The 68,254-nt window shown below is 40.5% G+C and overlaps 3 protein-coding genes across 4 annotated transcripts; 1 reads left to right on the forward strand and 2 right to left on the reverse strand.

The window, feature by feature from the left end:
- Positions 1-1,746: 1,746 nt before the first annotated feature.
- On the reverse strand, positions 1,747-6,302 carry CALHM4 (calcium homeostasis modulator family member 4). Its single transcript, XM_028117089.2, has 2 exons — positions 5,730-6,302; positions 1,747-2,139 (listed from the first exon to the last, which is right to left on the reverse strand). Exons 1-2 carry the CDS (start codon positions 6,285-6,287, stop codon positions 1,747-1,749), a joined length of 951 nt encoding a protein of 316 aa, XP_027972890.2. The 5' UTR covers positions 6,288-6,302.
- A 7,916-nt stretch (positions 6,303-14,218) lies between these two features.
- TRAPPC3L (trafficking protein particle complex subunit 3L) lies at positions 14,219-51,001 on the forward strand. 2 transcript variants are annotated; one of them, XM_088024261.1, is made up of 5 exons: positions 14,219-14,260; positions 17,523-17,620; positions 21,002-21,125; positions 46,375-46,560; positions 50,882-51,001. In XM_088024261.1, the coding sequence occupies exons 1-5, from the start codon at positions 14,219-14,221 to the stop codon at positions 50,999-51,001; spliced, it is 570 nt and encodes a 189-aa protein (XP_087880387.1). The 2 variants fall into 2 exon arrangements, with proteins under 2 accessions (XP_087880387.1, XP_027972904.1); XM_028117103.1 differs by having other exon boundaries at positions 21,026-21,125.
- Positions 40,851-45,341, reverse strand: CALHM5 (calcium homeostasis modulator family member 5). Its single transcript, XM_028117102.2, has 2 exons — positions 44,799-45,341; positions 40,851-41,240 (listed from the first exon to the last, which is right to left on the reverse strand). The coding sequence occupies exons 1-2, from the start codon at positions 45,336-45,338 to the stop codon at positions 40,851-40,853; spliced, it is 930 nt and encodes a 309-aa protein (XP_027972903.1). The 5' UTR covers positions 45,339-45,341.
- Positions 51,002-68,254: the final 17,253 nt, after the last annotated feature.

The raw sequence follows: 68,254 nt of genomic DNA on the forward strand, positions 1-68,254 counted from the left end.
TCGCTCTTGTAATATGTCAGTCTTGGGTATGGATACAGGTGACAAAATGGAATAGCTTTCCTTGGCCACTTAAAAAAGTTCAGTACATTAACATTCTTTTGAAAGTGGAATGCCAGCAAATGTCTTTAGAAGAAGAATTGAACTCAGTGATCTTTTCCTTCTAATGGAGACAACCTGGGCCTACTACTATTCCAGAAAATTGTATACATATGGACCTGTATACATTTGAACATGAACATCAAAATCTTATCAGATTTAAAGGGAACCTCAAGAATACATTTGCTTCAGTTCCTTGCCCTACAACAGGTAAGGTATCATTATCTACATCTTATAGATGAAACAGTTGAGTCTCAGAGAGACTAACTGACCTACCCACTAAGTAATGGTGAGGGAGAGACAGGTCTGTTGTAGCAAAGTACTACACTATGCATCTCTTAACGGATTTTTTTTTTTAATGATCTTCAAATTCATTTTCTATTTGTTTCCATTAAATTTGTGGAACCCATAATTTCACACAGAATAAACTCTTTCTTCCACAATTGTGTAAAAGTAGATTAGTAAGTAATTGACTGCATTTTAGTTACTCAAGTTCTCTGGTCTCCTTGAAAGTGAATCTTGAAGGTCAGCATGACAATTGGCAGTTGGTCCATTACCCAGTAAGCAGCCATGGTTTTGGTTTAAAAAATAAGCAAAATCCCTCATTTTGCTGATTTTGGCCAATGAACCAATTGCTTAAGTGAATGTGACATCAGGCACAAGACACTACATATATCAGAAATAATCAGGATGAATTAGAGAACTGTCAAATATTAGAGGTGTAAAGTCACAGAGAAGAGTCAGGCAGGTCTCCCCTTTTGGAGTTTTACGTAATGGGTATACAAATACAGATGTCAGTCTCAGTTCCCCCAATGGATTTTGAGTGCAAGGGTGCAAATTGATCATGAAAAGGCACAGTGTCTCTGTAGTAGAGCACAGAAGGGAAGCTTTCTAGAATGAACTTTATATGTTATGGCTATAAAAATGCTCCTAGGGTGGAGGGGCTACAAATAACATTTATGATACTAATGATGGTAAAATAATGCATCATCCCCTGGTTATGGCAGAATGACTCAAGACCTTGCATGGGCTTCTCCCTTACATGTTACCAGTTTAGAAAGGGCTTTTTATTCTAGTTCCCAAAAGCTCAGATATTTAGGATCAAAAGAAGGGACAGAAGCAAGTGAAAAGTTCCTGGATATTATAAAGAGGTAGAAATAAAGAAAACCAGGAATTAGAGACGGGGGAATAGTGATGGGAGACATGGAACACAAAGAGAAAGGGAGAAAGTAATGTGTGTTGGCACGTATTTTAGGAAAGGCACTGTGCTGAACACTTTGCTTATATTATCACCTTTAATCCTCACAACAGCTCTATGAAATAACCATTATGTGCAGATAACAAGATGGTGCTCAAAAATATTAGTTTTCACACAGATAACTGAGTAACGGAAGCAAGGTTCCCATTCTGATATGACTTCAAAATCCATATTGTTTTAATTAAACCAATATAGGCATTACCTGACCACCAAGGAAATTTCAAAAACAGAGATTGGCACAATGATCAGATAAACCGCTTTTGGAAATGGCATCTTGAATGGACTTATTTAAACAAATAACAGAAGAGACAGAAAAAGATGAAGATATTACATTGAAACTCCATCATCATAAAAATAAAGTATCTGTTAAGCAACCTGAAATGTGAGAGGTGCTACAAGCAAGGTTTTAATTCAATACCTTCGAATTTGCTTTCCTCATTAGTCTCATCCACCCTGCCTCTAAGGAAGCTATAGTGACCTTGCAAGTCCTCACCCATGCAGAGAAGACTGGGTGCTGAAATATCTCTCCAGTCCTGACACGAAGGAATACGGATGTGTCTGACATCTTCCTCTCCAGGAATGAAGCCAAAGAGTTTCTTTATGCGCTGCATGATGAGGAGCCGTGAATGCTGCTCGGCAGCTTGTTCAAAGAGCTCCCTCTCGTTGTGGAAGTGGTTGGCCCAGTAGTAGTGCTGCAGAGAGGTGAGGGGAGAGCAGCACCTCGCCACGCAGCGGGAGACCAGGGCAGCGATGGCTGCCAAGGTGATCACAATCCAGCCCAGCATCTTGACAAAATTATTTAAAAGAAAAGCAGAAAACGTCAATATAGAGAATATCAAAGGAACAGACACAGTAAGAGGGATTCCTATGAAACTGAGAAGTAAACTGTGGGAAAAAAAAAGTAAACTGGGGGTAAGAAATTCGTTTTTCTGGGGAGACTGGGTGGTTCAGTTGGCTAAGCGTCTGCCTTCGGCTCAGGTCATGATCCCAGGGTCCTGGGATCGAGCCCCGCATCGGGCTCTCTGTGCAGCCGGAAGCCTGCTTCTCCCTCTCCCACTCCCTCTGCTTGTGTTCCCTGTCTTGCTGTGTCTCTCTCTGTCAAATAAAGTCTTTCAAAAAAAGAAATGTGTTTTTCTAGTCTTGGAAATAATAGCAAGGTGCTGACCACTTGATATGGATATAGGCATGATGGAGGGAATAAGCCCAAGCATTTCAGTTTGGTTTGGGGGCTACAAAGGGTATTAACCAGTTAACTTGGAGTGGATTCGGAGTCCTGTTCTTGAAGTGGCGGATGCTACAACCCACCGGTTACTCTTGTGTAGGGTACCTAAACTATATTCTTTGGTTTTAGATCAACTTTCCTCCCCAAGCCTTAGGTACAGGTCAAGCATCTTTTGGGTGCTTAATAACTATTTGATAATCATGGTGATGAAAATGATGATATGATAGATAATAATGGTAGCTTCTTAAATGCCTTCTTAATAATGTGCTAACAGGTATTCATTGATATTTCTTCCCGAGTTGCTCTTTCCTTTTATTTTTTGTGACCAAAGAAGACCCTTATGTCCCTAAATGGAAAGCACCTTATTATTTTCCTTTTCATTTCCCTCCTCCCTCAAATAGTTATTTGCTACCAGTTTTATGATTCATTTTTGAAATATGCTTTGAAAGGGAAATTAGCTATATTTTACTTGCAATTATTTAGTGCCCTCTTTGAAAGACTGACATAAATGGTTGTTTTCTAGTCTTAGAACTCTTCTTCTTTTAATTACTCTTTTTTCAATAGTTAGTGATTATTACTTAAAGTGAGAGAGGCAACTTCCACACATATAAGGAAGCCAGCCATCAGCAGCCACAGTCCGGGAGGTGAAGGTCTCTCCCACAGCTTGTGATTCACCAGCAGGCCTGGAATTACCAGTGTGAGCACAACAGGACAGATGCACTCAATGGAGGCTGAAACCTACAAAGTGACACCGCAATTTAATTTAAGAGAGGCCAGCACGGTGGAGGAAAGGCCATCTGAGATGCCCATTAATTCATCAGCCATCATTTACTGAGTCCCAGTTTGACCTCCTGCCATGTTCTATACATGGTGGTTGGTTATGGGGACTTAGATGGGAATAATTTAAGATACATTCACTCAACACTGTCTTTAAGCCTAAAGAGGGAAACAAAATAGCAAGCCAAGAAATATGGTAAAATGTGATCCTTTTTTTATATCAATAAGCACAATGGGAGAGAAACGAACTCACTTAAGAAAGAGGCGTATCAGGGAGTACTTCCCAGAGGAGATGATCTTCAGTTAAATATTAAAGAGTAGCTCGCCAGATGCAAGAAACTGAGGAGAGTTCCGATAAGAGAAGAAGAAAAATAAGAGCATGAAGATTTGGGAGAACCTCAAGAAGCTTGTACTCACAGGGCCATAGGAGTCATGTAGAAAAGTGGTCAGGAGCCGGACACTGAAGGACCTCGTAAGCCGTGAGAAGAATTTGGATTTGGGATTGGGCTGGTAGAAAATTATCAAAGAACTTTATATGGGAATGGCGGGGGGAGGGTGCTCATCATTCAATTTGCATTTAGAAAGATAATTTTGGCATGGCTGTGGAAGGTTGATTGAAATTGGGTAAAACAAATGTCAGGAAGGTATTTTAGAATGAGGTATGGGCGGAGAAAGGGTTTGAACTTAATATGATCTTGTGGACAACTCAGAAAAAGCAAACAGAAAGTGTATATTCTTCAAATGAGATTGAAGTTCAAGGTGGTTGTGAAAGTCAGCCTGGTGAAATGGAAAGAGTGTGACTTTTGAATATCTCAATCAGCCATTTATTACCTCTGTGAACTTATAAGAGTTACATAAACTCTTTGAGCTTTGCTCTCCTCATCTGTAAAATGGGGTTGATTATACCTCTCTCTTAAAGAGCAAGGATTAGAATTAAATGTGAAATATTTATACAGTAAGTGATAAACAATTTTTTAAGATTTTATTTATTTATTTGACAGAGAGAGACACAGTGAGAGAGGGAACACAAGCAGGGGGAGTGGGAGAGAGAGAAGCAGGCTTCCCACTGAGCAGGGAGCCCGATGTGGGGCTCGATCCCAGGACCCTGGGATCATGACCTGAGCCAAAGGCAGACGCTTAACGACAGAGCCACCTAGGCGCCCCTGATAAACATCTTAATAAATATTAGTTTTGTGGTCGCTGATCCAAAAACATCCACTGGCTGATGGCACTCTGAACCATAAAACTGTCTTTTCACAGAAGTCTGTGTACGCATTAAATAAGACATTTTATTTTCACTTTAAGAAAATTTTACCAGTGTGTGTATCATCTTAGGTTTTTTTTGAGCAAGAACATTTTGAAAGTTAAAATTGCCCCATTGATTATTTTTCACCTATCTTCACATAACTCCTGCCTGAGCTTTAGGGCTAGTGTAAAAGGTTGAGACAGAGCCTACCTTAATGAGATTTCTAACTTTGCTTGAATCGGGCCGTATGCAACACTTGAGTATACTGTGTGTTGATAGTAATTTTTTTTTCAACAAAAGAGCACTAGCACTTCTAAGTTTAATAGCTAAAAAGTGATGGGTCAAAAAAATGTGCATGCCTGTGCGATAAATAGTTTTTAAAATAATGTATTTTATTGTATTTCAGTGGTTTGCAACTGTGCTTTTTACCCCAAATCCCTCGGAGAAAGTGATGAATGTCAATGATTCTTTCTGTATTGACAAAATGCACTTTTCCACTTCTTAAATTTAACCTGTAAGTGCAGTAGATACAGCCTTTTCCCTGCCTCATCTCACCCCCTTACATAAACTTGTCTAAGGATATTAAATTTAGAGCCATCCCTGGAAATTACTTTAATCATAATTAAGCTTCCTCTAATTTTAGATAAAATTTTAATAAAAAAGAATGAAATATTTCAGAATATGCAAGATGGAATGAAGTAATACACTGTGGCAATAATAATTTTTATAACAATATCTAAATTTTGTTTTTAATATGGATTGTGGACACGATGCTGAGCTCTTTAGATGTATTAGCTCATTTATTACTCACCCCAACCTTATGTGGTAGATCCTATTAATATCTCCGTTTTACGGCAGAGAAAAGTGAAGCATGGATAAGTTCTATAACTTGCTCAAGGTTTTGCAGGTTAATAAATGGCAAAGCAAGATTCAAACACAGGTCTGCTGACTCCGAAGCCCAACATCCTAACCGTATCTATATAGCCGCTCAGTGGAAATCACTCTGATGAATGACATCAAGTTTGTGTTCTATATTCAGATAATATGAGAAGCAGTAGGAATGTGAAATGTTTCCAATGGCTGCCATTAAGATGGGATAGCATAGCAAGAAAAAAAAATCAGGAACTTACTTGTGACTGGTATCTGTGCAGAAGACCTACTTCATCTCTTACCAGGATCATGTCGGATGGAACCGATTTGCCACATGGAAACCCAGCTAGGACCTCTTTCCATTTGCTGGTGCTGATGTTGTGAAACACTGGGTCATGGTCCACAGATGCGAATTCACTTGCCGCACATTCATAGTAGGTGCCTGTCAGCAGGGTTACGGCCAGCCATGTTAATGGGGCAACGAGTGCCCTCCCGGTGATGCTGAAGAACCGAAGACAAGCGAGCTTGAGCTCCAGGGGGCTGATTCTCCTCTGTGGAGGGCCACAGCGGCAGCAGTATTCACTGGTCATGGTCCACATCTGGCTTCTCAGGGCATAGCCGGCAACCAGAAGGATCAAGGCTGGAATGACTAGAAAAGCAGAACCGTAGTAGAAATTTTTTCCAGCCTGACAGGGACATCTGAATGTGAAAGAAGAGCAAAGCTGTTGCCCACCAATGGTCGAAGCAGCAATTAAAGAATTGATAAATGTTCCACTTCTCTGCAGGGAAGACATGATATTGTTGAGAGTCGGGCTCATCGTTGGGAAGCTCGGACACAAATGGCCCTTTCTGATCATTAGACTCCACCAGCTGTAACCATTTTATGGGACCTTACTGGTTTAACTGGCTGGGTCAAGCAACCCAACATCCTCATATGTTTAAAGGATTCTAGCATCTTTCCTTGTGTACTTTGTGAAGTATTACCTGAGCTAATAAATGCACTTCAGATTCCAGCTGGAAGAAGCTAGAGGAGAGATTCATCTGGTACAGGTGATAGGAGAAACAGCTGCCGCGCATCTTCCCACTGAAAAGAGAATGGCCTGCTTGCAAAGCAAAACTGCTGTCATCTTTCCATATGCTGCTTTGTGTGACATGACACCAACAAATAGAGCACTGGGAGCAAAACGGAGAACGTTCTTAACCCTATGCTAGACCAGGATTTAGGTACCATAAAATTATGACATAAGGCATAACAGAAATTATGAAATAATACAGCAATCCAAACTTTAGGGCTGTCTGGAACATCCATAAACTAAGAGTTCTGCCAGAAGATCCCAAAAGCTTTCCCCAAAAGAAGAACAAGACTTGGGTACCCCCTAAAGCCAAATCACAACAAAAACATTCCAACTTTGCATAAAAATGCCCTTGTATTGACAGAATGTGATAAAATAACATGTTGCTTTGTAAGTTAAGTTACGAATTTGTTTATATGCTATCTTTTTGTTACATGAAAATGTGATCCTTAGGTATTGGTAAAATTATATATCTATAAAAAGAAAATGATCAAATATGTAAGGTGTTTTCTATAATCAGAAAATATTTATTATATGACTTCTATATAAAAGGCACTGGACTAGGCTTGGTTGGGCTAATAAAAAGTGAATAAGATATAAATTTCTCTTCTCAAACTCTCAACTGGGTATGGTTAAATACATAATTAGTAAATTGAAACATAATGCTGAGGAATTCACCCAAAATACAGTATAAAGTATTACAGTATAAAATATTTTAAAAACCAATTCAAGGAAATAGAAGACAGATTAAGCAACTCCATAATAGCAGTTCCAGAGGAGGAAAAAAAAAAGAAGGGATAGGCAGAGAAACAATATTTGAAGAGAAGTAACTCAGAATTTGGCAGAATCAAAGAAAATTCTCACATCAGAAGAGTGTTAGATGTTCTGAGCAGTGTAAATAAAGATAAATCCACATATAAACACACCATAGTAAAACTGCAGAGTGTGAAACATGAAGAAGAAATGTTATTAAAAGCTACCAGAAAGAAGAGACCCATAAGCCACAAAAGAATGACCTTAGACCGAGGAGAGAGTTTTCATTAGCAACACTAGAGACCAGAGGCAATATCTTCAGAACGCTTAGTACCAGATACAATATCACTCAAGGCAGAACAAAGTAAAGATAACGAATGTTAATTTTAAAAAGAGATACATAAAGGCTAGGGGAATTTACCACTCACAGGGTCTCATAAAGAGCATTATTAAAGGATATATTTCAATAAGGAGAAAAATGAACTCTAAGGAAAGACATAAGACAAAAAATAATGATACAAATATGATATTTTTAAGTTATTTTCTTTACTTATTAGCTGTAGAATTACTTTTTTACTTTAAGGGATAGAACTAAGGTAATACATGGTTATAATAAGCTATCACTGTGCAAATGGCTAAAATTAAGAAGACTGACCATACCAAATATTGGTGAAGCTTGCAGAGTAACTGGAACTCTCCCTCTCTCTCTCTTTTTTTTTTTTTTAAGATTTATTTATTTTAGGGCACCTGGGTGGCTCAGTCGGTTAAGTGTCTGCCCTCGGTTCAGGTCATGATCTCAGAGTCCTGCGATGGAGCCTGCTTCTCCCTCTCCGTCTGCCCACCTGCCTGCTTGTGTTCTCTCTGTTGCTCTCTCTCTCCCAAATAAATAAATAAAATCTTTTTTAAAAGATTTTATTTATTTTAGAGAGAGAGAGTGTGTCAGGGAGGGGCGGAGGAAGGAGAGAGAAAATCTCAAGCAGACTCCATGCTGAGCATGGAGCCCAACTTGGGGCTTGATCTCAACACCCTGAGATCATGATCTGCGCCAAAATCAAGAGTCAGATGCTTAACCAGCTGAGCCACCTAGGCGCTCCCAGAGTAACTGGAACTCTTATACACTGATGGTGGGAATATAAAATGGAATAACCACTTTGGAAAATTGTCAGTTTCTTTAAAAGTTAACTATGTACCCATTATATAATACAGTCATTTACCTCCTAATTACTCGCTCAAGAGAAATGAAAGCATAAGTCCACATGAAAACTCGTACTTGAATATCCACAGTAGTTTTTTTTTTTTCACAGTAGTTTTGTAATACCTACAAACCGGAAACAATACAAACGTCCATCAACAGGTGAGTAGATCAACAAATTGTTGTATACCCATATGATGAATACTACTCGGCAAGATAAAAGGAATAAACTATTGATATATACCATAAGAAGAATGAATTCAAAAGAATATACTGAATTAAAGAATTTAAGCAAAGGAGCACATGATGTATGACTCCATCTAAAATTCCAAAAGATACAAATTAATTGATACTGACAGAAAATAAACCAGTGCTTGCCTAAGGAGTGGAGGAGGAGAAATAAGAGAGTGATTACCAAGGGGCATGAGAACACTTTCAAGGGTTGTATCATTTTGTACCGACAGGATTTTAATTTATGGAGGTGACTGAGTGATGACACGGAGATGTCAAAGCCGTTGAGAGGAGATTTCTTACTTTCATTTACCAAGAGAAGAGGGCATGCCAGACCATGCGGGGAAGCACCAGGTTTGGTCAGGAGGCAGAAAGGAAGACAGGAGACCCTATGCCAGAGGTTTTATTGGGATTTTCGTGGTAAAGGCAAAGTAAGGCAGGGGAAACAGCTTAGGATTGGCTAGTTTAAAAAGTTCTGGTGGGCTTTGGGACATAAGGGTTGTCACTGCTGGTCTAGTACCTACATGGTCCTGGGTTGATCTAGAGCAGGGGAAACATTGGCTTGATGTATGAGAGACAGATAAGAAGGTGGTTCCGGGTATGGGCTCTGGATCGCATGGGAGGTACAAACTGCTTTGGCTGTTATTATGGTCCTGCAATTAATGGATGCCAACTCGAAAAAGAATCTAAGATAACACAGTTAAAACAGTGGTAATGGAAATGTTAATTATATTGATTAATTTGATGGCTTCGGGGATGTATACACAAGCCCAAACTCATCAAACTGTAAATCAATTCATATTTCATTAAAGCAGTAAAATTTTAAGTATGATTATTAAATAATTGAAATTTGGTGTATAGATCATTCAAAAGCAGGAAAGAAAAGGGGAATATTAACCGGAAAAGAAATTGTAAGCAAAGGGAAAATGATGGTAAAAAGAAAACACAAAATAATGGTAAAAATGAGACCAAACACACCAATAATCACACACACACACACACACACACACACACACAATTTTAAATACCTAACAATTACCGTGTGCTTACAACATGCCAGGCACTGTTCTAAGAACTATGATGAGGTACTAATATTATCCTCAACTTGTTTACAGATGAGAAAACTGAGGCGTGAAGAGAGTGAGGAAATTGCACAGGGTCATGCAGAGATGATGGAAAAATCAGGATTAGGGACCCGGTGGTCTGGTACACACATTTCACCACCGCACCAAAGCAGGAGTAAACTTACCTCCAGAGTGATTAAAAAGCAGAGTCATATTGCTTACAAGGGACACCTAAAACTAGACCACACACAAAGCTTGAAAAATAAAGGTATTGGAACATATTTAACTGGGAAAAATAAAATAACATAAGGCAAAACTGAAATAAAGGCAAAAAGTGTCGAAAGGGCTAATTTGGAACACTCCGTCATAATAAAAGGAACAATCCATTATGAAGATACAACAGTTGTCAACTTGTATGTCTGTGACTGAATAACTTTAAAATACATAAAGCGAAAGCTGATCAAGGTGTAAGAAGACTTCTTATAGTCAGAGATTTTAACCATATCTTTATCAGAATTGATTAAGTTAACATTAAGATCTAAAGGATGTGAACAACAAGCAAGATTTATCTAAGGTATATGTAGTATTCCATCACAGTATTTCCATTCCATTTCATTAGTAATGTCCAATAACAAAGAAACAGATTAATAAACCACAGAAAGAGAATGCTATAGACTAGGGGTGGACCATATAGGGCTCATAGACTAAACTGGCTCACTGCCTGTTTTCTATGGCTTGTGAGCTAAGAATGGTTTTTACATCTTAACACAGTTGGGGAAAAAAAATTGTTCAGTATCTTATAACATGTGAAATTACATGAAACTCAAATCTCCATGTTTACAAATAAAGTTTTATTGGCACATGGGCACACCTCTTCCTGAATTGTCTATGGCTGCTTTCCCACCACAATAGCAGAGTTGAGGGGTTGTGACAGAGTCCATATGTCCATAAAACTTAAACTATCTACTCTCTGGCCCTTTACAGAAGAAGTCTGCTGACCTCAGCTATAGAGGCTGTGAAAATAAACTAGCTAGAGCGACAGCTGTAGATATGGATAAATCTTAACCAATAACTGGGAAGGAAAAACGCAAGCTGTAGGATATGCACAGTATGACAAATTAGGTAAAGTTTTGAAACAAAATGATATTACATATTCTTTGTGGTTACCAACATATGTAGAATTTAAAAACATGAATAGGAATGATAAATATCAAGTTCTGTGTAGCAGTATTAGGAACTCTACTCTGTAGAGTAGAATTCAGGAGGGTGCTGGCTATTTCAACTCTGTTAGTACTGTGTCATTGCTTACAACAGAGCCTGAAGTATATCTAGCAGCTCGTTCAGTAGAGCTTGGAACTAAGAACCACATCTTCCTTATGTTTGTAATTTTCTATTTTAAAAAAGTCCATTTCATGGAACATACGGGAAGTGAGGAAGCAGAGAAGGAAAATGTAGTCCACTCTTTCAGGGAACAATGCAGGAAAGGATGGAGCATTCAGTGATGAGAAATCACTGTTGAGGCATCAATGTCCTGCCATAAGGGAGTTTGTTGATGACAAATTCTTAAGTTTTTATTGTTGTTCACAGTCAAAAGTACTAATGACTTCCTCGGGGGTACCTGTGTGTAACTTGTCCGTGATTGTGAAGGATTACAACTATGACTGATCAATTTCCTTTGGGCCTTTGTAACCAAATGGTCTTTATGCTAAAGAGAGCTTGCTGTCAGCTGTCTCTCCAACATATAAAATGTCTATTCATCAGTGAAGACCCAGCAGCTCATTCACTGAGGACGTGCTGACACACCGACAGGGAGATCAGATCTGACAGCTAGAGCAGTTCTGGGGGGTGGGGTGCTGAGTATATCATCACTCATTTTACATAAAGAAGTTTGGTTAAAATAAACACGAAAAGCAGCCTTAAATAGCAAAAGAAGTTGCAAAAAGATAAGAAGCTCCCGATGCAGATGTGATGGCCATGCCTGATAGTTCATGGGGGATCTCAGATGATGATAACACGCTGACGAATCGGTGCTGCCCTCTGTTAGCACCTCCCTGGTCTCTACCCAGCTACCCAGGTACCTCCCAGGAGACCACTCTCAGGGAGTGACCCAGTTCATCATTTCCTTGCACTGGTTGCTTTGCAGTGCGCTATGATGACACTGAGGATCGCATCATTCTCCCAACCCCAGCTCCAAAATCTGGCCTAGGCTACCAAAAGAACCCTTAATAAAAGAGCAAAAACTTCTCTGCATTATTTTTCAATGATTCCTCTTCCTAGTTTGCTGCCAGAACAGATATTCTCTATCAGCTCTCTGTTTGAAACATACCCTCCCTCTGTACTTTCTTCTATTTAGGTGAAGAAAGTGGAGAAAAGAAAGAGCCTGGGGCACAGCAGGCTTCCTTGGATCCCAAGAGCTGCTGAAGGCTGATGGGTTTCACAGTCTGAACATCAGCAAGCCGGTGTCCCAGCGCCCTGGCAGCAGCTGCGTCTGTGCAGGTTGTGCTCCTGAGAGGGGACGCCACGCAGGAATTCCTTCCTTAAGCCCCGTGCTCCTGGACAAAGGGGCAGGAGAGTGGGGGAGGCTGTCAGCCCAGCAGAGGAGCTGCCTCCTAAGGTACCTGTGATGTCCTGAATCCTCATGGTGGCCCTGATGTCTCCATAGCACAGCCATTGCGGTTTAGTGAAATTGATTCCAGTATCACCACTCCCCACCCGCCAAGCACACAGGCCTTTTCTCTGTTTTTCTCAGAACCCAACATCACCCCCACACTAGGCTCAGCAACGGGCTCTCACCATACCTTAGTAGCTATTGGGAGTCTACCTCTGAAATATCTTGCTCTAACACGGATTGTGTACAATAGAAAAAAAATGTTTGATTTGGAGTCAGCAACTTGAGCCAAAATCCCTCTTTGTTGCCGACTATCCAGCAACTTTGAACAAATTTCTTAACGTGACTTTTAGATTCTCATCCTAGAAAATGGTAATGATTACAGTACTATTTCACAGATGGTAGTTGAATTAAAATGAGATAAAGTGAAAACCATACTGTAAATTGTAAACTTTACGGAAATATAAGGTGTTGTTAATCCACCAGTGAAAAGCAGCCCCCCCACACACACCACCCCCCAGCCAAACTGACTTTTCCTGGGAATAGAGTCATGGAACACAGGCACTAATAGGAATACCCTAATATTGTAGAACCCCATTCGATATACTCATCTATGAGAAAAATCTACAGTAATTGGTGTTTCTATAGTGCATTATAACGTGTTTTATAGCACACATTATTTCTTTGATACTCACAATTATTCTGTGAGGTGGGTATTATTATTGCCAGTTTGCAAATGTGGAAACTGAGCCATAGAGCAATAAAATGGCTTGTCCAAAGTCACACAGCCAGTAAATGGTAGAACTGCAGCTCAGCCCGAGACTTCCAAATTCTCCTAGGCTCTTTCAACTACACCACACTCTTTCAAAGTAGTGAGTAGTCTGTCACTTTATAGCAAGAATTTTCTAGAACACACAGAGCTAATTGACTCAGATGGTAAGAAGTAGGAAATGACTTTCTTAAATTGAGTCTTAGGCTTCTATTTCTGGAAGAGTTTTGATCCTCCACACCCTGCAAGTTGTCAAGATGGGGGAGTTTCTTGTGTTAACCTTAAAGATCTATACTTCTACATAAATAAAGAGAGGTTTCAATAGCTAACATCTCAGGGACTATCAAAAGAAAGCTAAGGGCTTGCTTTCTCTGCCAGAATCCTTATACATTATTAAACTGTAGAACACCCATTTTGAGCAACAGTTTTATGGAAAAAATACCAACACCTCAAATCCATCATTCCTTAAAACTGCTGCTTATGAAAACAAAAGTATCAGATATATTTGAATTCTGTAATCATGCAAGATGGGGGTCTGTGATACCCATTAGAGTTGTTGATTAGGTTTGAACCCAAGATGTAGTACCTACAGATTGCTGATCCTGTCTCAAATTCACACAACAATCAATACAAAGACCGAATAATGCTAACATTTAGATCTATCTTGGATTGTGAAGGTTTCTGTTTGTGATTTTTAGAACAATGCCTTGGCATGAGAGCAAAACACCACTCTTATACTCCCTTGGGCTGAAGAATTTTCAGTAGCTGGTGCTTCTGATCGGACTTCCCACTATCAGCTTTTATGCCTCTAGGTTACAACTTGTACTCACAAGTGAAGCAGTATTTGATCGGTGGCAAGGTACGTGCTCGTAAGCCCGTCCTGCTCATGATTGTTTTCCTCTTCAGCTCAGCAAAGAGCAGCAAGAGAGTGCAGAAGTGGCACTCTTGTCTCCAAGGAAGAAGGAACGTGCAAAAACAGGACGACAGAGATGGATACACCTCTAAAATAAAAGCCGACGAAAAGAAATCGAAGATCGCATTCTTCATCTCTCAAGCACCATGTCTCGCCCTGCACACAGAAAACCAGAATACCATAAAATCGTAAGATCTCTTTATAAACATATTCTCAAAGAGGCCTTTCTTCTACTTCAAAGAAAATGTTTTCTTGAGTGATTTCTGGTTTATTTCAAAAGGTGACACTATCCGTAGACTTTTTTTCAGTGGAGCAAGGAAGTGTTTAGTGGAGTGGATCATAAATCACACCTCTGGGAATAGTACAATGATTTCTAACACACTGTAACAGAATAATTGAGTCTTTATACAGGTTTTAGGGTTTTCTTTTGTGACTAATTAGATCTATAACGTGTCAAATTTATCTCTTGTGCCTGACAGAAAATATGGAAAGATAAAGCAATTCTTTGTATTTCATACTTCATGAACTAGGAAATGAAATGTATATAAAATATATATAAAATAGCGATTATGTGTTAAATTAATGGGAACAGATCAGCAAAAAACTCAGCATTAAAAGATTGCCTTTAGAGATGTATTTCCTTGTCTTAAATGTAAGTATCTATTATTATAATTTGGTATGTGCTATTATCCTTTCTATATACTCCAAGCTCAGAGTTATTTTCAAAACTTAATTACTTGTATATTAGCTTTGGATAAAGCTTCTTCTTTAATCCTCTCATTAGAAGTTACAGATGTGAAAATTTACTGTTATGTTTAAAGCTCTTTTAATTATTTCAGGAAACTGATGAGCACTGAAGAAAATTAAGTAATTTCAGTTATGGGAACTTGGAATTGTATGATTAACTGTCACACCCCAGTTGGGAATGCCTCCAGATGGCCCCTCTGGCATTCTGGGATCTTGATTTATTTTATGTGGGGTTCTGAAATACTAAAAGATATTGCAGAGTGCACCTAAATCACTTCATTTACGTGTCAGTTAAAACACACTTTTATCCTAATGTATCCAAAGTCTCAAATAACTAATGGTGTTCTGTTTTTCATATGTGAAAATGACTGTTTTTATTGTTTTATAAATTGTGAAGATAAATTTTATGTTGACATTTTCTGTGACCGGTAGTATGGATTTGAGACCTACTGGACACTTTGCTCAAGGTACAGCCTTTTACGAGGACACAAAATGGAAAAACTGGCCCTCGTGTGTATTGAACTTGAAACTTAGCTACAAGTAAACTGTAGGTAGTATTCACCCATCAGAATAAGAGAGAAAGAGGAAGAAGAAAATGCCATGATTTCAGTTTGGTCATATTATAAATGGGCACAATGCTGAGGCTCCGGCATGTAAGTAGGGTATAATTTCATTTCCTTTTATCTCTTTTTCAAATTCTTCTGCTTTTGTTGCTAGTGGCAATAACTACATTATTCTTTCTGTCTCTCTCCTTCAACCGTTGCTTATTTTTATGTTGTGCTCTTACCACATAGCAGTAATGTATCTTCTGTGGTGGCTCCGTATATGTTGAGAAGATATTCCATGTATAATTTACAGACATTTCTTAGAGTGTATGCTTAGGTTTTTGAGTTAAATGAGAACAGAATTAAAATTGAATATATTGTGACCCTTTAGTGATTTAACAATATTTTTGTTAAAATCACTTGCTTTATATTTCTTGTTTCCTAGTAGAAATATTAACATACTTTTTATTTTCTATACCTGACTCATAGAGATTAGTCCTTAATGTAATGTCAATTAGTGTATCTAATGTATATTCTACACCCACTTACGACATTTTGATTTATAGTTCTAACATAAATGATGTCCACATATGGACATAATTTTGTAACTATAATTATTTAGATTCTGTCCATTTGAAACTTATTTAGTTATAACAAATATTCTATCTACTTAAACATATTTGTCATAGTATAAACCCATGTATAGGGAGGTGGACTCTGGTGGTAGTGGGTAAATTTAGGAAGTATTTTGATCAAAATTATATAACATTTACAGAAGTTACTTTGTTGAATAATTTTATTGATTTGTTTAACCATTTCTGCCTGTGCTTTAAAAAAAAAAAAGAATACATCTTATCAGGTCAAATGTTACCCTCCATGTTAGGTTACCCAAGATACCTGGGTCTAGAGGTAAAAACACCTCTTCTAAGCTGGAATCCACATTTAGCTTTTCATGTAAATACAAGATTATGCAAGAAGTAAGATTATTTTCCACAGTGGTTCCCTTTCATGCCTCCCTGTCCCACCCACCTCTACTTCAAACAGGCCTTCTTTCGTGCACCTCAGAGGTAATTGCTATGTCAGAGTGGAGCTTGCAGTCTCAGGCTCCACCCTGGCTCTGCCAATTGATGGCTCGTTGGACAAGTCACTCACTCCTTCTAGGCCTTATTCCCTCCTCTGTAGGACTAAGAGCACTGGAATAAATTATCCCTAGTATCTCTGTCCTTTTCTTAGATAGTATTCAATAGCAGAAGCAAAACAGAGAGACTTTGTCAAATGGATTGATTGAGATTTGTGTGTTCTGTTTCCCATACTTTCAACCTCTCTGTGCTAAGCCAAACCTAAACTATTCTTAGTTGTAGTTTTCATATTCAGGTCACTCTGAAAATAGGCCATATTTTGGACATCTATAAGGAAAGTACAAATTCTCCTTTTTTCACTAAGTATAAATAAAACAACATCTCACAAATTTGCTGCTACAGTTGAGTTCATCCTGATGGTCTCCTTGGCAGATCTGGAACCCATTAGGGATTGTGCAAACTCAAGAGAAGTCTCAACCAATTATTCCTTCCAGCTGAAAACATGGTCGGCCGATACCAAAGGCCATTCTAGAACAACAGAAATTTATATTAGCAATTATTTTTTTAAAAACCTTGCCCGATGATAATACCTTGCAAGCTATATACTATTAGCAAACGCATAGAAAGATTTCTCCTGTTAAGAAATTTATTCCAGGGCGCCTGGGTGGCTCAGATGGTTAAGCGTCTGCCTTCGGCTCAGGTCATGATCCCAAAGTCCTGGGATCGAGTCCCGCATCGGGCTCCCTGCTTCTGTGGGGAGCCTGCTTCTCCCTCTGCCTCTGCCTCTCTCTCTTTCTCTCTCTCTCTGACTCTCATGAATAAATAAATAAAACATGAAAAAAATAAAAAAAAGAAATTTATTCCATATCACAGCTCTTTTCTTATCAGCGATGGATCCAAATATAGGTACAACTTGTTCTCAGAAGTCAAAATTGTTGCAATAATTAGGAGGGTGGGAAAAAATGAGCAGATGATCTCAAAGGCTGCTTGCAGTTGGAACATTTTGTTAAAAAAAAAAAAATAGAGTAGCACATTGTCCATAGCTTTGCCTATAAAGTAACCAACCCTTTTTTCTCTAGAACAAAGATCTCTTTGTCCTCACCTATGGAGCTCTGGTTGCCCAACTGTGTAAAGATTATGAAAAAGATGAAGATGTGAACAAATATTTAGATAAAATGTAAGTAGAAGTCTTTTGTTCTCATGGAATGTATATTGTTAATATCCTCTGAATTTTGTCCACCTCTAATGACTTTGCCCTACTTCACGAGCTCTTCTATGATTTCAAAGAATCACGTTTTAAAGCTGAACATCATTTCTGACAACGGCCATTTGGGTTGTCGTAAAGTATAAAGTAAGAGGAAGGAAACTTTTTTCTATGAAAATCAAGCATGGAACATATTCTTTTTAGGTCAAAATCATTTCTTTGCTAGTCACTTGTAAGCAAAAGTATGGTAAAACATTGTTCTTTTAACAATGTTACAGATCATCAAATTTGATTCTTTTCAGCAGTCTTTTGTTCTAAGATAACTCCTTCTAATATAAATATATGCTTATGTAAGTATAGACCATCTGTGGAAGGATATGCCAAAAATTGCTAATGGCAGTTGCCTGAGAGAATTTGGAGACAGGGGATTACCCATAGAAGAGAGATTTACTTTTTCCTCTGTAGTGTTTTTATTGTTTGAATGCTTTTATCATTGCTATGCTTTACTTAAAAATATATTAAAGGGAGAAACCCACCCTTTCCTTTTTTTTTATTATGTTATGTTAATCACCATACATTACATCATTAGTTTTTGATGTAGTGTTCCATGATTCATTATTTGCGTATAACACCCAGTGCTCCATGCAGAATGTGCCCTTTTTAATACCCATCACCAGGCTAACCCATCCCCCCACCCCCCTCCCCTCTAGAACCCTCAGTTTGTTTTTCAGAGTCCATCGTCTCTCATGGTTCATCTCCCCCTCCGATTTCCCCCCCTTCATTCTTCTCCTCCTGCTATCTTCTTCTTCTTCTTCTTCTTTTTTCTTTTTAACATATAATGCATTGTTTCAGAGGTACAGATCTGTGATTCAACAGTCTTGCACAATTCACAGTGCCCACCCTTTCCTTTTAAAATATATTTCATTCTCCTTGTCTTTATTAATGGAGATTCCCTCTGCACAAATTCAACCTTTCATTTTCTCAGAATAATTATATGATCATCAGATTATTGCTCAATAATAAAATATCTGTCAACATTTTTTGAGCCTCTTAATTATGGATCCTAAAAAGGACTCTCTAACTGGGCAATGACTAGAAAGTTTGTACTAATTGGAAGATTTAGTTAGAAACGTTGAAAGGGAAATTTAGCCTAGTTGAGCATTGTAGGGCTTTTAAAAAGGATTCATTGTGTTTTTAGTTGGAAAACAGAAAAAAGACAACATAAAGGAAAGCTTGAAAGGTTTTTTTTGAACCCTAGTTTCCTCCCTTTCTAAGCTTATTCTTTTTCTACTAGAAAGTTCTTTTTCATTGTCCTCTATTTATTTTGGTTCATATAAATTTTTTTTCATTTCCTCTTCATTAGTCAGGAGTACTTCCTAAGATAAAATGTCTGTAATAGTGGGAGCTGCTTAACCTATTTTACCTTAGGTCATACTTAAACCTGTGATACAGCATTTCCAGAATATATATCATTTTATGTAGCTTATGTTAAATTTGCATTGTTTTGTGGAACAGCTGTAGAAAATGAAGAAACTCATTTATTTGACTGAAAAAACATACCTTGGTTAGCTACTTGGGTGCACATTTTAACAAATAAGAATGAAATATTAAAGAATAAATTTTGAGAGGCTACAGGAAGGCCTTGCCTTAAGAAAAGCAATAATTCACATTTGGATTTCTTTAATAGCTTCTGCTAAAAACACCTTACATTTTTAATCTGATATATAAACTATCTACTTTACAGAAACATACCCTTTGACAAAAGCAAGATGTGTGTGTGTGTGTGTATGTACACACTTATACACACACACACACACACACTGCACTGATCATAACATTCTGGCTTTTTTTATGAAGATTTTATTTATTTATTTGAAAGAGAGCAGAGAAAGAGAGAGAGCACACACGAGTGAGGGGGGAGGGGCAGAGAGAAAGGGAGAAGCAAGCTCCCCACTTGAGCAGGAAGCCCAACTCGGGGTTCTATCCCAGGACCCTGGGATGGATCCCAGGACCCCAGGACCACAATCTAAACTGAAGGCAGACACTTAACTGACTAGCCACCAGGCGCCCCAACATTCTGACTTTCTATCACTTCCCACTGTCCAGGCTATAGTTATGCATGAAAATTAGAAAACACTGGGAACATTTTTTAAATCCCAGTACAACTATTTCTGTAAAGTATACATTCTGTTCTTCAAAAGTTTTTTTCAGTGTGAACTTTCTAGCTAGACTCACAAAATAGTTTCCTCAGAAGGCAAGTAAGTCAAATTGAATATTTCTTCCTACTCCAAAATATCAATAAAATATCTCACAGATTTAGTGAATTAATGAGCACTCTGACATCAAATCTGTCCCCCCCGCAACCACCCAGCCACCAAATAGCTCCACGACCCCCCCCCCCACCCTTTCAGGCCCTATGGAACAGACATTCCCTTTACGCACTGTGGTGTCTTTATCTTGGTGGATCTTCTATTGCTCCGTTCACATCATTTCATTTGTCTATGTACATGTGGTTGTGAAATTAAAAGACAAGTTTTATGCCAGTTGTTTAACAAAAGCAGTCTTATTTCTTTTTATTTCCACCACTAAGGTCATATTTGCTCAACTAGATTGAAAGTTCTTAGGTCTGTCTTGTCGAAAGTGTCTGCTCAAGCATCTCAGCCACATACTCAGCTGTATTGACATCTCAGTAAGATGCCTTCAACATTGTACTTCAGGTACTACTCAGCCCGTTTGTGGTAGGGTGAAGCTACCGGATAATACAAATACTTTCTCCCAAGTCCCATAGATTCAGTTCCCCTAGAATGAAAAATGAATTTTCTGGATGTCACTTTTTCTTTTCGCTAAACTTCAGAGTTTTAACTGCAGAAACCTACACTGACAACAAAAATTGATTTTTCTTTTCCCTTCCTCCTCTCCTTCTGGAGCCCATCCTGGCCATGTCTGCACTTTTACCATAACTATGCTAAGAGAAGAATGAGCATCCAAGTACCACACCTACAGTAGAGAAGTTAGCTAGATCCTCATGCCATTTCCATCAACAGCTACTGATGACAAAGTTAGTTGCCAAGAAGATACATTAAGCTATGAACACCAACCTCCCTTAGCTTTAATATACACTGTCAAATTTGGGCCAGCCTTACTTCCTCAGGCTTTTCTGCTCATAGAAAACTAGTTAATATTTCCCCGATAAATGCTCTCTGCTTCTGTATCTGAAAGACAAATAAAGAGCCTACTGCCAAATAGCCATTAGGCTTGTCAGATTTGCTTTACTTTATTATCCATGCAAAGTGCTCAACAGAGGACTCCATTCTTAAACACTGCTAGAGTTCACTACTCAAATATTACGTTCAGACCATACTCTTTCCTTCATCACAGGGGATATGGCATTGGAACACGGCTGGTGGAAGACTTTTTGGCTCGATCTTGTGTAAGAAGATGCCATAGTTATTCAGAAATTACAGACATAATTGCCCAGGTAAATGCGTTTTTAGCTCTTTCAAGATGTTTTGAAAATCTTTGATTTGTCCTCAGTTCTGAGGCTTTCTGCTCTGATTTGGGTAGGTTCTAGCTGTATTCATTATTAGGTGCTAAGAGATTCTGATTGAAAAACATTTTATTTCAGCACAGGATTAAAGCTTTTGTGAACAGAGATAAGTGCTTTTAGGCACTTAAGCATCTATAGATTTTTCTGACCACACAGTGTGTGTGGAGTGTATGCCCCACACGGGAAAATGTTTTGAGATGGTAAACAGAAAGGGAGTGTAATAAGGGCAACCTCATAACATGATGTCCCAAACTGGTTTCTTTGTATAATCACTTTAGCACACAGAGGAAGTGGTCTTTGGCTGTCTCAGAGAATATTGTTGTGGCCATTTTATTCCCAGAGCAATGTTTCCCCAAGAGAAAAATAAAGCTTCCTGTAAAAGTATGTGCTCTAAGAACTTTCACAGGTATATCAATACCAGAGACAACTTGGAATCTCCTGAGACCAGCTCAGATAACTTAGGTAGAAGATGAGATCGGGAAATGCCTCCTTAGCCAGAATCCCTTTAATCTGCTGGTCTACGGTTACTAACCTAGTGTCGTTCATTTGGGGGAGACCTGGCAAGTATGCCTGGGTATCAGATATTTATAAGGTTCAGGTATACTGCCTCCAGATTCTCACAACAGACCTATTAAGTTGGTCTCATTCTTCTTTTCTCTCCTGACCCTTAATATTATTATTTCCAAACTGACTCTTCACGTGAGTGGCAATAATCGTTCTACATAGTGCTTTGTGACTCCAAATGCAGTTTTACATATTCTTTTGTCTTTTACTCTTACGGTATCCCTGTGAAGTAAGCAGAGTAGGAGTTGTTCCCATTTTCCAGATAAGAAAACTGAGTCCCAGAAAGATTATGATAAAAATTGAGTACTAGTATATACTAAAAAAGTATGCATTCAAAAACACAATCTAAATGAAGATTTTCCCAATTCTCGTTACCCTTACTCTCATTATTTCATTTCTCATTATTTCATTATTTCATGAATAGTGTGGTTGAAATTGAAATCCAGTTCTTCTAGTCTCAGTGTAGCGAGTTTACCACACAACTAAACAGGTTAAAAAATTCTCTTTCCCTATTTGCAGAATATAACTAAAAGAATGAAGCAGTAGTTTGAAAAATAAAATAATTTTTCACTAAGCCAAGTTTATGTGCAATACTAGAAAAATACTAGGTGTTTTAATGGGAAATATTTGAAATATATAAATGTAGATGGTTGTGTTCTGTTTCTGCAAAATGCCATTGGGGTTTTGATGAAGGCTGATTGCATTGAGTTAGTAGATCACTTTGGGTAGTATGGACATTTTAACAATATTTAATCTTCCAATCTATGAACATCAGATGTCATTCCATTTGTTTGTGTTTTGTTTAATTTCTTTCATCAATGTTTTGTAGTTTTCAGATACAAGTCTTTCACCTTCTTAAGTTTATTCCCCAGTATTTTATCCTTTTTCACTGCTATTGTGAATAGGATTGTTTTCTTAATTTCCTTTCTGGATAGTGTGTTGTTAGTAAATGGAAACACAACTGATTTTGTATCCTGCAACTTTCCTGAAATCACTTCTTAGTTCTAACAGGTTTTTTTGTGTGGAGTATTGAGGGGTTTCCCACATATAATATTGTATCATCTGTAAAAGAGAAATAATTTTACTTTTTTCTTTCCAATTTATATGCCTTTTATTTCTTTTTCTTGACTAACTACTCTAGGTAAGACTTCTAGTACTATGTTGAGTAGAAACAGTGAGAGGAAGCATCCTTCTGGTTCTTGATCTTAGAGAAAAAGTTTTCCATTTTTTACCATTGAGCGTGGCAATGGGGAAAGGATTGTCTTTTCAATAAATGGTGCTGGGAAAACTGGTTGTCCACATACAAAAGGAATAGAATTAGACCTTTACACCATACACAAAAATGAACTCAAATGGATTAAAATGTAAACATAAGACCCAAAACTGTAAAATTCCCAGAACAGGGGCACCTGGGTAGCTCAGTTAGTTAAGCATCCGACTCTTGGTTTCAGCTCAGGTCATAATCTTGCGGACACACACACGTTTTGGTGAAGATGTGGAGAGACTAGAACCCTTGCACACTGTTGGTAGGAATTCAAAATGGTACAGCCACTATGGAAAACAGTTTGAAAGTTCATCAAAAAATTTAAAATAGAATTACCATAGGCTCTACCAATCCCACTTCTGGGTATTTATCCAAAAAAATTGAAATCAGGATCTTGAAGAGATATTAACACACTATATTCATTGTAGCACTATGCACAATAGCCAAGATGTGGAAACAACCTAAAAGGCAATTGAAAGATGAATAAAGAAAATGTAGTATATACATACAATGACATACTTCAAAAAAAGGGGGGGCATTCTGTAATGTGAAACAACATGGTTGAACCCAGACACAGAAAGACAAATACTGCATGATTCCACCTAGATGAGGTATCTAAAATAATTAAATTCATAGAATCAAAGAGGGGACGGATGGCTTCGGGGAGGAGGAAATGGGCAGTTATTAACCAATGGGCATAAAGTTCCAGTCAAGCAAGATGAATGAGCTTTAGAGGTCTGTGGTACAACATAGTACCAGTCACCACCAATAAAATATTGTACACCTGTAAATGTGTTAAAAGGGTAGATCCTGTGTTAACTGTTCTGATTCCAATGTTTAAAAAATTTTAAAAGAAACAGGTCTGTTTGATGTGAAACCAAGAACATTCGCTTTCCAAATATCTCTCCTCTAAACTTTTTACATCTTTTTTTAATTTTTCTCATGTCATGGAAATTCTGATCTGCTCCTCCTGTCCTCAACAAACTGGGAAAAAATCCACCTCTATTCCTTTGCAAGATTCCTTCTTGCAATTTACAGAATATTTTGTCACTCTCACCTTTCTCTTGTGCAGAGGGGTTGTCTCCTGGTCTTTGCACTTCCCTTCAAAGTCCAGATTTCCTCCGTCTTAATCATTTTCCCTTCTCGAGCAAAATGTTCTTTTACATGTGGGAATGATGTCACCCAACTCAGAAGCATTTTAACGCAGGGGAAGGGGCAGACCTTAGTTACATATGCACCCACTGATGTTTTGCTTATAATTGGCAATTTTCATTAGAAGGTCCGGCCTTCAGCAGCATTATCTTATTCATCCTTGTAAACGCTCCTGAGAGGAGGCAGGTGTCAAATGTTAGAGTCAATTTTAGGGGGGCATGGAGCAAGGTCAGAGGAAATTTACCGTTCTCACATGCTGCCCATGGAACATCGTAGGGTCAGGAATAGAACCCAAACCTTGTGACTTTTGTTTGGCGGCCGCCTCAGACCATGCCCTCATACAGAACACTGCCATCATCCTTGTGTAGCTGCATTTCGAAGAGCTTTAGACCTCAGATTGCGCCATCTAGTGGTAAAGAGAAATCCCATGACAGACCAAATCTGCTCAAAAAAAGTGAAATCAGGCCTTATATTTCATATAAAAAAGAGATGACAGGCTAATTCTAAAGTCATATTCCTGCACCATTAAAATGTATCCATTTTTAAAATATAATTTTATCATATACAAGTCTAGTTTTGTGTTGATTGCCTCAAAGCACTTCAAATTTTAAATAAGTTGTATAATTTATAAAGATTGTCAGCAGCATTATAACATGATGTTTAAATACTATTAGTAATACAGCGCCTTTCTTTAGGAAAGCTCAAGGTAATTGCCACCTATTAATTTTTTCCCTTTCAAGAGTCTTGTGAAGTAAAAACGATAGCCATCATTAGCCTCATTTTACTGGTGACATAATTGAGTCTTAGGATGATGTCACCACAGTTACATAGTCAAAAAAGCCAGCTGAGGATTTAATTTTTCTGATCGTATTCCAGTGTTTTTCCCAAAAGTAATTGTTTCTTTAAAATGTACCTGTGGGGGCACCTGGGTGGTTCAGTCGGTTAAGCGACTGCCTTCTGCTCAGGTCGTGATCCCGGGGTCCTGGGATCGAGCCCCACATCGGGTTCCCTGTTCATCAGGGAGCCTGCTTCTCCCTCTGCTGCTCCCCCTACTTGTGTGCTCTCTCTCTGTGTCAAATAAATAAATAAGATCTTAAAAAAGAGATATTAAAATTTACGTTTGAGGATTTTCTCCTGTTATGACTACTGTTCTGAGAAAATTGAAAGCGTGGAATTTTCAGTGGAGTCACTGTGGCTGCTTTTAGTTGTAGTAATGAAACATTGGAGAGTTTAACTGTAATCTAACAGGCATAAATCTTTCAGTTTGTTATAAAAGCAAGTTGAAAATATCTCACTCTGGTCTAAGGTCTAAAACCTACTTCCTTAGTTACACAAAAATATATTTCATGGTTTCCAAACACATCCATGACAAATGTTTTATTATTAAGAGAAGCTAATTAGAGATAAACTTAATCCTTTAAAGTCAAGATGATCATAAAGGGTAGGCTTGACAAGAGATATTATAATATCGCCTTTTAAAAGCAATTTAAACACAAGAAGCTCTGATCCTCATCAGTTGCAAAGTGATAATCTAACCAAATCCAGTGTAGTCGAGATTAAGATGAGTCCACATCCTACTCAGCCACATTCCCAGTGCGTGACCCTGAGTAAGGGTAAGTGCAGCCTGTCAGAAACTCAGCTTCCCTATCCGTCGGGGGGACCTCCTCCAGATGCAGCTTTTCTGATTTTCAGGCTTTGCTTTCCCTAGGCAAAATCTGGACATGGAACTATAATCATAAAGAGCTGAGTGTGATGGGCGTAGTTTCCAAAGCCTCCCTCAGAGCATCCATACCATCTAGTTATTGGTGCTGTTTACAACTGCTTGGCTTAGCACAAATTCTGTCATCAAAGCTGGGAAAGCTTTTCACTATCAGGTCAATGTCATCATGATGTCATTATAAGGGTTAGAAGGAATGTGTAGTTTTTCAGTATTAACATCACGTCAGGGGTGTTGTCACAGTAAGATGAAATTTTTAGAGAAAAATATATGGTATATAAAAAATATAAAAAGACTTGTGAAACTCGAAATTCTGATCTTTAGGTTAAAAAATTGGACCCCAATATATAATCCCTGGAAATTCTGAAAAGCAAAAATTCAATCTTTTCCTTTTAATAGTATAAACTGAAATTTTATCTTAATTATATAATGAGAGCAATGATTTTTTTTTTTTTGGTGAGTGATATAAAATCAATGAAATAATTGAAAGGAAGTATTCATAGGACGCGATATAAGTAAGGATGCCTAAAGCAGGGAGGAAATCTAAATGGTGACTGTCAGAAGCATAAACTCAAGGGCAAAAGATTTAGGAATATAATCCAGAGAGGAACTTGAATGGCAGAGGGGTTATTTTTTAACTGGATGACCATTTTTATTTCAATAAATCGGTCCATTTAAGATTAGAGTTGAGGCTACACAGAAGGATTCCAGCAAATCATACTGGTCTTATTTCTTTTATCTTGCTTCTGATCTGAATGCACAAAACTACCATGGCTGGACTGATACAAGTAATTCACATATTTTGAAGCCTAAAACTCCTGAGTCATTTCAGAATGGTGGCGGCTGCACAGCCATAGAATTGCATTCTCCGATACAGATTTGTACTCAGAAGCACTGACTTTATGCTTCTACAAGGACATCCGAATCTGACTTTATTAGACCTTTTCAGAGGGCTGTGCCATGGCTTGGAAGGTTAATCAGTGAGGGCCCCATCAAGAGACAGAAACCACACAATCATTTCAATCATTTCAATCAAGAAGGTTTAATAGAAAGCATTATTAACAATTTATATGGGACTAGCACTAAGAAAGGGGGAAAAATGCTAAAGAATATCCTAGTGCTGAGAGAAAATACCCAAAGAAGAACCACAGTTTGAAGAGGGACCCTCTTTCCACGGCTGGGGTTCAAACGTCTTTGGGGACATGAGATTGCAGCCCATGGATGCTGGAAAAGGTGTCTGGGTTGTCAGGCTGAGATAGGTGGGTACGGAATTATGGATCCAAACTGGTAAACAGCAACCCCCCACGGAGGTATAAGTGGGCTAAGGCGGCAGTGAGGAAACCACGGGAAGGGAGCCAGAACTCGGAAGGGAGTGCCGCTGGGTGCCCCATGCCCGGCCAGTCACCGTTTCCAGCAGGAGTAAGCAAAGAAAAGGCACCCCAGGGCCAGGAAGAGAAGTCCGTCCTCCTGCTGTAACCCTACAGAAACTTCTACTGCCAAAGGAGAAATGTTTGCAAGATCTACGTCCAGCCTCACAAGCAAGGCAATGAAGAGTAAGTTTGGAGCTGAGAGGCCACCATCGGACAACCAGCACAGAAGGCCTGAGTCAGTGCGATTGTCCCATACATGTCCGTGGCCATTTTTTGACTTCGGTGGTCTCGTGTTTGACCCTATCCAAACTGCTGGCCCACACAGGAACTATTCTCACCTCTCAGGGTAGCTCAAGCTGGCTGGGGGAAGGGCAATGAGATGAAGGAAGCTGCATTCTTCTCTTAGCAGGGTGGCATCAACTTCCTGCAAATGAAGATGCCAAACAGGCCAAAGAGCACACTTTTTAACCTGCAAACTTCTGAAATAAAAACGTTCTTATTTATTTATTTATTTATTTATTTATTTATTTATTTATTTGACACAGAGAGACACAGCAAGAGAAGGAACACAAGCAGGGGGAGTGGGAGAGGGAGAAGCAGGCTTCCCGTGTAGCAGGGAGCCCGATGCGGGGCTCGATCCCAGGACCCTGGGATCATGACCTGAGCCGAAGGCAGACGCTTAACGACTGAGCCTCCCAGGTGCCCCTGAAATAAAAACTTTCTGTTAAACGCTGACATTTATTAAATCCAACCACTGCCTCTTTACGGATTTCTCTATAACCAAATCTGTTCTCTCTCCCCATGACTATTAAATCTCCTCTATTTTCTTACTGTTCCAAGTGCCATTAAATGACATTATGGGCCACGAACCTCAGAACAGGACTGGCTAATAACCTGTGCTCTCTTCCCTGGAAGTCCAAAGGAAGGCACCATGGTACGTTCGCACCTAAGTGGCCGCCCAGTGAAAAGTAGAGTGGGCTTAGACACACCATCTGGGGGAGGGGCTCCTAAGCTTGAAATGGACCAGATCCATTTTCTGAAATGTGCCGAAAGGTGAAACAGTGTTCTTTGTAGGAGGCAGGAGTTGCCCTCACGATGACTAAGCAAACATGACCGAACAACTTTGGAAATGTAAGGGAACCCATGATTATTACCCTTACTGAGAGTGAGTGCAGTGAGTCTGCATTTTAGTTTAATGTGTTTGTCTGTGAAATAGCATTTTACTGGGGTTTGTGCCTACTGATCTTCCAAGAATTTGCGATTGACCAGCTTTTTTTTTTGGATATATTTCTGTTCTCCATCTAACTACAGCCAAAATGCTATACAAAGAATGGAAATAATACAGAATTTCTTGAGTTACTTTGATTTGACACCAGAGTGAAGTTACCTTTCATTTCTGGGAAGTTTCATTGCCCCGTCCCGTCTGTAAGCTTTTCAAAGGGAGGGATAATTTCAAACATTCTTGGGGTTTGGCCCACAGTGCCATGGCAAACCAGTACATTGTAGACATTCATTAAAAATTGTCGGAGTGAATTTGGAAAATATTTGTAGATCTTTTCCCTCAGGTACACACTGTTGATCTTCTTCTTCTGTCCGGGAGAGGGCAGTGGTCCACATTCATCTCCAAATTAGAGCTTGCCTACCCCTCCTTCCCTGGCTCCCACCACCTGCAGAAGGTCTCTTATTTCAAGCAGTATTTACTACATTGGAAATCCAGTGCTCCAAAAGTGTCTGGTGGCTCACAATAGCCGATCTGCAATAACACAATTTGAACTGAAATAGGATCCTGGACAGGAAAAGAGCTGATTCTCGTTAAATAATGGACAGTGAACTCATCTTGATAATTTTATGGAAACATTCGGGGGTTTTATTCACCACTATTTATATGAGTGTAGAAAGTTTCAGGAGAAGAGAGAGATTCGGTCTTGCTACACTAGGGTCAATTGCGATTACAAAATGCAAGCATTAAATAGGTAATCAAGTCATTAGCTATTACATTTCACTGAACTTACTCAAAAGGCCTCTATCACTTCCAGTTTATTATAAGGGCAAATAAGAAAATACAATTACACCTTTCTCTAGCCTAGGAGCTAAAAAAATCTCTTTAGTTGCACAAAAATGTATTTCATACTTTCTAAACCCATGTACGGTAAGATTCCATTATTAAGAGAAGCTAATTAAAGATAAATTGATAAATTAAATAAATCCATTTCCATCTTTTTTTAGAAAATATTTGAAATGTATTGAAAAATTCATCATGGAGCCAAATTGTGTTGGGTAGACTCCTTTACACTGCTGGCTGGTGGGTTATGTCAGGTGATAGTGGTTGATGGTAAGGATGTTCTCGGACACAAGAGCTAGGCCTCATGGCAGAGCAGAAATCAGGAAATCCCTCAGTCTACCCTGTCATGTCAGGAGCAAGCATCTAAGTTTCCTTGCTTCAGTCCTTGTCATTTTGGTGACTCAACTATTTTCTGCTTGTTTTGCTCTTGCAACTCCCTGCTGACATCTTCCTATTCTTTATCTTCTCTCCACACCCATGACTCTGCCACCTCAGGACTTCTGCTTACTCTCCTTTACTCTCTTCTTTCTGGGTGTCTTTTGTCTTCTGTGACTCTCTGTGTCTCATAGTCAAAGTCCCAAAAAGAGCCTCTAACCCGTCCAGTCAATCACTTGCCCTCTGTGGTAGAGCTTCCAAGCCCCGTGTCTTCCGGCCCGTAGCCAAGCTGTGGACTGACTGCCCAGGCTCTCAAGTGCCCATCCTAGCCCATTATCTATGGTCAGAATGGCAGTGGAATGAGACACAGGGCCTGGCCATCACAGGGAGCCCCACAAGAAGGGGATTTGGGTGTGAAAAACATTCTGAGATCTCCCACAACGAAGCAAAGCAATTAGCAAAGACCTCGTTCTTCCTGTCTAGGAAATTATTTATGAGTCTTCTTTACTTATGGACCCTCCGCTCGTGTTATTTGTCTTACTGATGCTGGAGTGTGTTTTCCTTTGTTCCAGAGGCTAGAATTCCTGTGTAGAAGAGTGTAGCAGGCTCCACGTAGCATGTTAATTATAAGGTATTGAAATAAAAAGAATTGGCCTTACTATGTGTTTTGCAGGTAATAATCAAGTAAGAAAACTTTTTTTAAAAAAATGCTTCCTCTGGGAAGCAATCCAAGCCAAACCACATTATTTGTTGGAAATAAATATTTTAGACCACTAGCTAAGGGTGGGGCAGACATTTCTCAGAACGGTAAACTCTGAGGGATGCTTCCGTGGAAGGGAGATAGTCAGATTCTCCTGAGAAAAATGATGTTGGGCTACAACAGACAGTATTGGGTTTTCTTTTGAATTTCTTATAAAGGAACCAATCATAAAAGTTTGCTCTGGTCCTCTAATCCCATGGGGTTTTTGCTTTTGTTTCTTTTCTAAATCTTTTTCAATCCCTTCTCTTGGCATTCTCTGTTCTTTCAGAGAATGTTACCAGAGATGACCTGATGTTTTTATGTGAATAGGAAAAACGCCCAGGTGAAATGAACTTGAGCCAGGCCTTTCAAGACAGAGACATCAGCATATCTTAGGTTTGTTCCTTTCTCTTAAAAACAAAACAAACAGGTTTTGTTCCTTATGTTTCTGTATTTTACTTTCTTTCCTTTCTTTTTTTTATTTTTTTAAAGATTTACTTTAGAAAGAGAGAGTGTGCATGGAGGGAGGGGGCTGCAGAGAGAGAGAGAGAGAGAGAGAGCGAATCCCAAGCAGACTCCCCTCCGAGTGTGGAAACTGATGCAGGGCTCCATCTCACAACCCTGACATCGTGACCTGAGTCGAAAATCAAGAGTCAGACACTAAACAAACTGAGCCACTCAGGTGTCCCTCCTTTCTTTTTTTCTGATTATATTTGTCTTCCTTCGATTTCTAAATAATGTACATGTTTAAAAGGAATAATTTTCCTAAATGGCATCATATTTCACAATTCTGCGTGTAAACTTAAGTGTAATGCGCCCAGCACAATGCACGACCCCTGAATTGTGTCCACATCCTAATTCTATGCACAAAATTGGGAGACTTTTTTCTGTCCTTTGAATATTCTTTTTTTAACCAGGATGAAAATTTAAATCTCAATTCTAAAGTTGCCTCCATGCTGACCCCCCTACCTCCCCTATCCTACCGCCACCCACCCACCCATCCACACGCACACTCTCCTCCTCCTCCTTACACACAATTTATTTGAAGCGATAAACTAAGAAATGCAGCCTGAATGGCATAGAATAGAGGGAAACCTGGAACCTTTTTATCACTAGGCAACCCCTGCCCTTTGTTAAAATCTCCCCCTGAGGGTGGAGGTCTGGTCTTTGCTGGTGATTCTCTCAAAAGGTGACTCATCTCATCAGAGCTGGGAGCACCTCACTGCCCTGGCCCTACCGTCAGCATCACCAGATGATACGCCCTGACTCAGCCTTCTGTCTTCCAGAACACAGAGGAGGCTCTGTGCTCCCCACACAGATGCTAATGGAGGGAAACTTCCACTCAGGCAATCCAGATAATTCTGGGTGAGAAGCAGGGAGAGGGTACAGGGTGGCTAACCACTTACTTCACCTACATCAGACAGTCAACAGTTGTGACTGTTAGTTCAAAGATCCACCCCCTCCCCCGACACACACACACCACCATCCTAAAACATTTAGGTGTCTTGCCATTGTTTTATACTAGAATAATCTGTAAATGGATGTTTGAGAATGTGGCCATTATTGTATGTGCCTCCCACCCCCACACAGAAGATTGAAGTGGGAAATTGAGGTATTAGAACAGTAGGGTCCTCAGAGTCTAGGTGGGATTTGGGAGCCAGGCAGTCCTCACCATGTGACCTGTGTGGGGAGCTGAATGGGTGGGGAGAAAACCAGTGAAAGGCTCAGCCATTAATCCAAAGGATCTGGAGGGAAGTGGCGTGTGAATGTTCACAGGTGACGGGGTGCAACCGGAAACCAGGTCACAGAGAGCTCTGCTCCCCCCCCGCCACCACCCTGCCCTGTGGTGCAGATGGGTCTGGATCCCAGGGGGAGGGCACTCGCCCCACAGTGCCCTCCTAGGATTACACTTCCTTTCTTCCCTCCCCCAACAATGGAAGCTAATCAGATGAAGCTTAGACAGTACATCTTCTTTTGCTATTAATTACTATTTTTCAAAGGCTAACTCACAATGTAGTGTTAGGGGCCTATTGAATTGCTTTACTTTTTCCACTTTTTCCAACAGATGATATTAAAATAAGTGAAAGCCCTTGACAAACAGGGTTGAATTCCATGGAAGTCACAGCCCAGTGCCACACAGCATTCCAGAGAAGGCTGGCCGCACAGCGAGCTGAATGTCAGGCCATTTTCTGATTTAGTAACATATTTGAGCAGGGAAGAAGGGAGTGGAAAAAATTAAATGGAAAGAAAAATGCTTTATAGTCATAAAGTTCTCCATATTTAAAAAATGATGAATATTAACAGCAAAAGGAACTCATCGAGTATTTTGAGAAATCTTCCCATTGGGGCCGGAAATATAGTAGATGGATTATTAAAAATAAGACACTTGTTTAAAGGAGTATAACCGTTTAGGCTTAATTCCCCCCTCTGAGTAGGCAAGAGTTTCCTTACATAAACACCCACACATACTTGACCTATTCCCCTTTGTACCTCTGGGAGGGGTGAGAGAAGAAAAGCGTAGGAAGATTTCTTTTGTGGAAAAGCCTGTGTGCATAGCCACAAGGTCTGGGGAGTCTGTGGACTGCTTCGGCCCAACCCAGCAGACCACATCAGTTACTCACGGCAGAGTTCCAGAATGAAAGCAAGGCACCTGCAGGAAAATTACCCATAAGCTTTTACTATGACAACACTTGTGTAATATTATTTTTCCTTTAGTCACAGAGAAGTGTCTCTTAAGGCTCAATTGGTCAGTAACTTCTGCAAGTTATCGCTCCCCCCCTTACCTACAAATGTCCATCTTCTAGTTTTCTGTGTATAATCAGGTCTCACAGGACATCTGGCTTTATCTAGCGTCTTATCTCCTTGGCACTGTTACCAAAGATGCCCCAGGTGAGTCTTCAATATTCCAGATATGTCAGCACATGAAAATCTAGGCTGTCTTAACTTTCCGTTGGAGAGTCTCAGTTTTATTTCTGTCTCTTAACTCATTTGGATGAGATTCATGAGACCCTGACTTATGAAACAAACCCGAGTGTGTGCATTGAAAATTGCAATAGGGTTGGGACCATTTTGTCACTGTGACTATTTACAAAGAAATTCCTTCCCAGGAGATGAAAACGGCCGAAGGAATAATCTGGGGGAACCAAACCCCAAAGGCTAAAGCAAGGTCCGACTGGGCCTAAGGGTTCAGAGACACATCGGGAAGACAGCCACACTCTGGGGCCTCCCTGCTCAGTGTTCTTTGTGCATGTCAGAAGCAAGATTTTGTTCAGACTTGCCCTGACCTCTCAGTGATGCTGATGCTCCAGGGTAATGGTTCTCAATTCTTATTGCTCCACAGAATCACCTAAAGCTTAAAAAAAAAAAAAAAAAAAAAAAAATCCAGATGCCCAGGCCCTACTTTTGACCAATTGAGTGACGGTCTCTGGAAATAAGATGCTCCCCAAACGATCTTCATGGGCCTCCTCTGCTTTAAAGCAAGAGTTTGCAAACTGTGTTCCTTGGTTGGTGCTGTAGGGTGATTGCTGGAAAGGCAGGGGGCGGTATGTGAGGGCTGCCTCTCCTCCAGATCTTCAGTCCCAATTCTTCCAGAGTTACCTCTCCTTTTATCTCTTTTACATGTTTCAAATAAAATAAAATATCATTGGAAAGAAAGTGGATAGTCTTGATTGAAACAATGCCCACCCCAGCAGTGGTTGGGATGACTAGCTTATCTCTTGGGAAGGAGGTAGGAAGAGAAGCTGGGTCTTCTAGGACATTCCCCCCAAAGAAGATAGAAAATGATCAAACACTGGTTTGTGACTATATATTTTTTTAACTGCTTATTTCCTATACAGGGTCAGTGAGACCCACTCATAGTTAGCCAGGTGTTTAAGGAAGCGAACTTTCTTAAAACACTAATTACTATCCCTCACGTTTCCTTCCATGATTCAAATACCAAAAAAAAACCCTGAGAGAAAGAATCCTGTTCTGTTGATACCATCAGCAATTATTATTAATGCAGACGTACATCCGTCCATGTTAAAATCTAGGAATAAGATGTTGTTATGGCGCAACTAGTAACTGTTTCATGGGTTATGTATTCTGACCAGAGATGTATATATTTTATGGTATCACTCTTAAACAGAATTACTCATATCACTGGAGTTCATACTTTTCTTACTTAATCTTATTCCTGGAGATGATCTAGAGAATGTGATTAGATAAAATAATTAATTCATTTCCCCCATTTTCATCTCAATTTTCATTATAATTTAAAGCTTTTAAAGATTTTTCTCTAGCATGGGTGCGGCTGTAGGGTCAGGAAATCTGAAACTGTAAAAAGATGTCTAGTCGTATGGACAGAAAGATGAGCTCGAACGATGTAAAACTTAAAGTCTGGAGACTACTCCAAATCTTTTGTGAACTTCCCAGTGCTGAAGATCCCTTCTTTATCAAGTATCATTTTTATCAAAGGAAATAGTAGGAAGGTGACCTTATTGAGACAGGGAACTAGAAGCATGGTTTGGGCGTAGCTATCCCACATCATGTGGAAACCCAAGGTGGAAGAGCTGTGCCGAATGGGAGAGAGGCCAGGAACCTCCGAGCTAGACATGAATACCCAGGAGTACACAAAGAAGCCCACTGATGGAATTCATGTGCTACTGGCTGTAAATTTAGGACAATAGAGCTGAAATTCGGAGACGTATTAATCCAACATTCTGATTTTACCAATGAGAAAACATGCTTTTAAAGGTTAAATAAGTACTTGAGAATACACCAACCTGAGACAACATTTCTGTGGTGGAAGTTAAGAGATCAGACAAATCCAGGTCCAAATTTAGGCTCTATTCTCTTACCGTGGCTTAACCTTGACCTTTTTGAACTTCAGTGTTCTCATAAAAATAGAAACAGTAATCCCTCCTCCCCCCTGAGTATGTTTGGGAAATTTTAAATATAAACCATATGTAAAGTATCCATCGCATAATAGGTTGTCAATAAACATTAATTCTGCCTTCCCTCCTTGGTGGAAGAACAAAATTTAGAATATGATCTCTCTTACAGCTGCACAAGTGTTCTTTTTGCGTAACTTAACCTTAACCAACTGAACAGTGAAAATATTATTTGAGGGGCGCCAGGGAGGCTCAGTCTGGTATGTGTCTGCCTTCGACTCAGGCCATGATCTCAGGGTCCTGGGATCGAGCTCAGCACTAGTGGCTAGTCTGCTTCTCCCTCTCCCTCTGCCCCTACCCCCCACCCCCGCTCGTACTCTCTTGCACTCTTGCTCTCAAAGAAATAATAAAATTAAAAAAAAAAGTGAAAATACAGGCAAAAATATCATGTTAGAAATAAATTAGGATGGCACTGGATTTTTCCTCAGTAACATCCAGTAACAAAGGAAAACAGAGTAACACTTAAAATACACTCAAGTAGCGAAAGTGTGAACCAGCTAAGCACTCCTTCAAGTAGAGAAGAGGCCAATCTTGTTTCATCTTGTTTCATGTGAAAATACAGGCAAAAACATCATGTTAGAAATAAATTAGGATGGCACTGGATTTTTCCTCAGTACCAACAGGTAACAAAAGAAAACAGAGTTAACACTTAAAATACGCTCAAGTAGAGAAAGTGTGAACCAGCTAAACAGTCCTTGTTTCATCTTTCAGCGACCCCCCTTTTTTTGTGCTGAAATACTTTATTTTTTAAAATATTTTATTTATTTATCTGAGAGAGAGATCACAAGCAGGAGGGGCAAAGGGAGAAGCAGGCTTCCCGCTGAGCAGGGAGCCCAACTTGGGCTCGATCCCAGGACGCTGAGATCATGACCTGAGCCTCAGGCAGCCACTTAACTGACTCAGCCACCCAGGCACCCCTGTGCTGAAATATTTTAAAGAAAATTCTTTTTTTTTTTAAGATTTTATTTATTTATTTGAGAGAGAGAGAGAGATTGAGAGAACGAGTGGGAGGAGGAGCAGAGGGAGAAGCAGACTCCCTGCAGAGCAGGGAGCCCAGCACGGGACTCGATCCCGGGTCCCTGAGATCATGACCTGAGCCGAAGGCAGACACCTAACCAACTGAGCCACCAAGATGCCCTTAAAGAAAATCCGAAACATTATGTTAACGTATACAGAGACATTTCAATATGCATCTGTAACTGGTAAGGACTTTTTAAAAAACGTAAAACCATCATACTATCATTATACATAACATGGTATGTATTTTACATACATCTGTTTAATCTATAATATTATTATAAATAATTCCCTGAAATCATCTACTACCCATTTAATACTCATTCATATTTCCCTAAATATGGCAAAGATATACTGTTATAGTTGACTGTTTGAAACAGGTTACACATACGGCTCATATGTTGCTTCTGGCTGTTATGTCTCTTCTTTCTCTTTTTTCCCCCTTTTTTCGTGCCATTGGTCTGTAGAAAACTGTGTCACATGTCAAATAGAATGTCCTGTTTTGTCGATTTACTTGGTTGCTTCCTCATTAACTTGTTTTCTTTGGCCTGTTTTCCCTATAAAGTAGTAATTAGATCTAAACACTTGATTAGATTCAGATTGAATTTTTCAGGAAACATTTGACAGGTGATCCTGTGGACTTCCTCTTGCACTGTGCAGCACAAAGAGGCACAGAATCTCTGGCTGTCCCACTTTTAGCGATGCTAAGGAACATGAGTGGCTTCAAGTGGTGTGGTCCTCATGCCACCATGCTTTCCCCTAGGAGTTTAGAATTCACTATTTCTCATTTAGATCCATTATGTCCTTAGGGGTAACAAAATGGTTATTTTCTAATTCTGAAGAGCTCTACAGAGAATAAAATCATAATATGCCTAAAGAAATAGCTTTTGCATGTATTCGACTAAACACGACTTAGAAGATATCATGGGAAAAAGAAACCATTGACTACAGTAGAAAAGAAGAATGCCTAAAAATACAGGAAACTTAGAAAACTTGTGTGAGGAAAAGTTTAAAATATTTCTAAAGGGCAAAGGGTAGCTTTGAATAAATGGAAAAGAAATAGAAAGGCATCCCATGTTCCCAGACAGGTTGATAACAACATAACCGAGGTGTCTAACTCAGTAGCTCTGGGATGGGGCCCAAGTTGTGAATCTCTTCTAGCCTGCCTTCCTCAGCACGGCCTGCTTTGTGCTTCAGAGCAGTTCTCAAGGTGTGATCTCTGGACCACATGCATGAGCATCCCCTGAGAACTTGGTTACAAATGCAGATTCTCTGGCCTCACCCCACACCTACCAAATCAGACACTCTGGGCTCAGCAGTCTCCATGTTAACAAGCCCTCTGGAGGATTTTGACATGAGCTGAAAGTTTGAGAACCACTGCTCTAGTGCTTCTAAAATTTAAGTTGTGAAGAAATCACCTAAGACCCTGCCAAACTGAAGATTTGATTCAACAGGTCTGGGATGGGGTCTGATTCTGCATTGCTAACAAACTCCCTCTCAATGCTGATGGTCTGAAGACAACACTTTAAGGAGCAAGACTAGAAGAACAATCTGTTTCTAGTTTACTCAAGGCCAACCTATCTTTGTACACTCCGCTCCCATTTTGTTCTAGGTATTAATGACAAATCATAGGTTACTTCTCTCTGTACTATGTTTATTTTAAACAGAATTTAACCCACAGAAGTGTGTTCCTCTCAAAACAAATTTAGCCAGAAATAATTGCAAATTAATCTCAGGATTTGGTGGAGCAGTTTTGGAGAGACACCTATTCAGCATCTATTAAATTGTGCCATTGAAGATAGACTGTTAAATGGAATCTAGAGGAACAAATTAAGGAAAACTTATGCATGAAGAGAATCTTTGTATGAATCTATGTCTAAATCCAATTCGCCTCTTCTTGCTTTCCCTTAATAAATTCTGATTTTCCTGTATTAGGTTTAGGCTATCTATTGCTTCATAGTCCCCCCAAATTTGGCGGTTTAAAACAACAAACATTTATTTAAGCTCATGATTTTCTGGGTCAGGGATTTAGGCAAGACACAATAGGGAGTGCCCTATGATGTCTTGCAGCCTCAGAAGGGGTGGCTCAAAAGTCTGGATGGCTGGAAAGTCTTCATTAGGACCATAGACCTCAGGTCTTTGTTCTGGCTGTTGGTTGGGTTCCCTGGTTCTTCTCCATGTCATGTCTACTGAGGCTGTCTGGAATGGCTTCTTCACTAATGCGTCTGGCACCTAAGCTAGAATGACTGGGACAGCTGGGGCTGACCAGGCTCCTTTCTCTCTCTCTCTCTATCTTGCTCTCTCTCACTCTCCTGGTTAGCTTGACCTTCAGAGCTTGGAGCTTTCAGGGTAATTGGACTTCCTGTATGGTGGCTGGCTTCTGCCAGGCTGAGCATTGCCAGAGACAAGGCATAAGCTGCAACACTTGCACAATCTGGCTTCACTTCTGCTACATGCTATTGGTTCATTAAGGTCAGATTCAAGGGGAGAAGGATAAGACTCCAACTTTCCATTGGAGCCATTGAGCTGTATTACCATGGTTAGGTTTTATTAAAGCGAAACCCAGATGCACCAAAGATGCAGTGAAGTTGGTTTGGTTAGAATCAATGTAAATAAAAAAAAAATGCTAGCTTTAAGAGCTTCTTTGAAAGGCTCAAGAGAGCCTGTGGTTAGCATTTCTTCCTCACTCTGCCTTCAGTGATCTCACCTGGGTAACTTGAATCTGTGTCATAGAAATTGGCAAACACTTCAAATCAGGATTTTTTTAAGAGCCAGTTGTTAAATATTAATCACACACCATGTTTAAAATCCAAGTAATATATCAAATATATGGCAAATATATTGCAACTTTACATCCTCCACATTCCACTCTCCCACCCTCCCACCCAAACACACACACACACACACACACACACACACACACACACACACACACCTGGGCCTGCTCTAAGTTCCCAAGGATATATTCCAGGTCTTAACACCTTTAGGGTCCTTTCTTCAATTGGGGATAATGTTCCATGGTCATAAAGGGTTCATTCCCTGCCTTCTCTAGCTAGGGGGCCAGGACTCTTAGTGATAAAAGGTGTGAACCATAGCGTAAAATATCGTGCCTCTTCCTTACACATCAATTCCACTAAAAGATTTAGGGGGAACTTAAATATATACATATAAATATATACATACATATGTAGGTATATAATTAAATGAACATATATGTTAGTAAATATGTTATATATGTTTAAACTATACATATATGTATATATTTAAAGTAATATGGGTATATTACATAATAGAATGCAAAATTTGCCTTATTTCTGATAAACATAAAACTGCAAAACAGTCTTATGCTAGCACTGCTTTGACAGTTTCCCCAAACCCCCAGTCAGAGCTGACTTACCCATTCAGCACAGTAGGTACTATGCCTAGGGCCCGTGATACTTGTAGGGGCTCATGAAAGTGTTTTTAATTTCTTTTAAAATCAGAAGAAAATAAATGAACTTTTGGGTTGAAAAAAATGTTTTAATATATAATACTAATATATTTATCTTTATATTAATACAGTCATAAAGTATGTGTGTATTTTTTAATGTAGAAAGGGGTCCATGAAGACAGAAGTGCCTAGGGCCCCCAAAAGCCATAATATGGCCCTGCCTGTAGGGACATACTTTCAGTTCACAGTGAAACATGTGAAAAGCTCTGAATTTTAGGCATCATATCCTTTCGATGTGTTATTCTTGAGAACTGCTATCTTCAGATTCCAAGGAAATGAAGTCCAAATGGTAGAATTTCGTACGTCCTTGAAAGGCAATAGAATAGATTTGCAAGACAAGGATTTCCTGTGACTACACTGCAGATCCTGCTGTCTACAGCCCTCTGTTAAGAGGGTCTTACTTATTCACAAGTCACCACTGCTGCCCCCAGATGCCTTGACCAATATTTACATAGAGTGGCCGAACTTCTTGCATGAGTTTCGCTGTCAAACCATAAAATCTTAGACCTTGAAGCCACTGGGGGCGCCTGGGTGGCTCAGTCCATTAAGCATCTGCCTTCGGCTCAGGTCATGATCCTGGAGTCCTGGAATCGAGCCCCGTGTCATCATCGGGCTCCCTGCTCCGCAGAGAGTCTGCTTCTCCCTCTCCCTCTCTCCCCACTGCTCTCTCTCTCTCTCTCTCAAATGAATAAATAAAATTTATTTAAAAAAAAAGAACTTGAAGCCACTGAACCCCAACCCCCCATCAATGGAAGAGCCCCTTTCTCACCATCCTTGACCACTCCCTCAGCATCAGTTTGAGCACATCCTGACACTGCCTGCCCTTGGGAGCTGCAAAGCTGCTTCCCTTTGGGTTCTTGTCTTCAAGGAAATACTGTGAGAAAACCCAGAGATACACTGGTTGCTACAGATGCAGCCCAAATGTCAGAATGAGCCCAAATGTATGAACGCCACGAGTCCGTGGTGGTGGACGCACTACACACTGTGGGCAGTACCCACAAGTACCATTGTGGTCTCATCATCCTCGGGGCTCAGTTCCAGACCGTCCTCCACCACCCTATGCAGGGTGCTGTAATGTTGCTGGCTTTGGTGAAAAGAATGGAGCTCAGAAGCCGCCTCCCAGGCTGCAAAGGTGGGCATGGGGAAGACTTCTGGCCTCTTGTTTTCAAAAAAGCATTTCAGGTTTCTCTCACTCAGCTTGTTGGCATACTCCAGGAATGTATTTTCCAACTGCTCCTTCTCCTTTTGTGCGTACGTCTTCCAAAAACTCAGCTGAAGGTAGCTAACTTTAGATCGGCAGCGAGCGTAACATGTGGTGAGCAGAGAGAAGAAAGATGCTGAACAAATCAGGCACCATCCTAGAATCTTAGAAAGAAAGAAATATTGAGGATGTGCAAAAGCAAAGCCACTTCCCAGGGGGTGGAGGTGGTGTTACTGGTAAGTGTATGGCTAAATTAATACCACAGTCATTGCCACGTCTCAGTGGAAATCCTTCATGTTAATTTTTTAACAGTACTTTTTTAATAGTCAAAGTAAATGTGGGTTTATCTAATCCCTATCATCCATCCCACCCACCATTGCTGGTATGCAGAGAAATAACCAGAAGGCAGACAAATGGAAAGGAGCAAAAATATAAATTATTCAAGAATCAGGTAAACCAAGCCCTCAAGTAGTATTAGTTATTAAATGAAAGAATTCCGTGCATGAGTGAATGTGATCATCGGAGCAAATGAACATTTTCTCAGCCAGGAGTTTTCAGGCATTGATAAATACATATTCGTGGCTAGTGACTGATTTTTCCGTGTTACATTGTTTGCGGAGAACCACGGACCCTCTCTGAGAAAAATCCCATTACTCATCATCCATCATTAAGTGAGAGAGACATAATAGAATGGGGAACCTGAAGCTAGAAAAATTGAAAGGCCGCAGAAAAGCCAAGAAAAAAAAAATTAGAGTCATTCTAAACCTTCAGGATAATTGGTTCTGAATTTTGGTAATTAAAAAAAAAAATTCCTTTTTGAGTACAAACTGGTTCAACTGGCTTTTTTTTTTTTCTGAATTTTAAAAGCAGAACTCTAAATAGCTCAACTGACCTTCTAACCTTTCTTGTTGTTCTTAATTATATTTGTCACAATTGGAATTAATTTCCTATTTGGGCAACTAACGGAGCCCTTTCACAGTTTCTCTTGACATTTTCATTAAATGACTCTTAGTATTTCTCAGCAAATGGGCCTATTTGAAAATAGAAGGAATAATCTGCAAATGAACCCATTCAGAACGCAACAGAACTACAAACAAGCCCCGATGCTTTAAACCGGAAGTTCCCACCCTCTGGCTCAGACTATGGTGTCATTGTGAAGGCCTCGGACTCCACATGAATGCCAACTCTGGACTGGCACTAGGTGGCTTTAAATCTCAACCTTCCCCTCCCTATGGGTGTTCTCATTTCCTATGGGTGCCTCACTTCCTCAATTGTAGAATGGGGGTTACCCACCTCAGAGGGGAATCTGGGGGGTTAAAATAAGGCAATGTAGACATACATATGCCCTCAGGAAGAGTCAGCTAGTATCACATGCTGCTATTTCTCAAACGGATAGATGTTTATGTAAAAGCATTACTGAACTCATGGTATCTTTCTGACATGATTTGTGAATGAGGCACAGCTCCTATCATGTGAAACCCCTCATAGTTACTTTGAGTCACTTGTGGTTGGCTACTTCAGATCTTCCTCTTCTCTTCATCGCCTACCTTCCTCTTTCCACACAGCCGGGCCTCCTGTAGGCCAGTAGGCCATCTCACCTCAGTATCATGAGCCAATTCTGCTTGAGTTACACTATTTGATCAACTACAGACACCTCCTCTCATGTTGCATCTTAGTGTCACCTTGCTCTCACCTGAGTGCTGAGCCCTGAGCCCTCTTGTTCTTCCCCAACTCATAGTACCCAGAATCTAACTAGACATGGTGGATGCTCCCACCCCAGCCCTCAATGTGTTCCATTGTGCATGACCCTTCCCCCGCCCCAAACCCTGGCAGTTTTCTCATTAACTTAGAACACTTACTGTGCGTCAGCCCCTGTATGCCCATGTATGTCCATCACCTCTACGCCTTCCAGCAGCCCCCCAAGGGAGGTGTTATTAGTCCCAACTATGAGGAAACAGGGGCTCAGAGGGGTCAAACCATGAGCTCAGGGTCACAGAGCTGGTAGGTGGTAGAATCAGGTTTCAAACCCAAGGCTGGCCAACTCTAAGACCAAGCTCTGGCCACTAGTCCATGCGACTTCCTTAAGAATAGAGAGCTGCCCGGCTGGATTTCTTGTGTTTTTTTCTTGCCCCACCCATGGATGGGGCACTTTTTCCACCCCCACCCACACACCCAACTATTGATCTGGACTGTGTGTTGCTCCTGCCCGGCTGAACCACTGTGGTCAGCACCTGCCACTGACACAGCTCTCCTTGTCCACATCCCGCACACATCCTCCCCCAGAAATCAGCCCCAGGTCCTTCTCATTCTGCTGGAAAGTAAACAGGTGGTGTGCCCAGGCTAAGTGATGACAGGATATGCATGATTTCCTTATGCCTGTGTCTGGAGAAGAAAAGCTCACAAGTGATAAGTGTTTGGATCTGGCGCCAACTGAATAGAGTCTAGTGCCTGAGGACATAAATCATAAATCACTCATTGTATCATAACATTCAGAATTAATACCTTCCTCAACAAAAGAAGGAAGACAGTGGGATCCTGGCATGTTTTCATTTAGGATGTCCTTTATGCATTAAACAAAGGATTTTGTCTGGGGGCATTTTTAAGCTTATCAGTTTATGTAAAAAGCACGGTGTGACTCTACCTCCAACCAGCTTTGGAGAGCATATGATTTTACTTATTTATTTTGGGGGGGGAAGTATGATTTTAAAACCAGACTGCCCTGATGTGTTGTTGAAAAGGCAAATCCTTGTTGAAAAAGTAAAATTATCCTCCTTTCAGTGCCTTTCTTCGGAAACCAATGGCATTCCTGACAAACTGCGGATCTGTTTATCTACTCTGATTAGCTGTTTTGGTTTGGGGATTGTGACCCTACGACTCAGGAGGAGGAATTCAGTCTTTTTCCTGAGGTCAGGGCTAGGCTTCACATCTGGATTTGTGCTCAGGTACCTGGAAGGATGACAAGCCACCTCCCTGGGTCAATTAGGTAAAGCTACAGTTTCCTTCTGTTAAATAAAACAATGTCCCAAATCTTGAGCTGCTTGAGTAATGTAAGAACCTCTTTAGCTGTAGAGAGCACAAAGAGCAGAGGACGTAACCTCCCTAGAGAATATGGTCCCTTTTCACTAGCGGCTCTTTAAAGACTGGCGATGCCAACTTTACCAGGAAATTTTTCTCAATCTCGACAATATATATACACAGAGATAACAGGGGCCAGAGATCATTTGAGGGGATCTCTACACTAATTATATTACGTGCCGCTTTGAAAAACATCCGCTCGTTTGGTTCAGCTGTATTTTAATAGATGAAAGCTATCTGCGTGTGTTTTTCTGAGAAACCAGTTTGAAAATAAATAATTGATAGGAGGCAGTAATTTCTAATTACAGCTCTGCCATTAGCACTCAATTATGAGTTAGTGCCGTGCATTATTCACCAAGTCAACCCAGAGAGATCATTTTAAAAGCACTTAAGTATTTACATATGCATAACCCAGAGGATATTTTCTTTTCGGAAGTGGAAAAGACAATCCTGTCAGCAATTTTACTGAGCCACCAATCTCTAAAAAAGCTTTTCATGAGATTGTCTTCATGCTGCATCGTGTTCCAATTTTCCTTTAGTTTCAAAATGTCCTAGCAGGATTCAGACTCAGCCCTGCCTGAGAGGAGTATCCGAGAGAATCCTTCAAGCTCCTCCTGGGAGAGAAAGGTGAGTTGGTCCTTCCTTACCTGAGACTGGGCTTGAAGGGACAGCTTCACTTCTTCATTGTCCGCGGGTGTCATGCTGGTTTTGCCACAAGAGACTTTGTGAAGTTCATCCCAGCACTCTTGGGGCTTGCCCTTGCAAATCAGTCCCAAGAGTCTTGAACTTTTGGTCCCGCTCATGGCACATTCATAAAAAGTTCCATTGAGCAGAGCCACAGAAAGCCACATCATCGGAGCCACCAATGAACTCAGAGTGATCTGACCGAGGACATAGAAAAAGCGGCAACTGTGGCCTTTGGGGAAGATTTTCCTGGGATTCACACAGCAGCCTGTGAAGAGCCTCCAAGACTTGCCGTTCAGGAAGAATCCCAGGATCAGTAACACCCAAGCAGGAGCAAAGAGGAAAACCAGCCCATAGACCACATTCTCGGTGCTGCAGGGACACTTAAAAGCCACCAGGGAAAAGAGACGCTCACTCCCCACGGTCAGCAGAGCCATGAAGCTGTAGCCGATAACAGTTTTCTGGTTGAGGAAGAATTTTAAAATCCCCCGAAAAGCATCCATGCTGAAGAGACACCAAGGGAAAAGGCTTTGCCCTTATTTATTGGCAGACCAGCTGTGGCAGTGGCCGAGGGTGGAGCTCTTTCTTCTTTAGAAACAACAGTCCTCCTTCTTCAGACTGAATTCAGCCAGATAAGGAAACAATGTCATTCCCCAGGAATGAGTATTTCCCAACCATGTTCAGATAATGCCTCCTACTGGTGGATTTTGTGCCGGGGAACCGGGGCCAAAACACTGAGAATCGGAGAAAATTCAAAGTGCACCGCTTCTATTTTACATTATTTTCACACTGCTTGGTTCTCAATCATAGCAATAATAGTCTAGGAATTTTCCAGCCAGAGGAATCAACATGAGCAGAAAGAGGTTTCAGCCAATTCACTGGGAGCCAAATCACGTCTCCAAGCCGGGAGTCTCGTGATGGCTTTTCCCTGGCTGCTTAAGACCTGCTACTTTGGCTACTTTGCCTTAAGATCTGAGAGATTCGTTTTACATCCTCTTAAACTGACTAGTGTTAGAGAGACTTGAGCCGAATTTTAGGATTTGGGCTATTCTAAATTTAGATGGAAAAGTTAGGGACATTTGAGTTTTGAATGAAAGACAAAATGAGAAGGGTCCCCATCGTTTCTTTCCCAGGCGATCATAGCAACCTCTCGATTAGTATCTCTGCCTTTGACCTCAAGCCCACCCCTACCCTCAACCCTAATGATGACAGATATTTTAATTTCTTACCCTCCTGAACAATATTTATTTTTGAAAACGATTTTTTGAGAAATAATGCTTAACTCTGTTTCATAAAGCATATTGTTTTCACAGAAAACTAGTCCCTTAGGATATTCCACAAAAATGAAAGGGTTTAAGACTTATACAGGTCATAGGGTCAGTACATTTCAAAGTTGAGTGTGAACCCAGGCTCCTCGACTACAAACTCCACATGCTTAACCATCGCGCTGCACTGACGGGAACAGAATATTTGGGTGCTCTGCTAAGAGATATCTGTTCTAGACCAAGTTTTAGTGGAATTTTTTTTCCTCTTTATTAGGTTGCCTTTAAGATGTACTTGGGGATTACACCAAGTGTGACCTGTAACAATTCAAGCAGGACTGAATTTTCCCTGATCCTAGACAAGAATCCGCTGGTGGAGTTTGTGGAAGAGCTCCCCGCCGGGAGATCCTCTCTCTGCTACTGCAATTTACTCTGTGGGATTATCAGAGGTGCCCTGGAAATGGTAAAGCACGTATTTCATTTTGCCAGGTATATTTGTTAGCTAGGGCTGTGTGGCAAATGACCCCCCAAATACAGCTTCTTAAAACAGCAAATATTTTCTCACACGGTTTCTAAGAATCAGAAATCTTCGAAGAGTTTTGCTAAGAGCATTTAGCTCTTGTGGCTAGGAGCCTTTCAGAGCTTAATACCGGCGCAGTCCAGCCGTTGCTCAGGGCCGCCATGGTGAAGACTTGACGCAGTCTAGAGAATCCACCTCCAGGCTTACTCACATGACCTCAGTGCCTGGTTGGCAGATGGCTAGAGGCTTCATGAAATTCCTTGCCACATAAGCCCCTTGGTAGATCCAGTCCCAACAGGTGCTGCCAACCCTGGTACCGTGTGGGAGGATGCTAACTGCCGGTGTGAATAGCAGGAGGCCGAGATCATTGCGGTCTGTTTTGGAGGCTGGCTTCCACACCTGAATTATTCATTGACTTAACAAGGGCAGTGATCAGCATCTGTTAAAAGGCACTGAGCCCACGAGATGAGTAAGACATAGTCACTGCCCTTTAAGAGTTTCTGTCCAGTAGAGAAGTCAGATGTGTGAAGAAGTGTGGATAATGGCTGTGGGAGGAGCTGGGTTGGGTGGAGTGGTGGGGCAGGGAAGACTTCCTAGAGAAACTCTGCGCTGGCATGTGAAGGATAAATAGGAGTTAGGGGAAGCAAGGCTTTAGGGTGAGGGGAGCAGGGGAAAATGATATTCCCGGTAAAAGCAGCATGTCCAAAGGCACAAAAAGAATGTTTCATTAAAGGAACAAGGAACTTGAATGAGTTCAGTATGGGTGACGTGTAGACTGAGAGAAATACTGTCATGAGAAAGGAGGGTTCACTTCTTTTTTTTTTCAATATTCTTAATGGGTTTTTATTTCAATATCCTTAGGAGGGTTCACTTCTTTACAGACGCCTGATTTTTTTTTTTTTACCTATCTTAATGCAAAGTCTACATTTTATCTGTCTCCCATAATGTACAGCATTGGCACATAGTAGACTGAATATGTATGTTGAATAAAAGCATGAGAGAATGATCTGAAAATTTTCCAGTTCTAGGGTAAGGAGAAGAGGTTTCCATAGACTGGGTATGTGGGTAGCTTCCCTGTGATTCAGCCTCTTGGGGAGGAGCCCATCTGCTTGAAAGTTTTCCAATCTCATTACAAAGGTTCTTTGTCCAGGTCATGAACTTGCCATATTTCACTTTTTGGGACCTGACTGTAAGAAAACTGAGGATACCATCTTCCAGTCTTTAGCACTGCTGTCATCAGGAAGAGAAGGAAACTAGGAAGGTGAATGATCTGGGCCTTCCCTGTTCCTCTAATCTGGGATACAGATACTGTGACCCCTCCTCCTAGGGAGGTTCTCCCAGTTACGGTTTAGTTTTCTGTACTGGGGAAGTCAGTGATGTCAGCTCCGCCAAAAGAACTCCCCAGTCCTATTTCTGAATTGAGACTTGAATGTTGTAGCACTTCAGGGTCACGACTTCTTAGAAAACTGGCTTGAGTTGTGTATAGACCTGCAAGAGTCTCCTCGGCCGGCCGGCCTCTGGGCCAGCATGCTCCTCTCCCCAACCTCCCAGAAGGAACCTGCGTTCTCAGTGTTCCTTTCGCTCTCTGGCCTTAGCTTCGTAGTCGCCTTTCTCCCCTTGACTAGTACTTGTTTCTTTTCACTCCCCCTATTCCTCGCAGGCGGTGCTCTTTGAGAGCTGTTATCACAGTCCTTTATAACTCCCCCCAGAAGCCTGATTTTTAAAAAGTGGTGGGGGGCATTCATATGACCCAAGCTTGGGAATTTAGACTTTTGTAATGAAAGCAGCAGAGGCCCAGTATAGGTTGATAAACAAGGGAATGGTATTTTGAAATTTGTGGTTTAGGAATTTCATTCCTTTGTCATCAAAGTGAAAGTGTACATCGTACCGGGTACGATGCTGAAGGGAAGAAGAGCCGGGAGCTGTGCTGGTAACCTCCAGAGAAACCAGAGCAGGGCGCCTGGGGGCTCAGTCGGTAAGCGGCTGCCTTCAGCTCCAGTCATGGAGCTGGGATCGAGCCCCGCATCGGGCTCCCTGCTCGGCGGGAAGCCTGCTTCTCCCTCTCCCTCTCCCCCTGCTTGTGCTCCCTCTCTCGCTGTGTCTCTCTCTGTCAAATAGATAAATAAAATCTTTAAAAAAAAGAAAAGAAAAACCAGAATAAAGCCCTGACAATAGGAGTGGGGGGGGGAAGACCGATTTGAACAACATTAAGAAGGCAGATTAGTAAGGAATTAGACTGAAGACTAGGTTATCAGTTGACTGAAAGAGACAATACTGGGAAAAAGAGTCAGGAATTATTCAGGGTTCTGAGGAACCTGTAAGGATGGTTGCACTGTTAACCAAGAGAGTTCAAACCAAGGAGGGGTACAGTGGGGGTTAGGAGAGACAACGTGAGAAGTTCAGCTTGGGAGGTTCTGGAGTTGAGGTGTCCAACACACAGGCAAGTGATGATATCCAGTAAGCAGTTGTACACATGTCTGAAAGCCACAGAGAGATGTGGACCGAAGAGGCATTGGAACTGTCAAAAGATGGGTCAGAGGTGTGTAGAGGAAGAAGGAAGAGGAGTCATGGGCGGAAGCCTAGGAAGCAATAACAGGTACTGAGTAAGTTGAAGAGAGAATACAAAGGCTGCAAAGGACACCAAGAAGGAGGAATCAGAGGTGGGGACAATACTAGGACAGAATGGAGTGAGAAGCAAAGGAGGAGAGTATTTCAAGAAGAGGGAGTGATTCACAAGGTCAAGGACAGCAGAGAGGCTAAGTAAAACAAGACCTGAAAAATAGTCAAAACACGTAGGGACTGAAAAGTCAGGAAGGACCTTAGTAAAAGCTGGTTTGGGAAAGCGAAGGAAGAAGAAGACCATCTGTCAAAGACTGTCAAGTCAAGGGCAGCTTAGAAAGAAATAATAGTCCACAAAGTGTCATTTTTCCAGAAGCTTAGCTACTAAGAGTGCCGGGACCAGAGAGTCCCCAAAGACTAAACCTGTGTCGACCTACACAATAATGAGGCATCCGTGTAATTTTTGATTATTGGTGATAATTAGAGGAAGGATATAATAACACATAATCCAGAAGAATAAAACAATCAAAACAATGTATTATTCACACAGATCTTCCATGCTTCTATCCTACCAATTTCTTAGGTTTGCCCTATCCAGAAATTAAGAAAAGGGAAGGGAAATGTTCTGGGAGCTTATAAGCAAAGGAATGAACCATAAAACAAAGGCAAAAATAGGATAAGGAATTCTCCAGCTTTCACGGATAACAGTCGATTCTAGTGCTATATGACAGATATCAGACCTCATGTGGCCTCAAATATATATCCAAATAGCTTCAATGTAGCTTCCTTGCTTATTTTACTTGGCCTTCTGTTAAATTTTGACAAAGACAAAAATGATCTCATGGGGGGAAATGAGGGTGAATATAGCTTCTTTATTTCAATTGCCTACTAGACCCAGGCTTTTTCACTTACTTGCTTTTACCAACCAAGTACTTTTGCTTAGTTATCTTATTTATCCCAATGATTTAAAATAGCTGAATGGACACTCTGTTGAGGGTAGTAGGTCAGCAATATGCTGCTGTTATGTGAATACATTTTAATGAATAGAGAAGTAGGCCCTATGGGATTACTCCAATGTATGGGAAGTGGGAAATGCTTTACAGTGGAAAAGAAGGGCTGGACATCAAATATTCATGTCTGTAATTTCAGTCTTTAATTTTATATTTATAATTTATTTAGTTGATACTTTTTCAAGGCTCTCAAAGCCATAAGTGATTGCTCAGTGTTGTTAGGACAAGTGATTATGTTATTTAGCTGATGATAGAATGACTGAATGCAAGTCAGTGGGAAAGAAATCGTTTAAGAATCCATTTATCCTTGGAAGTTCTGCTTGACAAGGCACACTGGGTCAAAGCTATCTTTGAGCTGGGAATCTGTGCTCTTCTTGAGATGGACCCATAGTTCAGCTGTGCACTATGAGCAAGAGTGGGCCCATATGTCTGGGCTTGCGGCACGATCATCCGGGCTGGGCCTGGCCTGGCGTACCCTTCTCTCTGCAGACTCACACCACAGAGCTGACACACAGCCAGACCATCTCTGGAGGACACACAGTAAAGGGCCCTTCATCCACAGAGCAAGCTCTCTTTTATCATCCCGTAAGGAAAGTCAGCCCCTTATAGGGTAAATAGAGCCGAAAAGAGAAAAATTTAGAGAGTCTTTTTTTAAAACCTAAATGACACAAGCCTGTTTCTTTTTCCTTCCCTAGGTTCATTTGGCTGCTGATGTTACATTCTTGCAAGACAGACTGAAAGGCGACCGTGTGACAGAAATAGGAATAACATTTCTGAGAAAGCTAGATGAGAAAAAATACAGACGGAAAAAATGAAGCATTGCATGCACAATGCCACAGGGGGGCCAGTTGAGGAGTTAATATTATCTAAACATACAGAGCCATAGAAATTTTGAATTGTTTAATAATAGCATGGGCTTTAAAAGGCTTATATATCAGCCAGAAATTTGAAGTGCAGGGCACTAGGATTTAAAGATTTTTTTTCTTTGCTGATAAATTATACATTTTCAATCTTATGTCCATTAGATTTCATATACAAATAACTCCTTATAAGATAGCATACATGAATTCACATATCATACAGCCCATCCTAACAGAGTGCACTGATTTCATTTACTTATGGTAATGGAAAAAAAAAAGCATACAAACTACACAGTTGGTGTATTCATTCTCATTGGAAAAAATAGATGAAATGATACAATATAGAGTTCACTATATATAGACAATTTCTAGATACTGTATGTTGCATTCTCTATAGAAAAAGTGCCATTTATAACACTTTTCCATATTTTTGAGTAACTATGGGTATGATTTCTTTCATATACTGGCTTGGTTTGTCACTTCAGCCTCCTGAAGTTGCTCTCTCTTGATTTATAATTACCAAGGCAAGCTGTTTATTTGCATGCTAATTCTGAAATATTTTTAAGGAGCATTTAGTTTTAATTCATGTAATTTTTAGATAGTATTAACCAAATGTCTTCCTATTTTCATGAAACATTGCTGATGGTCAGGCCAGGAAACCTCTAAAATGAGAGGTAAATAATGTTTTTTGAAAATACTTCCTTACCCCAAAGCTTATTCAGTTAGAATTTTTGCTGTCATTTTTATCCCCTAAAAAACCTTACAAACATGCTTTGTCTGTGACCAGAACATACTTAAAATTCAGAATGTACTGGATTCAATAAACAATAATCTTTACCAGACCATCAGCATACGCAGGAAGCCTCTATGCAGTCCAGAATCTGCTGGGCTCTGCAGAGAACTGAAATTCCAAGTAAGTTACAATTAGTGCAGGTCCATCAGTTAAAACTGGTGTAAATAATATGATCGTGGTAGACCTCAACTAGGACTCAGCAGCCTAAAGACACAGTACCAGGTCTGTTTCTAGTGGATTCAGCTGATCCTAACTGGTGGCTCAATCTTAGGCAAGGCACGTAATCTCTCAAGTGCGCTCTCTCTCTCTCATTTATAAAATGGCACAACTGAAAAAAAATAAAAATTTAAAAAATGGCACAATTGAACATAAGTATCCTAAATTATATAAAAGAGCTTAAATGACATCAAAAACTGCTGAAATTCCACATTTTTGGATTTTGAAGACTCTGAGGAAATGGTTTGTTCCCTACCTACGCAGCTGTCTCTTCAAAAGGGCATCGAGGTCAGTATTAAGGACCAAATAGGGTCACTGGGGCAGCTGCAGCAACCATGGAAGGAACTTAAAGCCAGTTCCACAGAAGACCAGGAGTAGAATCGGGAAAATGAGTATTACCTGACATCAGAAGGGATATCACAATGCCATGTATTTTAAACTGATGCCTCCAGAAGAATGTTTGCCTGCCATCCATCCCAAAGCTTCTCTTAGGGATGTTTCCATCTTCTGTTCTGTTTCCTCTTTGCTTACCCTCACCCCTCCAGGAACCCCAAATACTTACGTCTAAGGGCCTCCCTCTTAAATCAGTACCCAACTAGCCCTCTTGTAAATGTTCCATGCTCTGGAGTATTCACTTACCTGACTACACCTTGCTCTCCTTTCTGTCCCAACCCAGCCATCCAACTGCCTTGGCTGGCTGTCTTCATTGCCCATCCACCGGAAGACGGCTGAATCTGATACTCTCAATGATGCGGAGTGTTAGAACCAGTGATGGCGTCGGGATAAGGCTCATTCCCCATCCTTTCATTCGCCCCCTCACCTTAGAGAGGGAGACCAGTCTTTTGGATTGAATTTGTGGTATGGACAGTGACCTACTTAACCAAGAGAGAAGACTGTGCAGTAGTCCCCCCCTATCCGTAGGGATATGTTCCCAAACCCCCAGTGGATGTCTGAAGCCACGAATAGTACTGAACCCTATATATACTATGTTCTTCCCATATATATATACATACCTCTGATAAAGGTATGTTGTTTAATAGCTTCAATCTTTAAATTTAAATGAACTAAAATTAGATTAAAAATTCATTTCCTCAGTCACACTAGTCACATTTTAAGTGTTCTGCATGCAGCCATATGTGGCTAGCGACTACTCTAATGTACAGCACAGGTCTATAATTCCCAAAGATCCACTGGGTTTCATTGACCTTGGACACCAAGAACTAATGGGGAGGATCCAGGTTAATAGGGAGAAAGGAGACAGAAAGAAAAACGTAAGAAAGACATCAGAGATCAATGAAATGCTGAGTCGTGATCCGTAAAAACAGAAAAGTTTCTATGTAAAGGTTTCATACTAAAGGAAGGTTGCACACCATCCTCTGGATTCCAAGTGTATTTTCACCCCCTTTGTGTGAGGCTGAGTCTTTCTAATAAAAGCCTTGTGGAAGTTGCACAGTGTAAATACAGAGTTTTTATTTCGTAAAAGCCTTCCCTCTGAGCCCCAAATCTTGATCAAAGCAGAGATTTTATCGTTTTGGCAAAGCCGAAAGGGAAGAAAAGTTCGGGGCAGAGAGAGAGTTTATTGCTGTTCAAAAGGCATCACCAGATTCCTACCTGAGCTGTTTACTGGTGAGACCTGCTGTGGGTGCCTATTCACTATTTGAGTTGCCAGGAATCGGAAATACTTCCTTCAGCAGTCCGCATACTTGTTTATTGTCTTCTCAAATCTCTTAGGTTCATCCTGTCATTATTAGAAGACTGGCTCTCTTTAGCAGTTGGAATGGACTATTATGAATAAGTGGAAAGTTCCCTTTTCTCTCTGTTTTATGAAGGACCAAAGTAGAAATATGGAAAACCAGACACACGAAGTGAGACAATGACATTAAAACTCTTGTAACCAAAGAGGCCACTTTAATCAAGTTCTGCTAAACGTTAACTTTTGTAAACGTTCAAAGAGATGATATTATTCATTGTTAAGGGTCTGTCAGTTGGGACGGTAGACTCCGAGTGGTTGTTATATTTCACAGACTCCTCCATCAGCTATGGAGGCTAATTAATTTCTCCACAGTAACACCAAAGTCCATGATAGGTACCACCCCAGGCATAGAAACTTGGTTGGACAAACATTTTCTTCTTTAAAAAGAGAGCCAAGCGAGGCCCCTGGGTGGCTCAGTCAGTTAAGCATCAGCCTTCGGCTCAGACCCCATGATCTCAGGGTCCTGGGATCGGAGCCTCGCATCGGGAACCCTGCTCAGTGGGGAGCCTGCTTCTCCCTCTCCTTCTGCCCCTCTTCCTGCTCGTTCTCTGTCGCTCACTCTCTCTCTCTCTCAACTCTCTCTCAAATAAATAAAGTCTTCAAAAAAAAAAAAAAAAGGAGAGCAAAACTTTGTTTATCCTGCTTGGTTGCATATTAAAAAAAAAAAAAATCTGTCCAGTTGCTGTACTTCTTCATTCTGGTAAACCTTCCAGAACTTTAGCTGGACATGACCAGTGGTTGACCAAGAGTGGTTCTGGCAAATAAGCAGACAGAAGGAAAGGGGACATGGCAGTATAGTGTACCAGTCTATCATCTGAGAAGGAGACACCCAGTTCTTATTCAATCAGCTGTAGTCACCCTACAACTGAACTAAGTAAGGCATAGCCACAGCAATCGTTAGGAAAACTTTCTTTTTCAAGTGTTTCACTAAGAAAGGAGGTGCTAAACAAAACACATCAATGGTTGGAAATCCTTCACTAAAAACATAAGAAATAAATGTCCTAGGACAATTCCTTTTTCCCACTCAAACTCAAACTCCGTATTTCCCAATTAAATCTTTCTTTGTTTTCCTTCCTTCAGTTTCTTTTGTCTTCCATTTTTTCTTCTAGGAGCTCTGTTGCCACTACATATGCTTCTTTTTCCCAAAGATTCTTCCTGCAACTCCTTTACTTCATCCTTTATTCCCTCTTCCACTTACATTACTTTCATTATGCTTCATATAATGGGTATTTGTTGGCTGCCTATATCTCCACTAACAGAATGGTAGTTTTTTCTGTTCAGCTGCACACCATCTTATTAGGCAACCCATCCTTCAGGAAAGGTCATCTCTATCCCCTGCTCCATTGCTATCCCCTGGGCATAGTGGCTCTACCCCAGTTGAAAATCACCCCTTTGCCAGTCAGAGCTAAGCCAGTCAGGACGTGGCATTCCCCAGACCACAACCATTGCTGCTGACGTAGAACAGGGGACAAGGATGAATGGACTGGAAAAGCACAAGCCTGCCTGTTACGTGAGCTTATCAATTTACTGCGTTCTTTGAGCAAGAAGAGTTGTGTTTCTGTTATAGTAATGCAACGAAGTTCACTGCGTGATAAACAAGTGAGAGGTCTAGATACTTTGCAACGTATTGGAGAATACCAAAGAGAATAAACTTTATTATTACATTTTTCACATGGTTGAATGCTCAATGAAATAAATTTGGCTTTACAATAGCTCTCCTCCTCACAGAAAGGAAAAGGTCACAGAAGAGAGAGACTAGAAACCATGCAGGATAGTGTGCATACACCCAGCACACAAGTCCCAGAAAAGGGAGACGCCACAGGGAGAAGATATTTTGAATCAGCGGTAGCTCTTTATAAAAACAAACAAACAAAACTCATACATCTCAGGTACTTCAGCTATTTTTACTGGAAACTTAAATCCCATCAGGAATCACCCAAGGATTCCAAAGTCAGAACAATCCTAATTTCTGGAGCCTCCCAGTGGCCTAAATCTTCCAAGCCAGCAGACTACTGAGTGACTTGGTGTTTCCGAGCAGTGTGTGAATCACATAGATTTTTAATGGCTTCAAAGAGGAAAGGCTAATTCCCTGTGGTCTGTGTATAGCAAACAACAGAAGCACCTGGAAATGCTGCTTTCTTGGTTTTGGATTCAATTAAGATTTTTATCTGGTGCTAGGTACATCCATTATGTGGTGTGTCACTTAATTTTCATAACAATCTGCGAGGCATTAGGGGAGCAACAAAGACAAAGAGATAGATATGAAACTACAAAGGAGCTAAACTTGCCCGTGCTTTAAGTGCATTAAGACCGGGCTGGTGAGTGGAGGGAGGGGGCAATGCTTGTCTCCTGTCTCCCTTGAGAGGCTGAGTGAGGGACCACAAGAAGAAGAGGTAGCTTAGGAAAGAAGCTAATAAGCTGTGAATATTTTGAGTTTGAGGTGCCTTTGAAATATCTAAAAAACCTCAGAAGGTCAGAGGCCTGGACTGAAGATGGGCTTTGGAGTCATCGGTACATGCATAATAGACGCAATGGATGTGGATGGCAACATCTGCAGAGAGCATGGACTTCAGGAAATACAAGGAAAAAAGAATCTTGACAAATACTACCATTCAAGAGGCAGCAGGGAAAGAAGAGCACAGGTGAGGGTGACCTTTCCATCACAGACAGACAGGAGACCCTGGTGACGGGAAAGCTAAGAGAGTCTCAAGGAGAGCAGAGTGGTCAGAGGCATTAGATGCCACAGAAAAGCCGAGAAAGGTCAGAGAAGGGACATTGGGTTTGATAAGGAGAGGGTCTCTGCCTCAGAGCAATTTCAGGGCAAGATGGAGGCAGCAGACCTGTCACAGCGGATTGAGGAGTCAGCCCGAGGAGAGAGACCATGTGATTATTCCAAGATGGTTCTTGGAAGTTGACTGTAAGCAGAAAGAGATGGAGGATACTTGTGTAAAATTGGGTGCCTGTTTGCTCTTTTATTTTTATTTCTTTAAGAATGTGAGACATTTGAAGATACAGGAGAGAGGGAATGACTGAGGAATCAAGGCTCTGGGGAGGTAGAAGGGGTGAGGGTCCAGATCAAAAAAGTTTGACTCTGAACGGCACAAAGACTACCGCATCCCCTGAGAAAAGAGCAAAGAAGGTGAGATGGGGCATGGTTGGGGAATGGGATGGGAGATGTTAGGGGAAGACCCTGACAGAGCTCATGACCTGTGGCCTCAATCTTCCCTGTGAGGCAGGGTCTTTGTGGAGATGGAGGTGGAGGGTAGCCTCATGAGGATACCTTCTACTGTAGGCCATGGCTCATGCTCTCCCACTCACACCCAGAAATAGAAAACAGCCCAGCCTTCGGGTTAAGTGATCATATACATGCCTGTGGAGAAAATATAGATCACCTTTACTTCTGGGCTCCAATGAACCATTCTCCACCCATACCCCAACACAAGGGGGTAACATCCTGACGGGAGGCACTTACCTGAGACTCTACCTGGATCACAAACAGGATTTCCTTTGTCTCCAAAGGAAAGAGAGAGATTTGGGTGCAGGCCCTCTTAGAGCGCTCTTCCATGCAGCAAATGGATCTGTGGCTTCAAAGTTGTCCCCGCTACTCCTGCGTTCTGAAACTGCTGATGGTACATGCTGAGAAATGACCCCTCAAGGAAACCATAGAAAGCCCCAAAACTGGACTACCAAGACTTGTCAGGTGATTTTCCCAAAGATGCACAAGAAATGACATCGTTTCCCTTTAGGAAAGATTTTCCAAGGGTTCATAGAGAATCTTGTGAAAAGCTAGCAAATGCCACTATTGGGGGAAAAAAATAAAACCATCCCAGGGAAAGCAGCACAAAAGCTGGAGCTATTAAGTAAAAATGTCCATAGACATAATTTTTACTGCTGCAGACTCTTAAAACCAACAGGAAGAAGCAAATCCCCTCCCCCACCATCAGTAGCTCCTGACAATTACAACCTGTGACTGTCTTCTGGCCGCCTAGGGCATGTCTGACAGTCGGGAAAAGCTCCAGGTCTAAACAATATATTTTTCAACCTCCTTGTGAGGTGAAAAATTGGCTTTTTAAGCTTTCCTGAACACCTGCTGGATGGAGTCCCTCATGAGGATGTGAAATCTAAATCAATGAATGGGCGGAAAGGAGAAAATCAATTACTTGAGCTTAGACAACTCAAGAGGCAATTCTTTGCCAAGAATTCAACTACTCCAGGCTCCATAGTTGATTAAGATGGTGTTTCTGTGCATGGACTGGGCCAACTGTCTCTTGGCAAAGATTTGTACTCCATAATCTAAAGTTAAATATAGTTGAACTGAGTCTTGATGATATGTCTGGTAGCTACCTTTTATAGGCAGAAATATTTGCAGCAGATTTGGCTTGGAGGCAGGGAGAGAGATGTACAATAACTCAGAAAGTTCTTTTCAATTCTGGGATGGTGGACTTTATAGAAAAAGCTAAAGATAAGATAAAAGTTTAGGACCAAACATGGTCTTGGAGATATCTAAAGTGTACTACTTTTTTTACATTAATAAGGTTACTGAGACCTGAAAGGTGATAACAGTGTCATGAGAAAGACCTCAGGAAAGAGCAAATTGAATAAATAAATGCTAACATGTGGAATTGCTTATTCTGACACAGATACAGGCATTTTCGAGTTCCCACTACCTCATGGGGGACCTTACTCTGTCACTTATTCACGTTCACCCTCCATTTGACTCCTTTTCATAAGCCTAAAAATATACTCAAGACTCTACCGTCCTAGAAAAATTCTCCTAACACTGTTTCACTTCTTCTGCTGGCAAACTTTAAGAAAATATGATGTAGTATGAAAATGTTCTGTGGCCTGAATGTTTGCCTCCCCCCCAGATTTCATATGGTGAAGCCATAATTCCCAACGTGATGGTTTTTGGAAGTGGGACTTTTGGGATGTGATTGGGGTTAGATTAGGTCTTGAGGATGGAGCCCTCATCATGGAATTAATGCTCTTAGAAAAAGAGAAAGAGACCCCATATCTCTCTCTCCCTCACTCCATGTGAGGCTACAACAGGACAGCCACCAATAAACCAAGGAGAGGGGCCTCACCAGACAGTGAATCTGCTAGCATCTTGATCTTGAACGACCCAGCCTCCAGAACTGTGAGAGATGAATGTCTGTTGTTGTGTAAGCCACCAGGTCTGTGGAGTTTAGGTACAGCAGCCCGAATTGCCTACGAAAGAGAGCCAGCTTTGAAAGTGTATAAATCTATGTTAAAATGCTTGCCAGTGCTTACCTTAAATTTCTCTATCCTGACTCTTCTCTTGTATTTTAGCTGGCTATTGATTGTAAGTCTCTCTCATTCCTCTCCAGTTCCTCTTCCTTCCCCAGATTTCGCTATAGGCAGGCTCCACAGTTGGCGCTTTGCTCGAGGCAGACGTTCTCCCTGGATGGTACCACCTCACACAGAACACCTCTCCTACCCTCTTCACCCATGTGCTGCTATTCTCGACTCCACCTACCTGTCCCAGAAGCACATATTTGGTGTGTCCCAAAGCCAGCTCATCATGTTCTCTCCCTCCCTGCAAAACCTCTTTTTCCTCCAACACTCTATGTCCTAGATAATAGTCCCATTGTTAAAAGGGGACCGTCTTCTTCACATGACCTTCTATTACTAAAGTCAAGCTTTTAGGGAAAGGTTCTCTGAAATGCCAGTATAGAGCACACGGAATGTGTCTGTGTAATTATAGGCTCCTTTGGCCATGAGGATTCCTAGGGTGCCTTGAATGATCATGCACGGAACTACAGACTCTACTTTGCTCAAGAAGAGACAGATTAGGCAGGAGACCACAACTTCACTGCATATTTGCTCTGCCCCTGAATTTTCTGGTGTGGCCAGAGGCTCCATGAAAAATAGGGTGAATGTTCTTTATTCAACTTGTCCTTTGGCTCCTTCAAGGGTTCATTTTCATCAAGGCACATGTTCTAAAATTAAAAACCATAGGGCTATAACAGAATGAAAGTACACACATTATCAAAAGAGATTTCACTCACCCTCATAGGTAAATTGAAGTAATCTTTAAAAAGCCAAGTAAAAGTGCTCATTATATCACCAAGTATTGCCGAATAATACCCACCCTTCTCTAAACATCTCTTGAATCAAGTTCCTGTTTTCCCTACATTGCCACTGCCTTAGTTTTCATCCTTATCACCACAGCAGTGATTCTCTCGTCCTGCTCTCCCTAAAAACGCACCACTATTTTCTTCATTATGTTATGCGTGAGAGTGGTGTGGTAGTTATGTAGGATAATGTCATCTCTTTACAGATATATGTTAAACAACTTTGGAAAAAGACAACGTATTTGTATTTTTTACACTAATTCACAAAAAATATTAATCAAATATGGCAAAATATTAAATGTAGATTTATTCTAGATTTATAGCTTATTTATAGTTTATTATTTATAGTTTATGCATTTGTATTAACTAAGAAATAAAACCCAAATGTCTACCCGTAGAGGGCTGATTGAATAAACCATAGTACATCCACATAATGGAGTATTATACTGCTATCAAAAAGTAATGAGCACTATCTTATTTATTATATGGCATGATGACTAGAATACATTGTCAAGTAATAAAAAGAAAAGTAGAAAAAAAGTGTACATACGTATTTTCTAATAGAAGGTTAATCAAAAACATTTTTTTATTTTTAAAAGATTTATTTATTTATATATATATATTTATTTATTTATTTTAGAGTGCAAGCAAGGGGAGGAGCAGAGAGGGAGGGAGGGAGGGGGTGGGGGAAAGAATTTCAAGCAGACTCCCCTTTGAGCAGGAGCCCAACACAGGTGAGGATCATGACCTGAGCCAAAACCCAGAGTCAGAGGCTTATATGACTGAGCCAACCAGGCACCCCAATCAAAAACATTTTTTTTAAAGATTTTATTTATTTATTTGAGAGAGAGAATGAGAGAGAGCACATGAGGAGGGGAGGGTCAGAGGGAGAAGCAGACTCCCCGCTGAGCAGGGAGCCCGATGCGGGAATCGATCCCGGGACTCCAGGATCATGAGCTGAGCCGAAGGCAGTCGCTTAACCAACTGAGCCACCCAGGCGCCCCTCAAAAACGTTTTTTAAAAAGATATCATTGAGAGAAGGAACAGTATGAAAGCAATAAGGATAAAAGCTAGATTTCTCAAAATACACCTTTTTGGGTGATTTAGTTTTGTCACCACGGAATCACTTCATACAATAATTAAACATTTTAAATTAAAAGCAGTTCTTAACAAATGAAAGCAAAATTAAATAAATGAACCTAATTACATATTGAGTTAATGGCATAGAAAGAACTAATTCAGGTGATTTTAAACACAGTAATTTGATTGTACAACCTTAGAAGGATATACCTTAAGGACAAAAAGGAGCAGAAAAACAATAAAAATAAAAACCTTAAACTTCTCTCAGAAATCAAATTGTCTACAGTAGTGCTGGGTATAATTATTTTGAGTCTTTTGGATGTGTATTGTGGTATAAAGAAATGTAGTAATCATGTGGCTATAAGGACCTGGGATTTGGGGGATGAGGAAAAGGAGACAAAAGGTCAGTTTCATAGAGTTCATAAATTCAATTTTTTAAAAAACCCTTTTAGCGGAAGCCTGGGTGGCTCAGTAGGTTGAGCGTCTGCCTTCAGCTCAGGTCATGATCCCAGGGTCCTGGGATCAAGTTCCTCATCTCATCAGGCCCCTTACTCAGCAGGGAGCCTGCTTCTCCCTCTGCCCACCACTCCCCCCTGCTTGTGTGCTCTCTCTCTCTCTCTCTGACAAATAAATAAATAAAATCTTAAAAAAAAAAAAGCCTTTTAGTCCAGAACTTGAGTTGGAAATTATCAATATAGTGTATATCAATCTTAAAAAATCCAGATATAATACCAAAAATACAGGCAACAAAAGAAAAAAATAGATAAATTGTAGTACATCAAAATTAAAAATTCTGTGCATTGAAGGACACAATGGTGAAAAGGCACCCTGTGAAGTAGGAGAAAACATTTTCAAATTATATATCTGATAAGGGATTAACATCTAGAATATATAAAGAACTCCTACCGTTCAACAACAAAAAATAAACAACTCAATGAAAAAAAATGGGCAAATAACTTGAACATTTTTCCAAAAAAGATATACAAATGGTCACAAAAATAGACTCAAAATGGATGAAAGACCTCAATGTGAGACAGGAATCCATCAAAATCCCTGAGGAGAACACAGGCAGCAACCTCTTCTACCTCAGCCAAACAACTTCTTCCTAGAAACATTGCCAAAGGCACGGGAAGCAAGGGCAAAAATGAACTATTTGGGACTTCATCAAGATAAAAAGCTTTTGCACAGCAAAGGAAAATAGTCAACAAAACCAAAAGACAACTGACAGAATGGGAGAAGATATTTGCAAATGACATATCAGATAAAGGGCTAGTATCCAATATCTATAAAGAACTTATCAAACTCAACACCCAAAGAACAAATAAACTGATCAAGAAATGGCCAGAAGATGTGAAAAGACATTTCTGCAAAGAAGACATCCAAATGGCCAACAGACACATGAAAAAGTGTTCCACATCGCTCGGCATCAGGGAAATCCCAATCAAAACCTCAGTGAGATACCACCTCACACCAGTCAGAATGGCTAAAATTAACAAGTCAGGAAACGACAGATGTTGGCGGGGATGCGGAGAAAGGGGAACCCTCCTACACTGTCGGTGGGAATGCAAGCTGGTGCAGCCACTCTGGAAGACAGTATGGAATTTCCTCAAAAAGTTGAAAATAGAGCTACCCTATGACCCAGCAATTGCACTAATGGGTATTTAACCCCAAGATACAAATGTAGTGATCCGAAGGGGCACCTGCACCCCAATGTTTATAGCAGCAATGTCCGCAATAGCCAAACTATGGAAAAAGCCTAGATGTCCATCAACAGATGAATGGATAAAGAAGACGTGGTATATATATACAATGGAATATTATGCAGCCATCAAAAGGAATGAGATCTTGCCATTTGCAACGACGTGGTTGGAACTAGAGGGTATTAGGCTAAGCGAAATAAGTCAATTAGAGAAAGACAAGTATCATATGATCTCACTGATATGAGGAGTTTGAGAAACAAGACAGAGGATCGGGGCGCCTGGGTGGCTCAGTCGTTAAGCGTCTGCCTTCGGCTCGGGTCATGATCCCAGGGTCCTGGGATCGAGCCCCACATCGGGCTCCCTGCTTGGAGGGAAGCCTGTTTCTCCCTCTCCCACTCCCCCTGCTTGTGTTCCCTCTCCCACTCCCCCTGCTTATGTTCCCTCTCTCGCTGTGTGTCTCTCTCTCTGTCAAAATAAATAAATAATATCTTTAAAAAAAAAAAAGAGGATCCTAGGGGAAGGGAAAAATGAAACAAGACAAAACCAGAGTGGGAGACAAACCATAAGAGACTCTTAATCTCAGGAAACAAACTGACAGGTTTGCTGGAGTGGAGAGAGGTGGGAGGGATGGGGTGGCTGGGTGATGGACATTGGGGAGGGTATGTGCTATGGTGAGCACTGTGAACTGTGTAAGACTGATGAATCACAGACCTGTACCCCTGAAACAAATAATACATTGTGTTAATAAAAAATATATGTACAAATGACCACATGAAAAGATGCTCAACATCAAACCATCAGGGTAATGCAGATTAAAACCGCAATGAGATAACCACCTCACACCCATTACCTCTTTATACACTATTACCAAAAAATAAACAAAACGGAAATATTTTTTTAAAAAAGTATTTTGAGGATGTGGAGAAAATGGAATCCTTGTGTAGTGTTAGTGGGAATGTGAAATGGCGCAGCCTCCATGGAAAACAGTGTGGGGGTTCCTCAAAAAGTTAAAAATTGGACGAAAAATATGACTCAGCAATTCCACTTCTGGGTATATACCTAAAAGAATCAAAAGCAGAGTCTCAAAGAGATGTCTGTACACCCATGTTCATAGCAGCATTATTCACAATAACCAAAAAGTAGAAAGAGCCCAAGCATCCATCAAAGGATAAATGAATAAACAAAATGTGGTATATACTTATAATGGCATATTATTCAGCCTTAAAAAGGAAGAAATCTGACAGAAGTTACAATGTGGATGAACCTTGAATACATTATGTTAAATGAAATAAGCCAGTCACAAAAAGATAAAAATTGCGTGATTCCACTTACATGAGGTCCCTAGAGTAGTCAAACGCATAGAAACAGAAAATAGAGTGGAGGTTGCCAGGGGCTGGGGGGAAGGGGGTTTGGGAAGTCATTGTTTAATGAGTATGGAGTTTCAGTTTTGCAAGATGCAGGTGGAGATGGATAGTGGTGATGGTTGCACAACAATGTGAAATACTTAGTATTACTGAATTAATTGTACACTTAAAAATGATTAAGATGGTAAATTTTGTTATGCATATTTTACCACAATTAACAATTTTAAAAATAATGAATCAAATGACTACAGTAAAGAATTGATATTTTAGGGGTGCCTGGGTGGCTCAGTCGATTAAGCACCTGCCTTCGGCTCAGGTCATGATCTCAGGGACCTAGTATGGAGCCCTGAGCTGGGCTCTCTGCAACCCCTGCTCAGCGGGGGGTCTTCTTCTCCCTCTCCCTCTGCCTGCCACTCCCCCTGCTTGTGCTCTCTCTCTCTGTCAAATAAATAAATAAAATCTTTAAAAAAAAAAAGAATTGATTTTAAAAAAGACATTTAAGGGACATACCCATTTTGTAGTATACGGACCTCATTTGAATCCCAATTTAAACAAATAATACCTTAGGGGCACCTGGCTGGCTCAGTGGGAAGAGTGTGTGATTTTGATCTCAGGATCATGAGTGTGAGCCCCACGTTGGGTGCAGAAATTACTAGAACATAAACAAACTTTAAAAAAAAATGAAGTAATACCTTTATGAGGGATGTGGGAACTTGAATATTTACTGGATATTTAATGATATTAAGGAATTCTTGTTTTTTAGGTGTGATAATGGTATTGTGGACTTTGCTTTTTGGGGCGGTTTTTGTTTTAGTTTTTGTTTTAATTAAGACTTTGTTTTTTTAGGGGCGCCTGGTTGAGCGTCTGCCTTTGGCTCATGTCATGATCCTCGGGTCCCGAGATGGAGCACTGCATTGGGCTCCCTGCTCAGCAGGGAGTCTGTTTGTGTCTGCCCCTCCCCCTGCTTGTGCTCTCTCTCTCTCTCTCAAATAAACAAATAAAATCTTAAAAAAAAAGACTTTTTTTTAGAGCAGTTTTAGGTTCACAGCAAAACTGAGGGGAAGGTATGGAGCTTTCCCATTTTCCACCCTCCTCCCCCACACACACACATGCACAGCCTCCCCCATTACTAACCTTCTCCACCAGAGACCAGTCTGGTGTTACACTCATGAACCTCTACTGACACATCATAATCACCCAGAGTCTGCAGTTCACATCATCATTCACACTCAGTGGTATGCATTCTGTGAGTGATTTAAGTACTCTTTTCTAAGATATATACTTATATACTTACAGGTGGAATTGCATGACATTTGGGATGTGCCTCAAAACAATCTGGGAATGGAAGGAAATGTGTTGAAGTGTAGATAAGATGGGTAATGAGTTGATAATTGTTGAAACTGACTTAGGGGTACAAGAGGCTTCCTTACATTATGTTCTTATGTTTATTCTTGAAACTTCCCCATAATAAACATTTTTTAAAAATGTTTACAATTCTGAAATCTTTGTTTATAGCGGTTCATTATACTATTCTCTTTTTCTCTGTGTTTATAAAATTTTCATAATACCAAGTTAAAAAAAAATTCCTTCACCGGAATGATCATCTATACCCAATGGTGTCATCAATTTCCTTACTACCTCTCCATTGTCTCCAGGTCAAAGTCTAAGTTCCCTATGCAGACAAATGAGGCCCTCTGTGACCTGCCCTCTGCTCTGCTTTCCAGTCCTTGCCTTCAGCACAATGCTAACGTAATTTGGTTCCTAAATACACAGTGCGTTTGTGCCTCTGCCTTTTCACGTGGTCTTCCTTGTTCTTGCAATGCTCTTCCCCTGCTCGTACACCTGGCAAGCAATTCATCTTCCAAAAACTTCATCAGGGCTCAGGCTCTCTAAAACCTTCCCCTTCTCACCTCTCTCGACTCCTTAGTGTGTATCTCGCCTCATTCCATAAATATCTGAGGCAGCTCCCCAGCAAATTATCACTCTCCTATTTCTCTGACATGTAGAAAAATTAATCTTCACCCAAATTTCATTGCATCATATAATTACTTGATTATGGGGCTGCCCCCCGGACTAGGCTATGATCAGACAATGGATGCGTGATCAATATTTATTAAATCAACCTGGCTTCTGCTTCAAAAATTTCTGAGTGACATTGCAAAGAGAAGGAAAAGCTTTTTAAAATGAACAAAACCTAGTCAATAACCAGAATATTGTTTTTCATACTCTAAATCAATAGAGAAAACAAAACAGTCACCAGAACTAATTAAAGAGTTTACCAAAGATTTTGGGTCATCTCAGGACACACAAAAAAAATTATTCTCTACGGGCAGATCATTATGGCTCCAGGCATAAAATTATTTTTAATCACTTCAGGAAACAGGAAGATCTTAAGTGGAAGCTAGTGTCATGTAGATATTCCTCTCCCTAGGTGTAAGAACCTTATTTGGAGGACCCCTGAAAGCGACTTTGGCATTGTTAAAGATGGAAAGCGCCAATTAGTAACATTGGTAACATCTGCAGATTCTCTCCATACATTTCAATGATCATTTTAGGAATTCTCTAGGTTCTCTTTTCAAGTTTACTTTTTAAAAATGTATTCACACAAACAATTTAAAGTCAGATAAGAATATAAACTATTTCCTACCTCCCCTCCTGGACCTCCACCACTCCTGCCTTCTACCATTTCCTGCATCATATCAGCATCTCCTTTCTACTCCTGTCAACCGATTCTTAAGGCATCTACCTTATATTTTTACGTAATATTCTTATATAGCTCTTTCTTGATTTCTCAGCTGGAGACATCATTTTTTATTTCCACAGAGAAATATAAGGCTTTCTCATGCACAGCCTTCATCCTAACCACACATACAGGCAAACTTCTTGACCCTCATCCCTCCTATTATGGTGGAATTGGACTTAGACCAATATTCAGTGGTTCCACTGTCATGACTGTGTAAACACTGTAGACCACTGGACCATGTTGCATCCTAAGAGGAGATTTCCTTTCCTCCGCAACTTTCGGTTTTCCCTGGAGTTAACAATATAATATTTTCATATTTTCTTAGCTTTGTCTATTGTAATCACTAATCCTCAAATTCTTGACTTGCATACATCTTCTCTCAATATTTTCAAATCTATTACGTTTTCTATCAATTTATTTTCTTAAAGAAGTCTCAAGTCTTCTGATGTTGTCTTGCTGCTTAGCTATTACAGTCAGGAAAAAAACTTACTCAAAATTTAAACTAAGATCTTGATATTGCTGAGAACTACACATGGAAGGAGGAAGAGATGCTCACACCAGTTGGTAACTGCACATATGCAAATCCCATTTCCTTAACCCATCAAAACTACAGTTCTTTTTATAGATGAGTACAGTCTAAAACTCTCTCAAAAAATTGCAGAGGAAGAGGAGTCTATGACATTCAGGTGGTGGAAATGAGATGTCACTTAGCAACATTAGGGAGGACAGACCTTAGAGCCAAATTAGCAGATTTCAGTAGGCTCTGTATTAGCTTTTGCTGTGGAACCAATCACCTCATAACTTAGTGGCTTATCACAACAATTTATTATCTCATTGTCTCTATGGGTCAAGAATTTAGAAGCAGGGACGCCTGGGTGGCTCAGTCAGTTAAGCCTCTGCCTTTGGCTCAGGTCATGATCCCAGGGTCCTGGGATGGAGCCCCGCATCAGGCTCCTTGCTCAGCAGGGAGCCTGCTTCTCCCTCTGCCTGCCACTCCCCCTGCTTGTGCTCTCTCTCTCTGTCTCTGACAAATAAATAAGTAAAATCTTAAAAAAAAAAAAAAAAGAAGGAGAAGAAGAAGAAGAAGAAGACTATAGAAGCAGCGCAGCTGGGTGGTTCCTGTTCAGGTTTTCTCTCAAGGCTGCCATCAGGGTATCGGTTTAGTCTGCAGTCATATGAAGGCTTGCCAACAGCTGGAGGATTTAATTCCAAGACAGGCCTCTCACAAGGCTGTGGGTAGGAGGGTTAGTTTGTCACCACATAGGCCTCTGCAGAGGCTGCTTCATCACTCTCATAGCCTGGCAGTGAATTCCATCAAGAGAGCAGTCCGGGAGAGAGTGAGAGCAAGGAGGCTGCCGCACCTCTTCTTGTCCATGCTCTGAACACACGTGTCATCCCTTCTGCCTTTTCCTATTCCTCGGAAGTGAGTCACTAAGTCCAGCACACAACCAAGGTAGGGAATTC

Source organism: Eumetopias jubatus, unplaced genomic scaffold (assembly GCF_037043125.1).
Source record: "Eumetopias jubatus isolate StellerSeaLion01/CBP00866 unplaced genomic scaffold, mEumJub1_p1.0 scaffold_6, whole genome shotgun sequence".
NCBI classification, from domain to species: domain Eukaryota; kingdom Metazoa; phylum Chordata; class Mammalia; order Carnivora; family Otariidae; genus Eumetopias; species Eumetopias jubatus.

Bases quoted from the DNA above. Each gene is read 5' to 3' on its own strand.
- TRAPPC3L (XM_088024261.1), top strand. From the start codon at position 14,219: ATGTCTCGCCCTGCACACAGAAAACCAGAATACCATAAAATC. The intron at 17,621-21,001 runs GTAAGTAGAAGT...TATTACGTTCAG, and splicing joins AACAAATATTTAGATAAAAT to ACCATACTCTTTCCTTCATC. The intron at 21,126-46,374 runs GTAAATGCGTTT...CCTCTTTATTAG, and splicing joins TTACAGACATAATTGCCCAG to GTTGCCTTTAAGATGTACTT.
- CALHM4 (XM_028117089.2), bottom strand. From the start codon at position 6,287: ATGAGCCCGACTCTCAACAATATCATGTCTTCCCTGCAGAGAAGTGGA. The intron at 2,140-5,729 runs GTAAGTTCCTGA...AATTTTGTCAAG, and splicing joins TGCACAGATACCAGTCACAA to ATGCTGGGCTGGATTGTGAT.
- CALHM5 (XM_028117102.2), bottom strand. From the start codon at position 45,338: ATGGATGCTTTTCGGGGGATTTTAAAATTCTTCCTCAACCAGAAAACT. The intron at 41,241-44,798 runs GTAAGGAAGGAC...TTTCTTTCTAAG, and splicing joins CCCTTCAAGCCCAGTCTCAG to ATTCTAGGATGGTGCCTGAT.